The sequence below is a fragment of the Dioscorea cayenensis genome, chromosome 5, assembly GCF_009730915.1.
Source record: "Dioscorea cayenensis subsp. rotundata cultivar TDr96_F1 chromosome 5, TDr96_F1_v2_PseudoChromosome.rev07_lg8_w22 25.fasta, whole genome shotgun sequence".
In the NCBI taxonomy this organism is placed as follows: domain Eukaryota; kingdom Viridiplantae; phylum Streptophyta; class Magnoliopsida; order Dioscoreales; family Dioscoreaceae; genus Dioscorea; species Dioscorea cayenensis.
The window spans coordinates 2,292,473-2,364,561 of record NC_052475.1 but is presented as its reverse complement, the minus strand read 5'-3'; the positions used below and the strand labels follow the sequence as shown (position 1 = coordinate 2,364,561).

General features: G+C 32.7%; 8 protein-coding genes across 14 annotated transcripts in view; 3 read left to right on the top strand and 5 right to left on the bottom strand.

Annotated features, from left to right (window-relative positions):
* The window catches only part of LOC120260791 (extensin-2-like), a 3,131-nt gene extending 2,626 nt beyond the window's left edge, over positions 1–505 (bottom strand). The window contains exon 1 of the mRNA XM_039268353.1: positions 1–505. This exon is cut by the window's left edge and continues 807 nt beyond it. Within this exon, the coding sequence (XP_039124287.1) occupies positions 1–328 (328 nt within the window). The 5' untranslated portion in view covers positions 329–505.
* Positions 506–7,857: 7,352 nt separating this feature from the next.
* LOC120260579 (vesicle transport protein GOT1) lies at positions 7,858–11,958 on the top strand. 2 transcript variants are annotated; one of them, XM_039268090.1, is made up of 8 exons: positions 7,858–7,949; positions 8,783–8,877; positions 9,083–9,174; positions 9,260–9,340; positions 9,960–10,057; positions 10,151–10,226; positions 10,335–10,406; positions 11,581–11,958. In XM_039268090.1, exons 2-7 carry the CDS (start codon positions 8,850–8,852, stop codon positions 10,365–10,367), a joined length of 408 nt encoding a protein of 135 aa, XP_039124024.1. In that variant the 5' UTR covers positions 7,858–7,949; positions 8,783–8,849; the 3' UTR covers positions 10,368–10,406; positions 11,581–11,958. The 2 variants fall into 2 exon arrangements, with proteins under 2 accessions (XP_039124024.1, XP_039124023.1); XM_039268089.1 differs by having other exon boundaries at positions 11,560–11,956.
* A 1,996-nt stretch (positions 11,959–13,954) lies between these two features.
* Positions 13,955–14,821, top strand: LOC120259837. Its single transcript, XM_039267285.1, has 2 exons — positions 13,955–14,270; positions 14,349–14,821. The coding sequence occupies exons 1-2, from the start codon at positions 14,073–14,075 to the stop codon at positions 14,685–14,687; spliced, it is 537 nt and encodes a 178-aa protein (XP_039123219.1). The 5' UTR covers positions 13,955–14,072; the 3' UTR covers positions 14,688–14,821.
* Positions 14,822–15,012: 191 nt separating this feature from the next.
* On the bottom strand, positions 15,013–17,467 carry LOC120259836 (pentatricopeptide repeat-containing protein At2g22410, mitochondrial-like). The gene has a single exon (XM_039267284.1). It carries the CDS (start codon positions 17,378–17,380, stop codon positions 15,449–15,451), a length of 1,932 nt encoding a protein of 643 aa, XP_039123218.1. The 5' UTR covers positions 17,381–17,467; the 3' UTR covers positions 15,013–15,448.
* A 1,959-nt stretch (positions 17,468–19,426) lies between these two features.
* LOC120261840 lies at positions 19,427–24,319 on the bottom strand. Its single transcript, XM_039269845.1, has 2 exons — positions 23,466–24,319; positions 19,427–19,622 (listed from the first exon to the last, which is right to left on the bottom strand). The coding sequence occupies exons 1-2, from the start codon at positions 24,317–24,319 to the stop codon at positions 19,427–19,429; spliced, it is 1,050 nt and encodes a 349-aa protein (XP_039125779.1).
* A 9,894-nt stretch (positions 24,320–34,213) lies between these two features.
* Positions 34,214–37,019, bottom strand: LOC120260366 (adenylylsulfatase HINT3-like). Of its 2 annotated transcripts, none has more exons than XM_039267827.1 (7): positions 36,791–37,019; positions 36,386–36,441; positions 36,215–36,276; positions 34,954–35,091; positions 34,692–34,747; positions 34,534–34,587; positions 34,214–34,461 (listed from the first exon to the last, which is right to left on the bottom strand). In XM_039267827.1, exons 1-7 carry the CDS (start codon positions 37,016–37,018, stop codon positions 34,360–34,362), a joined length of 696 nt encoding a protein of 231 aa, XP_039123761.1. In that variant the 5' UTR covers position 37,019; the 3' UTR covers positions 34,214–34,359. The 2 variants fall into 2 exon arrangements, with proteins under 2 accessions (XP_039123761.1, XP_039123762.1); XM_039267828.1 differs by having other exon boundaries at positions 34,954–35,020; positions 36,219–36,276.
* A 1,264-nt stretch (positions 37,020–38,283) lies between these two features.
* LOC120261020 lies at positions 38,284–50,755 on the bottom strand. Of its 5 annotated transcripts, none has more exons than XM_039268673.1 (19): positions 50,690–50,755; positions 49,580–49,657; positions 49,403–49,475; positions 48,590–48,634; positions 47,804–48,499; positions 46,913–47,051; positions 46,408–46,621; positions 46,206–46,306; positions 45,473–45,594; positions 45,311–45,402; positions 45,015–45,120; positions 44,590–44,744; positions 43,781–43,908; positions 42,619–42,749; positions 41,520–41,617; positions 41,158–41,441; positions 40,547–40,985; positions 38,648–38,802; positions 38,284–38,553 (listed from the first exon to the last, which is right to left on the bottom strand). In XM_039268673.1, exons 5-18 carry the CDS (start codon positions 48,233–48,235, stop codon positions 38,712–38,714), a joined length of 2,532 nt encoding a protein of 843 aa, XP_039124607.1. In that variant the 5' UTR covers positions 48,236–48,499; positions 48,590–48,634; positions 49,403–49,475; positions 49,580–49,657; positions 50,690–50,755; the 3' UTR covers positions 38,284–38,553; positions 38,648–38,711. The 5 variants fall into 5 exon arrangements, with proteins under 5 accessions (XP_039124607.1, XP_039124608.1, XP_039124609.1 ...); XM_039268674.1 differs by having other exon boundaries at positions 47,804–48,488; XM_039268675.1 differs by lacking the exons at positions 49,403–49,475; positions 49,580–49,657; positions 50,690–50,755 and having other exon boundaries at positions 38,284–38,571; positions 48,590–48,694.
* A 13,014-nt stretch (positions 50,756–63,769) lies between these two features.
* LOC120261826 (phospholipase A1-Ialpha2, chloroplastic-like) lies at positions 63,770–65,163 on the top strand. The gene has a single exon (XM_039269818.1). It carries the CDS (start codon positions 63,835–63,837, stop codon positions 65,161–65,163), a length of 1,329 nt encoding a protein of 442 aa, XP_039125752.1. The 5' UTR covers positions 63,770–63,834.
* The last annotated feature ends 6,926 nt before the right edge of the window (positions 65,164–72,089 follow it).

Sequence of the window (72,089 nt, the reverse complement as noted above, 5' to 3'; positions counted from 1 at the left end):
GCGGTGGTGAAGGATCAGGAGGAGGTGGAGACTTGTAGTAATAGGGAGGTGGAGGTGATGGAGAGGGAGGGGGAGGTGATTTATAGTAATAAGGTGGTGGAGGAGATGGTGATGGTGGTGGTGGTGATTTGTAATAGTAGGGTGGTGGAGGAGATGGTGAAGGAGGTGGTGGAGATTTATAAAGATAAGGAGGTGGTGGTGATGCATAGATGTATGGTAGCTCTGTTGAGGCAATAGCTACATTGCTTGAAGCTAGGAATAAGGCAAGTGCTGCGGCAATGGCCGGCAATAGATGACCCCCGAAGGGGCCACCGGCTTGTAATCTCATTGGATCACCTGCAATTCAGCTCAATAAAGAAGAAGAAGAAGAAGAAGAAGAAGAAGAGTAGAAAGAGAGGACTTGTTTGATGCCTTGAGGCTTTGGAGAAACCATGTATTTATAGAGAAAGAGGTTTGTTGAAACATGGTAGTAATAAGGAAACTATCAACATTGTTAGAACATAGTTGTCATATGGGCACTATCAACATTGTGCTTATTTTATTTAGTCTTCATTAGCCTCTCTGGATTGTTGGTGGCCATGTGATTTTGAGCCATGAATTGGTCTAGTCTTCATAAATATATGGGCATAATTATATAGATTATATATAAAGTCAATATCTTGTGTTCAATATGAATGAGTAGTAAAAGAATTGCAAACAGAGATCGAGCATGTGAGATCATGTTTTGATCATTACATTTTACAGACAGATATTCTTCACAATTCACAAGGAAACAATGTTTTATCTACAAAATTCTTAAGAAACCAACTGTAATTTTTCAATGAAGTTTTTAAAAACTTGTGGTAGTTTCATATTATGTTTAAGCTAGAGATGAGGATCAAAGACATGAGGGAACTAAGTATACCTGCACTTAAAGACCAAAATATACTATTCTTGTTATTGATTAAATCTATAATTTTTTTTTTATAAAGTGGACAATGCACGTCAGGGCATGTATAAAAAAAATCTATAATTTTTTTAATAAAATGTACGGCATTGAGTTAATACCTCAATACACCGATGTCTTTATTTTGTTTGAGTTGAAATTAGAATCCACCTCTTTAATATCAACTTTCGAACACTCTACACAAAGAATACGATGCCAATAGACCAACAGGTGATTGACAAAAATAAATTCTCAAAAAATACAAAAAATAATAATTATGATTTTTTGATAACAAGTTTATCTCAATAAATTTTCTTTTTTATCAATTTTTTTGGGCATTACTAATTAATGCACGCATTGAGCTTAAAAATAAACTAAATATATAGTATTTGTTTTAAAAATTTCATAAAAATACATAAACTTTAATATGATTTAAATCAATGCATGCAAATGTCTACTAATTAGGAGCAAAGTCCTCATTGCGGCTTACATAATCTTCAACTACTCCGAAGAACTCTTGTGCATTATCATATGCACATTGTCACCAATTATTAGAAACATTCAAATGTCATCTCCCACTAAAATTATCACATTATTATAAATAAAACAGAAGGGAGAAGAAGAAGTGTCAAAAAGAGTTGGTGGTGTAAACGTGGGAAATAAATAGGCTTTCATATTCTCCAAAGCCATTGACAATTTGTTTGCGTCCATCATTGCATGTTGCTCCTTTCATTCTGTATTGTACTTGCCATGCATTTTTCACATTCTTACCCTTGGACTTCAATTGAATCCCTAATACTTATAATTCTTATTCGGTGGTTTTATTTAATTTAGAGGTTTTAGACAAAGCGATCTTACCTGTTTTTCATCATGAATGATTTTTTCAACATAATACTATTATATTAAATTTACGCGGTTTATTAGAGTTGGTTTGTTTAATTTATGTGTATGATTCCATATCAATCTTATGTAGTCATTTTAAATATAAAAATAGACTATATCATTGGTTAGTTTAAATTATGACAAATAAATAAAATAAATACATATTTTTGTCAAATGGATCAAAATAAATTTATTTGCTTTATAAGTAAATCATGATTAGCTAGTAACTAAAATAGATTTTGGTTATTTACTTATATACTCTTGCGAAAATTTGTAATTATATATATATATATATATATATATATATATATATTTGAAAAGGTGGATAAACCACTTCAATAAAATAAAAAGTAACAAGAACATCACAACCCCAGTTTCAGAAGGAACACGGGAACAAAAGGACCTACAAGCAGTGAACAGAAGACAAAAGACAATACAAACAAAATGAGACAAAACAGCTGCCTCCACCACCCACGTCAAGAAACCCTATATACTTAGATGCCCCAAAATTGATTTTTCTTTATGCTCTAATAAATTTTATTTGTGGATTTTTAAACATATACAAAAATAAGGTATATGAGTATATGTTTTTTATGAGAATATATCAGCAAATTTCCACTTTTACAAGGGGTATGGAAATGATTTCTTTTTTTTTTTTGGAGGGGCGATTTGGTCAATTCAAGTTCACCAGAATGACCACCTCCATGTTCTTTGTCGGCGTATTAAAGTAAGTTCTAGGAAACCTCCTCCACTGGACGTGAACACATATCCTCAATAATTTGCAAGCCAGATCTGAGAGGCAAAATATAATAATGCCTATAAATTCAAACAACCATTTGTTGAAATGCAAGGACGTTGTCTTGCATTTATCAATCATATGTATTTCCTTTTATAAGACCAAGTGAAGAGTCATCAAATTTTTTAAATTATATATATATATATATATATATATATATATTTGATAAATGTAATAAATATTATCAAGATGTGTGTGTACGGGCCAAAAAATTAAGCATCAAAGCTGTGCGTCCTCACTTAGCAATGTGGGGTACAAATTGTAAGCTCACATTCATAATCGAGTGCCCATAATTACTTTTGTATCAACCAAACTTGAATTCAGACTTTTTATAAATATTCTACACTAACGTATTTCGTATTGAGATCAATGCCAATGCCAATAGTCAAATATTTTATCAGTAACACATTTCATATTAAGATCAATGCCAATTCCAATACGCTATGAACCTTTGTCTTAAATTTTTTTTACTTAGATTTTATTGTTTACTTTTAATATATTATATTTTATATATTTAAATTTTTTTATCTATAAAATTAAAAATATATATTTTGATCTAAAAATTCATAAAATTTAATAAGGACAAACTTACTTTCCTTCTTCATAAACTCTTATTTTTATTCAATTACTAAATTGAACCTTTTCAGTTCTTATAACATGGTGCAATTTCATAAATAACATAATTAATAATTAATTAATTACAAGTAATATTTAAACAGAGTGCAAATGACTCGTTGTGACATTAGATTGAAGAAAAAAAAAAGTATACTTAAAACCCTATGATTAGTTTTGGAAGAAGTGGAATGACGTGCAATATGCTTTATTTTTTTTTTCAAAATTAAAAAATAATGATAATGGTAATAATAAAGTACTAATTGAAGTGTCCTTGTGTACTCATCTTGATCTAGAATCCACACCTAATGTTGATTAAGTGGAGCTTTCATGCCCTTAAAAATCTTAGTAAGGTTCTGTTTGTTAGTGCCTTAATGAGTTTGACTTCACAAATTAACTCTAATCAAACTCAATTAGTGTTCTTTTACTTATGATCAGTATTAAAAACTATGCCGGTCCCCATATATAAACTTTGTCTTATTGATGGGACATTTCACCAATTGCACCTACCTCAGTTGTAGAAACTTATGCATTATAATTTATAAATGAATGAAGATAAGTAGTAGTAGTAGTATATATATATATATATATATATATGAAAATTTGAAATTACACTTATATCCTCCAATAAATAATTTTGAGCTAGTCACCGACAGTAGAGTTAACCTATTTTTGCATATATTTTTTTATACATAAATATTTGAATCCAAAACAATTTGCTTAAATGATTTAAACCTTAGTAACCTAAACTAATTTTTATTAATAAATTAATCATTATATATATATATATATATATATGGAAATTCATCAACTATGTACGTCCTTAGAATTGAATTCTAAGGATGTTTGTTACAACCGTCTGATTTATCATCGAACGGTTGGATTAAGTTGATGAAAACCAGCTCTTCTCTTTCCCACGTGATGAAAATCAGCAACCAGCTTTTCTCTTTCCCACGTGATGAAAATCAGCAACCAGCTTTTCTCTTTCCCATGTGCTGCTAGTGCTTCTTTTCTCATTCCATCACCGTTGGATTAAAATGGACAGCTGAGAATAACATCCATAGAATATAAATACTATGAACGTACATAGACAATCTGCCCTCTATATATATATATTGAAATTCTTATATGTGTATATTATTGAGATACTTGTCCATATTTATTAAAAAAAAAATCCATGGCCCAAATTTACATTTTTATATAGTAATTTAATGATTTAATTCATTCATGAATTGAAAACATAAATTTTACATGGGTATATGAGTAATTTCAAACTTTCACAAGGGTATATATATATATATATATATATATATATATATATATATACTTCATAATAAAACCCTAAATTTTATCCACCTTCTTGCTACAATATTCTAAAAGATAATAAGGTTTAGGAATTCATTTTGATGCTTGTGTTGTAATATAAAGTGGAGATTAGGTTGATGACCTTATGAATAGGTCCCAAGAAAAAAGATGAAACCCTTTGATTAAATGATCTTCTTGTTAGCATGTCACCATTACATCAATCAACAAACCCTATAATTAAAATATCAAAACTAAACTGAAGATAAGAAATCTTTGGATTTGTTTGTTTACATGTCTATTTTCATTTGAATTTTTAACTTATGAATTAGTTATCTATATTGCTAACTATTTTGGAAGTTTATTCTTAGTTTTGAACTTGGCTTTAATTAAATGGGTAGTTGGAACAACACAATGTGCATTGTGTTAATTGATTAATTGATTGATTGATTGATTTTTTTTTATGAGCCTAAACTCTTATCTAATTTGCGATTAATTACAACTAACACAAACAAAATAAAAAAAAAAAATCAAACTAATGCAATTTAAGCAAAATTTGGGATGATAATACGACAAATAAGATCCTAATAGAGTAAGAAAATGCTATCATAAGGATGACCTCTTTATGATGGAATTCATGATTATATCGCGAAGATGACCTCTTTATGATGGAATTCATGATTATATTTGATTGTGGATTATTTGTTATTGTTGTTATTTATCTTTCTAGATACACTCTCCCTCAACATTTTTGTCTACTAAACATTAATAAATAAATAATTTAAACTAAATATAAATTATGATGTTACTTGAAATTACACTATATAAGTAATAAATTTAGAATGAGGGTAATGTTGCTTTAGAAGTTCATCTAACAATATTTATTTTGAATGTTTAACCACATAACACACAAAATAACAACAACAACAACAACAACAACAATGAACCTAGTGCAATTTAAGAATAATTTTGGGTTTCAATGTGGCTCTACGGTAAAAGATACTATCATTAAGGATCACCTATTTATGATGGAGTTCATAATTATATTTAATTATGAATTATTTGTTGTTGTTATTGTTTATTTTTTTAGCCATTTTTTAAAAAGCTCAATAAAATTTTACCATCTAAAAATAAGTAAATAAATAAATAAGTGAAAGGCACAAGCTAAATATAAATTACGATCTTACTTGAAATGTGACTGCATGAGTATTAAATTTATAATGGGTTTAATATTGTGTTTTAGAAGCTCATCTATCATATATTTTGCATGTTTAGTTGTGAATTAATAAAAAAAAAAAAATGTGTACCTTTTAGAATCATTGTTTAACATACACATGAATAATAAATTTCGAATAGGTTTAATATTGTGTTTTAGAAGCTCATCTAACATATATTTTTACATGTTTAGTTGCAAATTAATAAAAAAACTGTATCATTTAGAATCATTGTTTAACATACACATGAGTAATAAATTTCAAATTGGTTTAACATTATGTTTTAGAAGCTCATCTAACATATATTTTGCATGTTTAGTTGCAAATTAATAAATAAAAATAAAAATGTATCCTTAAGAATCATTGTTTAACATACACATGAGTAATAAATTTCGAATGGGTTTAATATTGTGTTTTAGAAGGTCATCTAACATATATTTTACATGTTTAGTTGCAAATTAATAAAAAAAACTGTACCCTTTAGAATCATTGTATAACATACACATGAGTAATAAATTTCAAATGGGTTTAATATTGTGTTTTAGAAGCTCATTTAACATATATTTTGCATGTTTGGTTGTGAATTAATAAAAAGGTTGTAGCTTTTAGAATCATTATTTGGTTGCGGATTAATAAAAAAATTACAGCCTTTAAAATCACTGTTTTTAACATTAAACCCCTCCCCTCTTCTCCTTTTTATATATATATAAAAAATTATATAAATTTAATGTGTGTGGTACAATACCATCCTTTTTAATAAGGGAGTTGATTTTTCATTCCTCTTCTAAATAAAAAAATCTAGGATTGGAATAACTGACTTGTTATTATTTCTCTCTCTATATATTGTTATTATATTAAAAAAAATAAAAATTTAGTTTTTCTTTTGTTAATCCATGAGGTTGAATTGTGGTGTAATCGGCCAATAAAAGGTATTTTATCAATGCACTTCAAATATTATGGCCTTTGATATACAAAAATTTGAATTATAACACAATATAACTTTTTTTCATCTATTTATTTTGCAAATAAGACAAGAGTATAACACAAAAAATATAATTAAGTAGCTCAACTTCATAAACCTTTTGTATTTCAAAAATTATAATACAAATATTTGCAAACTTACAACACAATTAATAGACAAATTATTTTTGTTAAAACAAAAAATAATCAAACTACTCTTAACATATAATAAAAATTTTGTTCTGTCTATTAAATAATAAATATAAAACAGTACAAGCACTTATGCTAGCTTAACCATTTATTTTGTATTGTATTATATCGCTTATATTGCTTTTAATCTAAATAATAAAATAAAGAAAATTTTATCAAGAGCTAAAAATAATATTTTTTAAAAAATAATAACAAAAGTGAAAATCAAATAAAACACATTAAGGGTCCATTTGATACGCAAGATTTTAAGGGACATCACATGATAACTTGTTATGCGTTTGATTTATAAATGGAATGGGAGTACAGCACAAACTACCCAATCGGTACTACACAACTTCTTAATTTTTTTTACCGCTAAACTACAAAAAAATTCTTGCGTAGTACATGACAACTTACGACAAAATTATCCCTATTTAAAATTAAAAATTACATACTCATTAAGAAGTGATAACATGATTTATTTTGTTTTATTTATTTATTTATCTTTTTGAAATTTAGTTGTTTATTTATCTATTTATTTATCTATTTATTAATCTATTTAAAATTTTATTTATTTATTTTTGTATCTATTTATTTGTATTTTAGGATTAAGATATTAATGAAAGTTTGTTTGTTGTGGATTAAATGTTTTTAAAATTATGTTAATTTTTTTAACTTGTTGTAAAATTTGATAAGATTTTCATAAAATATTATTGTATTTTTTTTATTATAAAATAAATATAGAATAATAAAAAGGTATTATCTATTTTGTGTTCCGTACTGTTCATTGAAAATCAAACATAGAACAACACAAGCACTTATATTGTACTTTAACTATTTGTACTGTACTATACTGTGCTGTTCTCTTTAACGAATCAAACTGACCCTAAAATAATTTTAGTCGAAAATAAAAGTAATTTTAAAAAATGTGGTGGTATAAAATAATTTTATACATTTTAGGGGGAATTCGTGAAATTTCTCCTTTTTCGTTGGCGCAGAGAAACCCTAAAATCCCCAATCTCTTGATCCTCTCAGAAGGGCGAAGGGAAGTTGGTACTTCTTCTCAAAGGTAACGTCTTTCTTGTTGTTTCTCTTGTTTGTATGCAAGTTCGTGTGGATCTTCTCGCAATGTGAATCACAATCCTTGTTTTTTTATCATTTCTCTTTCGGCTTCCCATTGTCTGGATGGTTATTTTCGTTTCTTGATTGAATCATGATTTGTAGTTTTAGGGGCATTGCGAGCATGATTGTTTCCTTATTCGCTTGGATTGATACATTTTTAAACTATGATTTCTTGCTAGTTGTAATTCTAGTTGTTCAATTAGAAAAAAAAGAAAAAAAAAAAAGGTTTTTTTTCCAAATGCAAGAAGAGCTTCTGACCAAGTAAGCATTTTTCTGGCGTTAGAATCTGAGTTTTTTGGGTATGATTTGTTGGGTACTAGTCTTAAACTTTCATTTAAACAATTGTTAATCATATTTACTGGAAACTTGAGTTCGCACGTTGTTGAGTAAGCCATGCTATTTGTACAGACTAAATTTGCAACATAGACTTTTCTATTCATTGATAGGCATTATTTATTTATGTATATTTAATTTTGTTAGATCAGCAATACTGTGACCTTGAGATATCTTGAATGGTTGCCAATGAGTGGGGAAGTCTTTTTGGTAATTTGTACAAATAGCATTACTCTGGATGACCTTGATGTCGGGGTTGTACTTTGTATTTAAAGTATTGGGTTAGGCTGTTGTTGTACTTGTGACAGTGCTCATTCATTTGGAAGTAATATTTGATTTGGCTGCTCAATGATAATGATTTATTTGCTGCATCTGAATTCTTCAATGCCGCTGTTGTTGTTGTTACTTGCTCTATGTTTATTGAAGTTAAATGTCAACATGGTACAGGTTGAGTTAAGGTGCATTTTTGTTGCATTGGTGAGGCTGTTGTAGCTGCTCACTTGGTGCCACTATAATGGCTTACGAAATCAGCGAAATAAAAAGTGAACTTCTCCAACTTAATTAATTGTGATTTTACTGATGCTTTATGTCAAGTTAGTTCAATAGTCATTCATATAGTTTGATGTCTGTGTTCATCCTTTCCAAATCTTTTTGTTTCTCTTGTTTTTGTTGTTCAATGGAGATGCTGACCTTAATAAACTTTAAATTGGATACTTGAATGTGATTATTTTCTTTGGAATTGTGTAGAGGTTGGCATTGGCCTAATTGGTTGTAGCATTTTCTTCTCAATACTTGGTGTGATTCTTTTCTTTGATAGGGGATTGTTGGCCCTGGGCAATGTAAGCTCTAAATCCTTATCACAGTTATAGACATAAAAACATGGATATTGAATCAACTGATGTTATCCACTGTTTCTTCTTCCAGATATTTTTCTTGTCTGGTGTAGCCATTCTACTTGGTTGGCAATCTACATTGCAGCTTTTCACTCAGAAAAGAAATTTTAAGGTGATCTTAATATATTACCCAAAATGCTTTCTCAATTCTAGTTTTATTTTGTTTATGTCTTTCAAGCTCTTTAGGTTGTGCACAGTTTGTATGCTATGGTGTTTCCATTATAGCATGTGATATCTTATTTCCTTTTGAACCCCATGCAAATTGATACATAGTGATGCATTTGTTGCACTTTACAGAGAAATACCATTATGTGACCTCCACTTTCTTTTATCTCCATGTATATCCATGTTGGATTTCTCTGTATCATTTTCTCTTATTCTTTGTCTTTTCTTGGGTCCTCTTAAAGTTCTTGTAGACAACCTTTTTTTCCTTAGGATGGAAAGGGCATGGAAAAACAGACCTGCATCTAAACTGCCATAAATTTTAAAATGTCTTCAGAATAATTCTGTCTGGTAGCTCTGAAGTTTTTAATTTTTATGGTTCATACCTATGTTTTTATCACTGATTTCTTACAAACATTACATACGAGAACTGTTTCACTTGGTTTTCAGCAGCATGATAGAATGTTTTCTTTTTTATAAGTATCTGAGAAAATGGTGAAATTATTTTCCATGCTTGAGCAAAAGTGATTGTATCGTTTTCTGGTGCTAACTCTTAAAGTTGGTTGCAGGGCTCTCTTTGTTTTCTCGTGGGGCTCTTTCTGATATTTGTTCGCTGGCCCATAGTTGGTATCATCTCTGAAATATATGGTTTGGCTGTTCTTTTTGGGTAATATTTCTTCCTTTGAAGATTTAGGTATAGTTCCTAGTGCATATTGTCCACCTGAACTCACTTTTGCCATCCATTTGTTTTCACATGCAGTGGTTTTTGGCCTTCGACAAAAGTGTTTCTCTTCCAGATACCAGTGTTAGGTTGGCTTTTACAATACCCTTTTCTGGTAAAAAGCCCCTTCACAACTTTCTCTGAGAAAGTTTAATTTTGCTTGTTCGTTACTTTTATCGGTTCTCTTTTTCTGAATGGTATGAATATCATTGAACTGTTCTAGTTTCTTGATCAATTGAGGCGGCTTATTGGCTGAAGATGATGATGCTAGTACTTCCCCAGACGATGTACAAAGGTCAACTCCAAACCCTATTTGAATTTCAAGTGTTGAATAATTTTTACTGTTTGTGAATGAGCTTGTTGCTTCGTATACAAAAGATGCTTTGCCTATCTGTTTGATATTCATGAAACATGTTGACACGCTGTCACCATTTGTTGTGGCTTGCTTAACCAGTATTTTTGCGCAATTTATTCATGTATTTTTTTTGTTGGTGGTAATACACATTACTCTTTAGTTAGATCTACTGATTACACACTTTCACTATGTTTAGTCATATAGTTGTTATCTTGAATTTAGGAGTATTATGAAGATGAATAACATTTACATATTATTGTCCAGATACAGACCATGTTGGCACATATGAAATACCTTATTAGAATTCCTTTTATGTTTACTTGTTCTTTGATATGAAAGAAAACCCTTGGCCCTGGTATTCGATCCTTCTCCATCTGAGTAGAAACCCATACTTTTAAATAATTGAAATCAAGTTCTCAGTAGAAGACAGTTAAATTATATTTCAGTCATGTGGCATAACTTCACCTAAAGTCTTTTCCTTTTTCTCCCCTCTAGAGATCAAATTAACCATGTTGCTTGCAGCGATCGCCAAGATGTTGGTCGTATTGTTAGTCATAGCTTCTGTCAGCAGCATTTGTCTGTGTACTAGTTTCGCACCGTCTTTTTGGGTTTGAATGGCCCGTCATTCATGAGTTTATAAATAGGGTCACATTTACTATCACTGCAAATCTGCAAGGCCTTTTATTCTTCCCTCTGCAATTGCATTCATGGGCATGAACCAACCACTCTTCCTGTCTCATTTTCATCATGTAAATCTTTCTTCGCGGATACTATCCTTTGAATTACATCTTGTTTTGAATCTCAGAGTGCTTCATAAGTATTCGACACATGATTAGGCTGATGCCAACCTCTGGTTCTGTTTATTATCATCAGTAAGCAGCAAATTGTTTGTCTATAAACATTCTGACATTTGGTAAACTCAGGTTGCAACTTCAATGAGGGTGGAGCTTATTTTGTATATGTGCTGAATTTGCCATCACTATTCATATCATTAACTGCAACCATACCTGTTTGCTGTCTCATTACATTATTATTTATCAACCTTCCTTATTCATTCCATTTATGAGCAAAATTTATCTCTGAATTCATTCAGGTACTCTAATTTCCATGACAGAGATGAAGTAAAGCTTAGACATTGAGGCTTGTTGAGGTCCTTAAATGACACAAGGACGGCAGGGCATCTAACTAAGTTGGCCAATTACTAAGGGCTAGTGCATGAGAAAAAATGGAACTATGTGAATGGTAGTCTTAAAAGCTTATCCCAAATGTTGATGTATGTTCTGAAGAAATATTTAAGTGGTTGTCTCTTCTTCACACAAACAAGGGAATGAGTAAATGCTGCATTTATAAGGCACCATGTCACACTTGTTTGAACTTTGGAAAGCTTGGTTTCTGCAACAAATGAATAATGGGAGCCTTGAAGGGAAAAGGATTGGTTCCCAACAATTCAATGCACCCCAAGTTGAGGCACAGACAAATATATATATATATATATATAACTCTTATATGTCTATTATGATTTAACACCTATTTTATGTGAAATGAGAAAAAGTTATCTCACTAATTCAAAAATATTTTGATTGTTTTATATTTTTAAAATTTCCAAATATTTTTTAGTTTATAAGTTATTAATATAGAAGAATAATTCAAGTATTTATTTATTTAATTATTTGTTTATTTGTTTATGAAAAAAAAGTAGTTTGAACATTTACAATTATTATAATTCATAAATTAACAAAAATTCTTCACAATATTATCTTGATGCTAATTGGTAGATTTTACTTAACATATGTAAAATAAATGTTATGTTACAATAAAGATATAAGATGAGGGTCATATGCAATGATGAACTAAAATATCTTAAGAGAAGCAAATACAATTTTTATTTATTTATTGATTTATTTATTTCAAATTAAAAGAATAACAAATTAAGACTACCTTGAACAACATAATAGAATATACATCTTACGTTTATCAAATTAACCATAAAAAAGAAAAGTATACAGTTAAGAGTAGGAGTATAACCTTAAATTTTTTCAAGCAATCAAAAACAGATCCAAAGTTGATGTGTCTTCCTTCTGTTTTTGTTTTGAAGCTCATGTAAAATGCTGTGGATCATCAATCAATCAATGAATGAAGTTTGTTTTGAAGAAGTTTCAAATAATCTTTTTGTGCTTGTTGATGAAGTGATATGCCACCAACCAGGTTCCATAAACTTCCTTGTGATTTCCTGAAATGCTTCTAAACATGGTTCACATTCAAAAATTACATACACAAACAATCTAACAATAAATATTAAACATGAACACTTATTGAGTAATTTGAGAAACATTAATGAACAAGTAATCATAATACATCAAGTTGATGAACAATAACTACAAAAATAGGTGGCATCATCAAGATTGAAGACTACTCTCTCTCTCTCTCTCTCTCTCTCTCTTGAAAAACCAAAAAAAGACCATAAATTGAACATTAAATAGGTTCGTGCCCCAACAACCAAAGAGGAGGCGCCTCAACTTATTTATGACTGTAGTTGGCACTGGTTTAGGGAACCACAACACTCTATATTTATTCCCTTAAGGCCATGCCGGTTTAGAGTTTCAACATTCAACACTAACTTTAATGATTTATCCACTAATCAAACATGTCTAATTCAATCACCATGTACCTTTGTAAAGTCAAGTGAAATTAAAGGAAATGTTTCTTTACATCTATAATCATTTATAAAATAAATTTATATTTTGAAATATATGTATTTATGTATGTACTATTGTACATGAACTATACCTTTACATAAACATTGGTCCTTAAGCTCAAAAGATTCATTTTGATCGTTGAAACAACAAAAACAATGCAAGAATAGTTCCTAATGTATCAAAAAAGCAATGCACTAAAGCAAATTTATTTTTGAGGACCAAAACAAATTTTTAGATATAGTTCATAGAACAAGATAACACTTATATCTAGAATATAAAGAAAAGTTATATGAGAGTATCTGAATTCGAAAGTATCAATACTTTGAAAAGTAAAAAATATGAAAATACGATGAAAATATATATATGGAATCAGGTACAAAGATAATAAAGTCTATATGCCAAAAAAGAACTTAATATTTGGTACCAAACTAACAAATTAGGTGACTCATCTTCATACAATGGTGTAAAACATCGGTATCTTAGAATTTGTAGCAAAGCTAGATAGAATAAGTGATAGATCATGGTGATGTCAATGCAGAGTAATAGTAGGCAGGTCAGTTAAGAAGAAGTGAGTGAAGAAGAAGAGAGTAGTAGTAGAGTATAAAGCATTTAAGAATACTCTACTAGTCACCTTAAATGCCAGACCTGCCCTTCTTTATAAGGGTTCGATGAAGACCATTTAAGATCCCTCTTAAGTGTCCCACGCTCCACCTGCATGACCCTATCAATCAAGGGAGAGGGGAAGTTGGCCGTTTACTTAGTTGCCTCTCTTCTTCCCCTCCAAAACTCTTCTTCATTTAATCCTTCCTTCTCTCCAATCTATATCACTTTATATATCTATATATATAGGAAGTTGTAAGAAAGAAAGAAAAAGAGTGTTGCTAATACCTTTGAGAGAGTAAAAAGGGTGATGGATCATCCAGAGCTCTCACTAGGACCCTCCTTATCAACCTTTGCTCTTAGTGCCAATAGCTCCTCTACTGATTCAGAATCCACTACAAAGAAGAAGAGGAAGTACACTTGGGATGAGCCTATGAGATTTACAAACATTGAGCTCAACCTTAATGATCCTTTGCCTCTTGACTGGGAACAGTGCCTCGATCTTCATGTGAGTTCTTCACTTTTTTTTCCTTCTAATTTTGGCTTTTGTGTTTGTGTCTTAATGGCATGAATTTTCTATGTGCAGTCAGGACGGATGTATTACCTGAATAGGAAAACGTTGAAGAGGAGTTTGACTAGGCCAAAGGAACAGAAGCTGGATTTGGAGTTAAATATCTCAAACTTCTCGGGTTCTATGGAAAGGACTGGCTCCGCAAGTTCAGATGATCTCAGGAAACAGAGTAGCTCAAGTGGAAACATGGTGGCTGTGGCTTGTGCTAATTGTCATCTTCTTGTCATGCTCTGCAGGTCATCACCGTTATGTCCAAACTGCAAGTACATGCATCCTCTGCTGCCTAAGCAACAAACTCCATCTCGAGGGATAGAGGCAGTGAAACCTTTGGAAACCTTAAGCCTGTTGCATTAGTTTCCAAGAATGAAAAATAAGTGTTCTTGCTAGTGACTTGATTGATGTTTGGTGGAGTTTTGTTCATAGTATGAAAATCATATATGATCAACAAGCTAGTGATAAGTGTATGGATATTTTGCTTCCTATGCTAATGTTTGTATGCAATAGATATCTTCTAGGAATGCACATATAAACACTTGCATTTTAAGGAGCAATGGATTAGAACATGCAGTATATGGCAAGGCAGTTCATCCATCAAAATAGTCAATATTTCGAAGTTATTTTTTGGGAAGGAAAAGGCATAGAACTCACAGCTTTTAGGACTTCTAAGCATGGTGTTGCACATTCCTATGCTGATCTCTGTTAGTGTTTGAGTGGAAGGTGCAACTTCCAAGGAACAGGGATGGTTGAGCACTTAATCTGCCCATGATGTCAACTTCATTTCATCTGTCTAAGAGTTAGGTCCCACTTTTGATTTTTCTTGCATTCCAATCAATAGCTTTGACGAATCCAAAATGAACTTGTATTCAAAATGCATTCATTGTTATGGGACTAATAAGCTTCCAACTTTTCTCTCAAGCACAATCCCAGCGAGTTAAGATGTATTTATGGTCTTCATTCCTGCAAAACTAAGTACTTATGTCACAGTGACCTGATAGTTCTCCCTGAAAGCTGCATGTTTTCGGTCTTTCAGTGGGCTCCCCTTAAAACAGAGTAGTAGATAAGTGAGGATTATGATCATATGAACTTGTTTCTCTTTAAGAAGCAATAAGATATCCTCATTGTCTATGCTTGAATCTGAATTGGATATACAGCACATCAAGGATGCCATAAATTTCTTCAGATAGAATATGAGATTTATCTGCGGATAAGAACTCATGGAACTTACCATCCACCTCTATTGAGCTGAAACCGGGAGTCTTCTTGACTCCTCTTTCTCTCATCATCCTTCTCACTTTCTTCACCTCATTCCATTTCTCCTTGCCTGCGTACAGATTTGATAGGAGGATGTAAATACCACTATCTCCAGGGTCCAAACCAAGTAGTTTATCTCCTGCACATGTACCTAATTCCACATTCCCATGAATCCTACAAGCATTTAGAATCGCACCCCATCCTGCTGCATCTGGCTCCATTGGCATTCTCTTCACCAGTTCAAAAACATCTTCTAAAAGCCCAACTCTACTAAGTAAATCAATCAGGCATGCATAATGTTCTACCCTTGGTTCAATGCCAAACACAGTTTTCATCTCTTCGAAATGTTTGCGCCCCTTCGCAACTAAGCCACTATGATTACATGCAGAGAGGACGCCAACAAATGTTATATCATCAGGTAATACTCCCTCGCTCTTCATTTGCTCAAAAAGGCTAAGGGCCTCCTCTCCATAACCATGAATCGCATAGCCAGTGATAATGGAGTTCCAAGAGACCGAATTCCTCTTTGGCATCTCATTGAACAGTTTGGCTGCTGTACTGAGATCTCCACATTTAGCATACATGTCTATAAACGCATTAACCAAATTCACACCAACAATGATTTGTTTCTCAAGTATATAGTGATCATAAATCCATCTACCAAGATCCAAGCAACCAGTTTGTGCACAAGAAGAAAGCACGCTGACAAGAGTAGCATCTATAGGCTCCACTGATGCAGCAACCATTGCACGAAACATTTCCAACGCTTTGTCTGGTTGATTGGCCTGCGAGTAACCTGCTATCATACTACTCCATGATACCGCATTCTTTTCAGGCATGTCATCAAAAATTTGCCTTGCAAGCTCTAAATCACCACTTTTGGCATATGCATTCAGCAAGCTAGTCCATGAGAAAACATCCTTCGTTTCCATACCATCAAAAACCTTCCTAGCAGAACCGACACAACAACATTTTCCATACATGTCCACCAATGCATTCAACAAGTTAACAGTCACATTAAAATCACTCTTTTCTATAATGGCATGCACTGATTTTCCCAGATTCAATACACCAATCTGCAAGCAAGCGGAAAGCACTGTGATCATAGTAACCTCATTCGGCCTCACATCCGAAGTTCGCATCAAACAGAACATCCTAAAAGCCTCAAAACCAAATCCACTCCGCGCATACACATCAATCATCGTTGTCCATGAAAAAATATCTTTTTGAGGAATTTCATCAAACACCTTGCGTGCACAACCAACCCGGCCATGCTCCGCATAAAAATGAACCAAACTATTCTCCACAACGAGATCAAACTCAAAACCAAGCTTACAAACCAAAGAATGAACTCCTTCACCAACTGAAACACAAGCAAACTTCTCACAAGCCTTGAGAGCAAACACGAAACTCCGAGCGTCCGGCTCGACTGGTTCACGCATCAACGCAATGAAGTAAAGGAGAGCCATTGAAGGGAGTGTGGACCTCGTGTAACCTCTGATCATGGTGTTGTACATGAAGGTGTTGGGTTGGGGGGATTGCGCGAAGACGAGGCGGGCGTGGGGCATTTGGGGAGGGTTGGAGAGGGCACAGAAGGCTAGGACGCGGCTGGCGGGGAAGCAATGGAAGATAAGCCCAGTGCGTGTCAGTTGGGCTTGGATTTGCTTGAGCTCGGGCATGGAGGAGCAGGACTCCATGGCGACTAGGGTTTGGTTAGTGATGAGTAGGTTGTGGTTGGAGTTCCAGGTTGGTTTTGGCCTGGAAAGGGAGGAGAAGCGGAGGAGAAGAGGCGCCATTGATGAGCTCTGAGCTCTAGTGAAGAAGAAGTCTAATGTTATTAGGAGTTGAGTTTTCGCGGGAAAGTCGGCGGGCCAATGATTGGGCCTTACTTATAGAGCCCATAATGTAATTGGGCTTGTCTTAAACTCCATGGCCCCGCCCAAAAGAGCAGGAAACTTTTTTTTTTAGAAGCCAATAATTTGGTACTTATAATGTAATTCAGATTCGATTATTTATTCACCTCAAGAATTACATTATTCTAGATTAAAGGATGGTAATTTATTATTGTTATTATTTTTGACAAATAGGCGATAAACGCCTTCCATTTAAAAGAAATTTAGAGATGTGCACAACTTAATATCTCAATGTCTTTGTTTTATATGAATTTTGAGGTTCGATCTCAGGTTTTCTTTGAAATGAACATTCAAATAGTTCAAGTGGTCATTAACAAAGGATAATAATTTATGGTTATATCAACTCAAATTAATATTTTATGCTATCTCTTTAATAATTTTTTTTAAAATTAAAATAGGTATGAGTAACACATTTTGATATTTTAGATTTTTTATTTGAAAATATAAAAATTGAATTACGTAATTTACCTTTAATTTACCACAATAGTTGAGGTTTTAATTTTATCAATTGAATTGAATAGCATAGATTAATTCTAATTAGTTGAAGCAAATGGTTGTTGTTTATTCCATCAAATAATTGTCCTCTATATATTGAGTGCATATTGGAATTCCCTTTCCTTATATCTGGAATAGAAAAGTCTCTAGTACCATACCGGCATTGTGAGTATACCTACACATATAGAAATATATACCCTACCCAAAATATTGAACTTTACTCTAATCCCTAAACTTTATAAAATATACATGTTTAATTATATGAACAGTGCCAGAAGCAAGGACTTGCCTGGCTCCTTAGGCATGCAAGTTTAGTACGTCAATACTGGGCATAAAGGTCCGCGTTCACTAAACAACAAAAAATTATCAAACCTATAAAATTTGAATTTTGTTGAATAAAATCTCATCTTTTTTATAGCAGTCATCTACTGAGTTAGCATTTGACATAAAAATCACATGTAATGCCATAAACAGTTATCATTGTTTAATAAAATAAATAAAGAAAGAAACCAATGACAACCAACAAAAAACTATTATAATATAAGTTTTAAATTTTATTAAATAAAATCTCCACTTTTTTATACCCGTCACCTGGAATACCAATCAGTGGACAGTCGTCGTCGTTTGATGAAATAAATATAGAAAGAAATCACATCACAACAATAAAGAATTATAAAGTGCAAATGAAAAAATAAATAAATAAACAAGAAAAAAGAAATTTTTCATGGTGGAAACAAACTGATTGTAAATGGTAATGTTCAAAAAACAATTACCTCTTCTAAATTTTTATTAGTCTGATCCAGCCCATTTGACCTTTTCCACTTATCCCTATAAAACCCTAACCAAACAAAGAAACAAAACCTAGGTATAACATATATATAATTTACATCAAGAGCTAGCTCTCTAATAATGAATATCATTTATTCTCCAGACGAAACGCCAGATTCAATATACTGAACATCATCACTGAAATCCATACACACAGACAATATAACTAATCCAGTCAGATTTCAGAGCTGCACCAAAACAAAGAGTACTACACTAAAGTAATAATTAAGATAAGTAGATAACCATCTCCCACTTTCATTATCACACACCTGAAAACATCTTGTACCTTATACATGTCATGAAGGTATATAAACCTTCAAACACCACCACCTTAACAACAACAACAACAACAACAACAACAACAACAACAACAGTGAAAACAACAACAGCAGCAACACATCAAGCATAGAACATGATAAAGAGCTCTTGGAAACTGAACATGAGTACTCATGAGTCTCATGTCTGTTTAGATCATCACTAGGAGCTCAATCATGTTCATGCATACAAGTACAACATAGAGTACCACAAAGTGAGTTCTGTGATATATAGATTATGTAGTAGTAGTAGTAGTAGTCTGTGGGTGATGGATTGGGTTTCAGTTGTGATCTACCCGCGCTTATACATGGTAGTGAAGCGTCTTGCCCAGAGATGCTTTCCTTTGAAGATGAACTTGGCCTTCTCATTGCCATTGAGAACACGCAGCATTGTTTCTTCATGCCAGAAAGATACGCGGGCGAAGAGAGGTTCGGCCCCCGGCTTTGTCACAGTCTGCACACTCACTGACTCCACATCTCCAAAGCGACTGTGTCATGCATCCACAAAACAAGAAGATGAATCTTAGGGCATACAATAGGATACATGATGAATCTATCTATGTATGTGTGTGTATATATATATATATACATATATATCCCCTAATATATCTTAAACTAGACCAGTTGTTTGTTATCTCTTCAATGGTCATTGCTTCAATCCTTCAAACTCATTTCAGTGTTTCATGTACAGTTGAAAAGAAAGAAAGTCACTAAACATTTAGTTTATGAACATTTGATAGCTCACATTTCTTACAGAATGTTTGATGTATGTTTTAAGTTGAATGAAAGAGTTTAAAGGTATTTAACTAATAAATTATGCAAAATAAAAGAAGTTGAATGTTGCTAGAATGATTCCCCTACTGTCATAGGTTTGATTGTTATTGTTCAGACATGTTGTTATGTAGTTCATGAGCTCAACTGAAGTGTTAAACATCACATGGAATTTGAAGGAAAGCAAAGTTATTTCATACAACTAGATCATTTCTGTGTTCATGTGCATTTAGAATGCAAGAAATCAATTAATGCAATAGTTTGAGATGAATGAGCAATAATTTGACAACCTTCTTTTCTTACACAATCAATTTTTCATGTATGTTTCAAGTTGAATGAAAGAGTTTGAAGGTATTGAATTAAACAGTCATGCAATATTATGCCATGTTTAGCAGAGATGAATATATAACTTCCCTTGACTTAATCTATACAGGTGTCAAATATCACAACTAATTTGGATGAATTAAGGGAAGTTATCTCAGACAACTTCATTAATTCAATGCTCATGTAAATTTGGAATGAAAGATATCAATGCAATTGTTTGAGATTCATCAAGCCATGAACATTTAATAGTTTAGTTACATTTGTTACAGACCATCTATCTTTCTGTGGTTCTATATATTTATAGAGTTTTCGGGGGAAAAATTGGTATCAAGTAATAAACATAAACAGATAAACATATTTATTAAATAAACTCATATTGATCACTAAATAGATTGCAAGCACATGAAATCTATGCCATGGGAAGAGTTATACTTTTCCTAGATACAAATAATAGAAGAATTTTTTGCATATATATTTTGTGCAACGATATTTACTTTTCCTAGGATACAAATAATAGAAGAAATTTTCTCATAACTATTGTTGTTGTGGATATCCTATTATTGTCCCCAAACAGTATATGATTATGTAATTTTAATAAAAAGATAAAGCTCATCCACCTATATATAATTCTTAGCATGTCTCTCTTCCTTTTTATTTTTATTGTTTGGGAGACAAGTTACAATTATATACTTAATATTATTACTTTAAACTATTTCTGTTAAGACCACTAATTGCTTCATGAGATTGCTTCTCTAAATCCTCAATTCTCAACTATTTCTATTCAACTTTGAGAAAACCCTCTAAAAAGGATCCCAACTTGCACAAAATTTCAATAGAAAATATAAATATGATTGAACAATTTAATTTGTTGTCTATAATTTTTGAATTCTTAGCGAATGGATAAAAGTCTGTATTAACAGGAATGCAGGTCATCACTCTGTTTGTCTATTTGAAAAAAAAAAAATTCAAAGTTTATCAATCAGACAAAAATATATTGATCAAATTTCATTCTGTCGGTCTAATAATAGAAAATTCTATCTTATAAACAACATAGTTGAATTACGCCTATCATATGATGCCACGTGGTATCCCTATGTTTTTAAACTAATATCCTCTTGCGATATTTGCTTGTTGACTATATATTATGTCTTTGTTGTTTCATTGTCCGCCTCCACGCTATCACAAATTTTCTTTTATTATTTCCGGTCTTCATTTGAATTTCCTCAATCAATTTCTTTCATTTATGTTAATAAGTATATTTTTAATGTTCATAATCTCTAACTTTTAGTAATCACAAAACAAGTTTTAGAGTTAAAACCCTATTATTTCTCATAGTTGCATTTGTAGTAAGACAATGAATGGCAACTAATTAAGTGAGAATTCAAGGGAACTTAAAGCCGTCAAAATGTCTTATCATTATAAAATTAAATCGATGAGAGGGACATGGATTTATCTTACCTAAATCTCCTTTCTCTTTTTAAAATATATTAATGGAAAAAAGTCAGTATCTTCATCTTGTTGTAAAAAAGAAAGTATTTGCATGCTCCTATTTAGGAGTCAAATCCTCGAGCTTTACAATATCATCCAAAAAAATTTTTACTAACTCATGAGGATTTCCATTTATAATACCCATTTGTTGATAATGAAATAAATGAAGCCCAAGAAAGTCAATATAGTGATAATTAAGGGTATAAATCCTATGACATGCATGTTTACGCCCGTACATAGCTAATCTGAGAATAGTTGGAGAAGATGACTCTATTGTAGCATTGATAAGAAAAGGTTTATAGGTTTACACCCTTAATTTACAATTTGAAAATTGTGAAACATGCAAAAGATCTTTAAAGATATTTTAATTTGAAACAATATATGTGAATATAAAATGATATATAAGAAGAGGATGAGATAAATGTATCCCTCTTTATGCACATATAGTGTTAAGGTATAATTAAGTGAAATTTGGATATTTTTCACCCTATCTTAATAATCCCTATCCCTTTGAAGGGTGTTTGGATTGTAATCTTGAAATATGTAGTATGTAGACTTATCTCCATCTTATACTTATTCCAAATTCCCCTTTATCTTGTTTTGGTTGGTCTATATCATCTTGCTTTGGTTCTTCATCTTCTTTACTCCTTTGTATTGAAATGCATGTTACTAATTAATGGATTACTTACAAAGGTTGTTGCCTTTTTCATCTTTTCCTTTATTTAGTGTTTATTTGTTTTTGTTTTTCTAATTAGTTCTAGCAATGCATAATTCCTATGAATAAAAGCTAGAAATATATATAGGTTTTTTTTTTCTAATTATTTTCCCATCATTGTATGCTATTTTTTTTTTTTACCAAGATTCATCTATATTAATATATGCTAAAAAAATCACCCCTTATTTGAATTGAACTACAAAATCGATAAAAAATAAAATAAAATTTAAGCAAACGATAAAAGATAAATTTGAAGTATAAAATATATACTAAAAATATGGATAAATAATGGAAATAAGAATAACTTGTTCTCTTTGTCGAAAAATAACCAAATTAAGTTGACCAAATACTATTTTCATAATTAAAAATAAGTACACAAATAGTTATCTTTGTTAATTTTAATTTGTTATTCAGTGATAATAAACAAAATTAGCAAGCTATTTTTTAATAAAATTAACAATGAAAATTTGAATTAGTCCATCATTTATCAAACACAACCATATAGTTAATAAAAAAAATTCAAAATAAATAAATAAATGAATAATTAATTTATAAATAAAAACTCAAATTATTTTTTTTTATCTTGAGTATATATATATATATAATGACTACCATTAACTCTTTGAGATCTATGATATTATCTTCTCCAAATGCAATTCAATATTTGCTTCAAAGTCTCCATCATATGGCTACCAAAAAAGGGCCTTCAAGGATTTAATGCAAGATCAAAACATGCATGCATCTCTCCATTTCTCATTTTCTTCTCAACCACTGAAACTTCCCTCCCCCTTACCACCTTGAGCAATCTAACACAAACCCTAAACTAGATCTCTCTCTCCCTCTCTCTTTCTTTCTCTCTATCTCCATCCATCCATCCATCCATCTATCCATCAAGAACCAAATGTGCACAAAAGATTGAACAGGCAAGCAGGATCTAGAGATACAGTGCAAGAAAACAACCAAAAGAGAAAGAGTTCACAGCCAGAAATGGAAACAGTACTAAGAGAGGTGTGCAATCCACCAAAATACATACCTCATGAAGAAAACATAGAGGTCTTCTTCAGTAAGAGGGTAGCCATTGGAGAAGGTGACGAAGAGAGTCCTCTGGTCTCTTTCCATTTGTTCGATGCGGTGAAAGGATCGGTGGTGATGAGGAGGGCAGTTGATAGTGGACAATGGATGGTAAGGCCTAGCAGTGGAATTCATTTGATGGGTAGGATCAGTAACAAGCTGTGCATTTGCAGCAGTAGGAGGAGGAGGATGACGACGATGAAGAGAGGCTGAGGAGAGATTGGAGATGCCGCTGTTGATTGGAGTGCCGAAGAGAAGGTTGAGTTCTTGTCGGAAACGAATGGCGCGTTCGAGGTCTTGAGAAGGATGGGACAAGAGGGAGCGGGCGGAGGAGGAGGATGAGCTGGTACCTTCGCCGTGAGGGATGTGGAGATGTGACATTTGATGGAGGAGGCGATCCATGTGGAGGAGCTGAGCTTGGCGTTGGATATCGTCGAAGGCTCTGAAGCAGACGCTGGAGAGGTAGTAGGAGATGCCGTGGATGGCGGCGTGACGGAGGTCGGCGTTGGGACGGAAATGGTCTGAGGGTTCGAGACGGAGAGCGTCGATGAAGGCTTCGGCGACGCCGGCGATCAGGAGGAGAGAGACTCCGGTGAGGGATTGGGCCCGGCGGATGATGTCTGGGTGGCCGATCTCGGAGAGCCAGAGCCAGAAGGCGATGATCTCCATGGCACGGAAAGGATCGAGAGAGAGGTCGAGAACCATGCGAGCGAAGAGACGGCGCTCGGTGGCGTGGTAGGCCCGGATGGCTTCGATGGGAACAGAAGAGGATGATGATGATGATGATGATGATGATGCTGATGATGAAGAGTTCATGGTTAGTTTGGAAAGGTGATCAGTGATAGATCAGAAAAGAGAGAATGAGAGAGAGAGAGAGAGTATGTGTAGAGAAGGGTTTGGATAAGAGGGAAAAAAGGAAGGGTTTTAGAGAGGAGGAAAAAGGAAGAAGATGGAAGGAGTGAGAAGAGATAGTGCAAGTGGTTGAGACTAGAGAGGAGAAGGAGAAGGAGAAGGAGAAGGAGAAGGAGAAAGGGAGGGGTGGACGCTTGGAAAGAGGCTGTTGCAGTATTGGCAGTGCATATGGGGGGAGATGACGTTGAGCCAAATATGGCAAGTGTCTTGGGGAGTTGTCTTTTTGTGGTGGTGAGAATGGAAGTGTGGAGTCTTGGGAATTGAGTTGCGGTATTTCTTCTTGGGTTGGTGGTGAGCCTAGCATGGGTGGCGTGAGCCAGTTGGGCTGTTTGCTGGGCCTTTGCCTTCATAGAGGATTTATTCATTGGGCCAAGGTTTTGAATTTTTTTTAATTATATATATATAATGTGATGGTTTTTTTAAAAAAAAAAAATTTATGGTTGATGATGAGTTTAAAATTTTTTATAAAATAAATAATCGAAAAAAATTTAGCTTATTATATATTATTAATTTCAAAAAATTTAAACTTATTTTGTGCTATTAATTTGTTAGTAATAGTATACAAATTTTTAGTTCCTTTTATCTGTTGAACTATGTAAGACCATATTTATTGTAAAGTTTAAATATAAAATATAGTTAAGATGTTATATGTCTACAAGTTTAAAAAAAAAAACTAATATAAATTAAAATATAAATTTTGAGACTATTTGTAGATTATTCATTTTAACTCAATTTAGTTTGAGAATAGTGAAATTACATGGCTTGAGCTTCTATACAATCTTTGGAATAGTTCAGCTCAAATTTTAAAAATCTAGTCCATAATTAATATTTTGTTATGCATAAACCATAATGATAATATATATATATATATATATATATATATATATATATATATATATATATATATATATATATATATTTCAATTTTAACAAATTTTATATTACCAGAACTGCTTTATATTGACTAGATTTTCAAATTTATGAATATTAAGGCAACCCATTTAATGACCCACTAACTAAATTGTTGTCATTTCAAAAAAAAATTTTTCTTGAAAAGCTTAAATTGACTGCAAAATACAGATAATCAGATTATTTTTTTAATATTTTAAAATGTTATTTATAATCTATGTATGAATATTTGTTGGAATATTATGAATAACGCTTTGTTTTTTTTATTATCTTCTAAAATATATAAAAAATAATAATTTCATAGTTTATATGGTGTTTATAGATGGTAATGTTGATTTGAAATTATTTAGTTTTAATATATTAACTTTATTTATTATTGTTTCAATAAATAAATTTTTAAATATTAAAAGAAATATAATTACATTATTCTTTTAGTTACGCTTCAGTATCTCATAACCTTCGCCAAAATTCTCCAATAATCACTTTTATTGCTACTCTTATTATTCTTAAAAATAAATCTCTCCCACATGAACCCTAAATGCCAATGAGGAAAAAAATTAGAATAACTGTAAAAAAAAAACGATGTTGTTAATCGTTATTTCTTTTTGTTACATCTTCTTTAAAGCAATTCAAAGCATTAAATTGGGATTAATTTATTGGGTTGACTAAATATAAAAATTATGTATGAGCATCTTAATATCAAGCATCTTTCTTGGCGACTCCTACTTTTGTTTAATCACCACCAATAATGACCTCATCTATAAAGGTAGGAATGAATATGATACATTGTTAAAGATATAATTACATAATTTGTCAAGTGATCAATGCTTTACTTGGTTAAAGATATAACAACAATACCTTCACTTTAATTAATAACATGCTACTAAATTTTTTTTTGTTGCCTAAATACATGCAGAATTCTCTCAGTTAATCTATTACTCATGCATTAGGCATTCAAATAGATTATTGAGCTCAGTTTCATTTCGCTTATCAATTTTGTGCCCTAGTTTGACGGTCAGGGTTTTAATGACAATACAACTAATGCCACGTAGCAAGTGAAAGATAAAAATAAAGATAATGATGATGATATCAGGCTTATCAACCATTATAACTATTAAATATTACAACACATAGACTACCATGTGATATTATTAATTTCACATTATTAAAATAGTTTATAAAAGATCAAAAAATTTTAATTATATCCTTATGTTAACTTAGTAATACAAAATATGGTTAAAAAAAAACCTAATTGTGTTGGAATCATAATCAATATTTTAAAATTACAAAGAGCAAAATAAGTATAATACACCATAATACAAGAACCAATAATGCATTCATGCCCTTCCCTCCCCTCGAAAAATTGATTTAGATATGGCTATGATACCATTTATGGAAGAGTTATTTATGGTGAAAGATATGAGATAACAAAGAAAAATAAATCATGTACAATTGTACAATTGCTTTTAAAAGTCTAAACCTTTCAATTCACATTATCTAATAATCTTCCACTTGCTTATAACAATTTGTTTTTGTTTTTTTACATAAACTCACTATAAAAATGATTTTTATAAAAACCAATTACAATTGCTATTATTATTTAAATTGTATTTAAAATATGTCATGGAATCATTCAAACATTATGTGAAACACATAAATAAGTTTACTATTTGAAGATCAAAATTATTTTGAAACTATAATTAATTTAATTTGAAATAAATGTAATATGGTTTGATTTAAAAAACATACAAATTTGTCCAAGATGAATAAATTGTAAATTTTTAGAATAAATTTTTAGAGTCTTAGAAAAACATGTGTAATATAGTGAAAAGTAATAAATATGTATTGCATTGTATCAAGCAAAGCACTCTTTTGAAAGGGATCAAATGATTTTCCTTCTCCATATTTTAACTATATTTTTTTGTCAGAGTAATGGCATGTTAGTTATCCAATGTAGATATATTAAAAGCAGTAATGTAATAAAAAAATATATATTTATTGTCATTTGTATCACATTATATCATAAGATAGATATTTTCTATATAAAAAAAAGGAATATAGCACCCAAGCTAATGCAAGAGTACTAATAAACAATTTTCACCTAATAAAGCTCTAATCAATATCTAAACATTTGAACAATAACAAAGACGTAAGAAATTTCTCAAATAAGACAAATGGTTAAGAAAACATAAAGACCAACTTGAATAAAATCTACTAGATAATATCTACATACTATTGTACACAAAATACAAATGGAGGTTATCAATTTTCTGAGGTTTTATGGAGCAAAGATGTACCAAGCTGTAACTTTCAAGTATTGTTTATTTGGGTGTATTTTGGTTTATTGATAACTGAAGTTATTTTATTGTTAAAACTTCTCTATTTTTTTAAATGAATTCCTAAATTCTTAATGTAAGTTCAAATTACTCCAAAAACCAATTTTTCATGTATTTGGTTTTACATCCAAATGGAGTGTAAAACCAAATCCCTTCATGGCACAAGACTACACCAACCTGCTCCTCCACCTTGCCATGTTTCTCTCAACCCACCGCCACCTCCATGTCACCATCATCACTACCTTGGCCGGTGACGCCCTTCTCTGCATCGATATTTGCTCTCTTCCATTCATCTCTCGAGCAAGATCAACAGCTGGGCATCATGCCAAGAGCTTCTCTTTCATTGAACATTAGGAAACTGTGGATGGAAGTTGTTGTTGGAGATCATGCATGGCTTGTTAGAAACCTTGACACCAGAAGAACAACTTTGTAGAAGAGAACATGGGCTGAAAACACATCTATATTGTAGGAAAATTACATCAAGTTCTATGAAAACAAGAACAAAACACACATAAACATTCATTTCACAAATTAACTTAATACCAGAGAAAATATGAGCTGAGTCACTATACACACGTCCAAAGCTAAGAGACTTAATTGCTTAAGCCTCCACTCACTTGGACTACCTTGAACTTAATCTAATCCTTCTGATGATTAGATCTGGGCCATTCATCTTTCTCTTCAATCTCTTGCCTTAAACTTGAACCAAATTCTGAGATGATCTCATCTCCACCATCCATCTATTTCCCTTTGATTACATAATTGTTTTGCCAAACTTTCAAACACCCAAAATTAATCTTCCACCACCTTTACATACAGAACACTTCCTGCAAATTTACAGACTGAACACTTCCTGCAAAACATGCTCTTTTCTTCTCAGAAACTCCTTCCTCTCCATTCAACCACTTCTGTTAGTCTGCAACTCTTTTTTACTTTTTCAATCACCTTAATAGCTCTCCCTTGATTGAAGATCACACACCCTCAGAGTTTCTCTGAATTTTACAATTTTTCGCAAACTACAGCTTTGGTCATCACATCAGCCAATTGCTCATTCGATGGACAATACTAAAAAACCACCGTCTTTTTTGCCACCAAATCTCTAATAAAATGGAATTTAACATCCATATGCTTTGTTCTTCCATGGAGCAGTGGGTTTTTGGCAAAGCAATACAGGATTTATTATCACAATACCTATATAAAGGTTCTTCATACTTCATTCCACATTCCTCTATAATTTTCTTCAACCAGATACCTTGACAGCAAGCTGCACTATATGTTATATACTCTACCTTATTTGAAGATAATGCCACAATTTCTTGTTTCTTTGATATCCAATTGACAGCTCTTGATCCCAAATTAAAAACAACACCAATTGTACTTTTCCTGCCCATTAGATTTAATCCCCAGTCACTATATGAAAATTTTTACAGCTTGAATTTTTTTGATTTACCATATAGAATTCCATAACTCCTTCTACCTGCTAAATACCTCAACAAATGTTTAGCTACTCCTTGATGTGATTTTGTAGGACTATGCATAAATCTTGAAAGAAACCCACTAAGAAAGCAATATCTGGTCTAGAGTGAGTTACATACAGAAGTTTACCAATCAACTGCATGTACTATGTTACATCTGTTGCTTCTTCTTGTTCATATTTTGTTGTTTTGCATTTGGAATTAATGCCACACTCATTGATTTACATTGCAACAACCGGTAGCTCTTCAACAAATCTGTAACATATTTCTACTGTGAGATATGAATTCCATAAATAGATTGCTTCACTTCTAGACCAAGGAAATAAGATACGATACCCAAATCACTCATTTCAAAAGAATGTTGCATATATACAATCCTTGAAATTCAACATCAACTCCATTGATGAACTCATATATATCACATCATCCACATAAACACATACTAATAGAATCTCCCCCTTCTTGTTAATTTTCTTATACAAATTGTGCTCAGTGCTGCTTCTGTGAAATCCTTGAGAATTTAAATAACCATCAAGCTTCTCATACCAGGACCTTGGAGCCTGTTTTAAACCATAAAGGGCCTTTGATAATTTATATACCATACTCTCTTTACCAACTACTTCAAATCCTTATGGTTGAGCAATATATAGTTTTTCTTTGAGATCTCCGTTCAGAAAAGTTGATTTGGCGTCCAACTAATATACTAGGCAAGAATTCTGAGCTGTTAATGCAAACATCAATCTTACTGTTTCCATCCTTACAACAGGTGTAAAAATTTCTTCATAATCCGATCGATACTCTTGTGAGTAGCCCTTGGCAACCAACATGGCTTTATACTTGGACACATCACTATTAGGTTTATATTTTGTTCTAAACACCCATTTCACTCCAATCAACTTCTTTTATGGTGCCAATTCACTTTACTCCCAAGTTTTATTTTATTTCAATTGCCTTTATTTCCACTATCATTGCATTGGTCCACTCTTCATATTGTTGGGCTTCATCAAAACTTCCTGGATCTGTAACTGCTAACATAAATGAACAACTATCGTAGTTTCTCTTAATGTCCTTACTCTCTGAATGGGAGATTCATCAACACTAGCTGCATCTTCTTATGTTACTTGTCTAATTAAAAACAAACCTCTTCTCTCACTACTTTCACCTGCACTTTCAATAACTGAAATTGTATGATTATCACCACTATGTAAATTACCTGGAAGACTAGTTCTCATTTTTTGCAGAACAAGTTTCTTCTTAGGCACTACTGTATCTTCCCAATTACACACTTCATTTTCAATAAATTGTACATATCTACTAATAACCACTTTTCTTGAAGTAGGTATAAACACTCTATGCGCCTTGGCTTTTTTACTATAGCCCACAAACACTCCTTTTTCTGCCTTATTATCAAGCTTCTACAATTTCTGAGCTGGGATTTGAGCTTATGTAACACACCCAAATACTCTTAAATGATGCACACTAGGTTTTGTTCCAAACCAAGCTTCATGTGGTGTTTCATGAGCTACTGCATATGTTGGTGACACATTAAATAAGTATGTTGTTGTTGGGACTACTTATGGCCAAAAATCATTTGGTAGCTTGCTGGCCTTTAACATACTTCTTGCTTTCTCTGTTAAGGTTCTATTCTTCCTCTCAGCTACTCCATTTTGTTGAGGAGAATATGGTGTTGTCAACTCATGCTTAATTCCCAATTTTGAGCAAAACAAACTAAATTCTCGAGACACATGCTCTCCACCCCTATTTGTCCTTCGAATTCTGAGTTTATAACCTGATTGTCTTTCAACAAAAGCAATAAAATTCTGAAAACATTGGAAAACCTCATGCTTGTGTTTAATCACATAAACCCAACTCATGCGAGTATAATCATCTATGAATAACAGAAAAAATCTATTACCACCATGAGATTCAGTTTGCATTAGTTCATAGACATCTGCATAAACCAAATGCAATTTCTGTTTTGCTCTACATGACTTCCCTGATGAAAATGGCAATCTTGACATTTTTCCAAAGATACAACTTCACAACTTTGCAATTTTTTCACATTTAGAAGACTAGCAACATGTTGTACTCATGCAGCACGTGCAGACCTTGAAAATTCTGGTGGTCAAATCTTCTATACCATAATGAAGATAATCCATCAGCAAACATTGCCACATTAATTTTCTCATCTTTAGAAAACTCCACAGGAAATAGATTATGCTCATTCCTTTGAGTATACAACACCTGAACACCAGTTTCTACATTCTCTATATTGCATCCACAATTGCTAAAGTTCACATTAAACCCACTGCCAATCAATTGTCCCACACTCAATAAATTATGTGCCAACTTTGGTACATATATTACTCCATGAATTAATTTAATCCCTTCTCCTTGAACATTGACTGCAACAGATCCTCTACCACAGACATCAAGTTCTTTATCACCCCCAAGCCAGACTTTATAATGCACACTTTCATCTATCTAATGAAACAACATTCTATTTCCTGTCATGTGATTTAAGGTTCCACTGTCTAAAATCCACACATAAGAACTACTGCTTTCTTTCCCATTTTGCACCATAAGCAAAGTACTATAATCACTTGAATTTTGACTGCCTGAATTTTGGTTACTTGAAGAACTTACTCCATCATCAAATCTCCTATATTGAGACCAACAATGTGACTACAAATGCCCAAATTTCTTACATCTCAAATACTGCATATTCTAAAAATTACTTCTACCAATTCTTTGCCCATCAAACTACCTTTGACCTCTACTGGACCTCCCAAATGGTCTCTAATTTCCTCTCCCTTACTGCCATGAATTCCATTTACCAGTATATTACTGCCTCTGAAATTGTCTTTGATCACTTGAATTTTGATTGTCATAACCAACACCTCTTGAATTTTCAGTACTTCTACCTCTGCCTCTATAATTTCTTCCTCTTCCTCTCATAAAATTTCTTCAACCACTTGTATTACCCCTCATCACGAAAGCTTTATCTTCATGCTTCTCAGAGAATTGATTGAATCTAGCTTCATGTGCTTGCAAAGATCCACTCAACTCATCTAGAGATACTTTAGACATATCCCTAGCTTCTTCAATCGATGTAACAACATGTACAAACCTTGAAGATAAACTCCTCATCATTTTCAACACCACTTCAGCATCTTTTAGCTCCCTACCCATACCTCTGATTTGGTTCACCACTGCCAGCACTCTAATTATATTGTGATGAACTGTCTCTTCTTCTTTCATCTGTAACAATTCAAAATTTTTACTCAATGTTTGTTGTCTCACTGACACCATCCTTGATGTCCCTTGGTTTTCATTTTTTATGTGATCCCAAGCCTCCTTAGCTATGTCAAACCTTACAATTCTATGAAGAATTGTTTCATCCACGCCTGCTGCAATAAGAACTAGGCTTTTGCATCATCTTCTAACTCCCTCTATGGTGGCTTCTCCTTAACAATCTCCCACAACCTCTAAGATCTGAAAAATGTTCTCATCCTGTAATTCCAGTGCTCATATCCCTCATCTCTGAACACCAGTAGTAAGGAATGTGAAATATATGGTGTAGGTGCAGATGAAGAACTTGATGCCAACTCCTTTGTAATTTGCAAAACCACCTCTCTTCAATCATAACAAAACTACCTAAGAAATCTCCCTTAAGACAACAATCCTTTCAAACACCCTCACAAATCCAGAAACTTCATCACACCACAGATCAGCTATAAAAACTTCATCACACCACAAAAACATTCACTCATAACTCTCATAATACCATAACTCAACACAACAACAACGCCTCACAACAGAAAAACTCCAGAACCATTTCAATACTCACCTCGGAGCTCTGATACCACTGTTAGACACCTTGACACTAGAAAAACAACTTTGTAGAAGAGAATAGGGGCTAAAAACACATCTATATTGCAGGAAAATTACATCAAGTTCTATGAAAACATGAGCAAAACACTCATAAACATTCATTTCACAAACTAACTTAATAACATAGAAAATATGAGCTAAGTCACTATACACACGTCCAAAGCTAAGGGACTCAACCACTTAAGCCTCCACTAACTTGGACTGCCTCGAACTTACTCTAATCCTTCTGATGATCAAATATGGGCCATTCATCTTTCTCTTCAATCTCTTGCCTTGAACTTGAACCAAATTCTGAGATGATCTCATCTCCACCGTCCATGTATTTCCCTCTGATAACAAAATTGTTTTACCAAACTTTCAAACACCAAAAATTACTCTTCTACCCCTTTTGCATACAAAACACTTCCTGCAAATTCACAAACAATACACTTCCTGCAAATATGCTCTTCTCTTCTAAGCAACTCCTTCCTCTCCATACCACTTCTGTCAATCTATAACTCTTCTTTACCTCTTTAATCACCTTAACCTGGCTACTAGTGCTTTCACCACCGATGATCACTTGCTCAACGGAAAATTGATCATTGATCAGCTTGGAGCTGGGGTTTGAGTTTAAGGATAAATGGTGGTGTGGGTGGTGAAAAGGAAGAAGACAAAGGAGGGGGGAGTTAATGGTGGGATAGAAGGGAAAGACTGATGAGAGTAAAGAAGAAAATGGAGGAGCTTGGATAGTTGTGAAAGGAGGAAGCTGGGGATGAAGGAAACTTAGATAATAACACAAATAATGATACAATAGTGAGTATTTATCCAAAAAATAATGTAATAATAAGCCTCATAATAGTTAAAGAGATACATGTTAATTACATGATAATATTAATTACAAGGAAGCAATACATGAATAATATCCATTTAATCATAAAATATAAGAATAAATTTAATTATTAATTTAATAATAAAATTATAGCTAATGCGATTGAAAATTTATAATGATTATTATTATTATTATTATTATTATTATTATTATTATTACTAAAATAATATCTATTCACTTAAATAATATCGATTTTTAAATTTAAATTTACAAATCACTCCCATCAAATACATAATCAAATAATATAACATTTGTATTAATATTAAACCAAACACTAGAATTGCCTCTGTTGTACTTTAAAATCCAAGTATCAATATAACTGAAAATCCATTGTAATCACAATTACATTCAACCAAACACTGCATTTGTATTAATATCAAACCAAACACTAGAATTGACTCTGTTGTACTTTAAAATCCAAATATCAATGTAACTGAAACTCCATTGTAATCACAATTACATTCAACCAAACACTGCCTCAGTAGAAAACTCAAGCCGTTGTCTAATGCATCGCACAAGGTCGAAGGTTTCCTCATTATTTTCAATAAGGCATCGTCTCACACCCTGCATGTTGTATAATTATATCAGTGAATTAAATTTATTCAAAATGAGAGTTTTGTATGAAGCTGTGATTACCTCAGAAGGCCATAACTGGTCACCTGCTTTGCGGGGAATAATATGGAAATGAGTCTGCAGTAAAGGGATGCAGCAAATTGATACAGAAGTTTCACTAGAATGTATAATTTTTACAGTCAATGCCCATTTTTAGAGTCGAAGCTGAAAATTTAACTCACATGAAATATTACTTGTCCTGCAGCTGAACCACTATTAACCAAAAGGTTAAATGAGTCTGTATCATTCCACAATTGAAGAAAATCAGAATATTGAATAAGAATCAATTAAAAAAAAACACACTACTATAATTATTATAACTCAAGACTTCACTAAAGAATATCAGCTTAGTCATGGTTCTTCATTAGCATAAGTGTCTATCCAGAGAGGAACAGTAATTATTTGTGCAAACAAGGAAATTTGACCATGTTAAACTCTACTTACCACAATGAGTAGCTTTCATGATTGCCTTGCTAAGAAAAGGCACAGCTGAACTCATGGCTGCTACAATCTGCATATGATATTTGAACAGGTGATTTCCATATCCTCCCACTGATTGTTTATAAAGACATTCCTCAGAAGCTGAGAAAAGCCATGTAAACAGACACTAGCAAACATTTGTCATAAGAACAAATTGCATTCCGATCAAATAAATCATCCATGCTAGTTCTGAAGACCGATATCAGGAATGCAATATGTATTAAGCAGCTTATGCTGATTCTAAAGGGCTACTGTAAGGGTCAGCTACCATGGTGGATACATGATAATCAAAAACAAGGTGGTCCCCTATGAATGGAGTAAATTATGAGGGTGGCAATCATTTTCAGAACTGCATTCGGGTTCATATTAAGTGGAAAGCCTCAGTATTGGACAAAGGCATTACTCAACTGAGAAGGCTCAGTATGAAACTTCATATGCTAATTAAGATGTTAACATAAAAGATGAAGGATAAATAAGTATGGGATGAGTATTAAGACAAAAAAGATCAGGCTTCCATCACTTTGTTCTTCAACATAAATTATTTGCTAGTTTTAAAGATCGGAATGTCATGTGTGTGTTACACTTGAGACCAAAACTCTGCATCAATCAAACTCTCAATGGACAACAACAACAACACCATCGATAAAATGATTAGTTTCATACGAATGGAATTATTATTTAAATTCCTTAACTATGCAGGGATCAATCTCTTTTTCCAAATTGGCTCTACAGCCTCTACATAGAGAAAATTAGATGCATAACTGCATGCAAAATAATATTCCTGGTCAAGAAAGATTTTGCATTGGTAAAATAACAAGAGCAAGGCCTAATGCAGAGATTAGATAGCAAAGAAGAGAAAGGCCAACAAGGAGAAAAATCACATCGTTTAGTGCATAGAAAAAACACGACAAAAATATGTGTGCGCGTGTGTTCCATTAAAAAATAAGATATATTCCTTTCAATTACAATGATAAACATGCAAGGAGGAAATCTACACTAGTGCAAACCTAAACTGTAAACAGAAATCCTTAACCTGTATCTAACAAAATGGGCAGAAAACTCAGTGTATCTACTTTATAGCAGACAATCAAAGAAGATGAACATTCTTTCAATTTCCTTCACTAGAGCCACCCTGGCATCAGACTTAAAATAAATGGAGGTGACTGTTAAGCTAACTAAACTATTGAACAACATTACTAGCTTTTAAGATAGGAGCAACAGATACCCACAGAAGGAGGAGTCACTTCCAAAGAAGAAAAATGCAACTTTGGAAGGATAAGCGAGTGCCTACAGAAGAGAAAAACACAAATATGAGGCAATTAAAGCACAAGAATACATCCATCCCAAATGATACAAAGCTGCAAGCGTTTTGCATACCAGCAAAATAGTACCTTACCCCTTGCTCAGCGGGTTGGAATCCAAAATGCACAGGCATATATCATCTTCATAAAGCTGCACAAAGAGCAAATCAATAAGAAACCATATATAAACAACTGATATAATCAACCATGCATCAAATTCACCACACCATTTAACTGCCTAACTAATCCAAAATCAGTAACATTAATAGTCAACTCAATCTCCTTACCAGTGATTTGCTTCAAGGAAAAGTAAACACTGAGGCAATTACTCCATTCTAAAACGAAGTTTCAATAAAGATCAAGATCACAACTTTTCACCACAGCCATAGAAATAGAGAAATTGGCGATCAGAAAAGCATCAAAATTGGCCAAACTATTTAAAAAAAAACGCAAAACAAACAACACAAGCAATAACGCAATGGATTATCGCACTTGGTTACCTTGAAAGCAGGGGATTCACCTCCGACGATCTTGCAGAAAACGCAGCCATCGTCTCCGGCAGAGGCAGCCGAAGGCGAAATGGAACTCGGAGAGCAACGCAGCGGATCAACGGTTCCAGGGACGGTAGGGCGGGTGTGGGAACCGGTGACGGCGAGCCGGCGCTGGTGTCGCTCCATCAACGAGCGAGCAGCGACCTTGAGAATGGATTCCTCAAGAGAGATCGCCATTATACACAGCACCCAATGCACGCTACTGCCTCCAGATTGGTTTGGTTCTAATTGCTGATCCCGAGACAAATTTTTTTGCTTTTTTGTGGAATTGGGATTTATTGAGAACTTAAAATTTTTACTAGTTTAATCATTCCTGTTGTAAATTTATTAAAAAATATGTAGATGGTTTTGTTTAATATTAATTTATTTCTCTATTTTGGATAAATATATACAAGGTGCATTGAGTTTATATATATATTTTTTTAAATGGATATTTATTAAAAATATAATCATAGTTAAAGAAAAAAATTAATGTTGTTTTTACAGTAAATTACACTTGAGTGATATGACTGAGGTTGTTAGAATTGAAGTAAGAGATGATTAGTACAATATCCAATTTTAATATTTTTAAATTATAAATAAAATATAAAAAATAAAAAATAAGAATAATCATATTTGATTTGAAATAAAATTCTTTTTTTATTGTGAATTTTTCTTTTGTATACTTATTTTTTAATTAGAATGGGTAACGAGGCCCTGTGTATATGAATCATTACCCCCATTCATCTAAACCTGTGTTTGAGTATTTCTAATAAAAGAATGAAGTTTAGAAATAAAAGAATGAAGTTTAAAACAAGAGAAGTTGAATCCCCCAAGGAGTCTTTGATTTCTTTCTCCTCCTCCCATTTTCTTTTCATTTGTGCTTCTTTTATTATTTTTTTTTTATGAATTTTGTAGATCACCATCATTCTACCCTTCAAATGTGCAAATTGTTTTGCTATTTTTTCTTTTTTATTTATTTATATTGTATTAGTGTTTTATATTCTTTGGTTTAGAGTCTCTCTTTTGCAATTATGATGTTTATGGTTAATAGATAATCCTGATTTATTGCAAAATATTTATATATAAAAAATCTTACAAGGGATTTTTCTTGTATTTGATATTTTAAGCATAAAATGGTAAATTCTTTTACGAATATTTAATTGATTATTAAAAATAAATGTTTGTGCTGTAGATCTATATTTTCTACAAAAGAGGGGCCTCTAATTCCAACGATTTGGTGATAATAACAATTTATCAATCTAGAATTATTATGTTTTTTTTTTCCTTTATCAACTTATTCTCTTCATCAACATGTGGATCCAGTGCTCTTCTTTGCATCAGTTTTCTACAAATGGCCTAAAATTTTTCAAGCGTACATTTCTAAGAATCAGCAAACTAATTTTTCTTTTTCTATAGATTTTATTCTGTTCCCACTTTCTTTTGATTTGAGATCTCTATAGTTATTCTGAATAATATAATTTGCCCGGTTACATTGGTCATATATATAATACAGAGTATTCATCTTGTAAGAAGAGAATATATTCTCTAGTTAGTGCACCTACTTTATGTAAACAATCTTATTTGACAACATAATTTTAATTGAGTCAATAATTACATGATCATGTAAGTCCTGCCACTTCTGCTTGATGACGGTAATGGATTCTTTATGATATCCGGCCTACTACGATGAATGATCGATCGACCAGTTTACACGAAGAGGACTTTGATTCCTACACCGATGAACAAATCTTTTTTATTTTTTAAAACAATCATCTTCTATGCTAAAAGGAAAATAAATCATACTGAACCTGAAACAATCCTTACAATTATGTCAGCAGGAGATAACCTTCAGCTTGAGATCTAAGTTCCTGTGTTTGGTTCAGAGTCTTCAGACTATGACCACTTCATTGAACAAATCATCATTCCTTCGGCTCTGAGATTTTTTATTTTGTAGAACTCTTTGCAATGCGGCATGGCACCTGAAAAAGTTCATTGACTCTGTAAATAAATCCAAGACCTGAGATGATAATTGATGCAAGCTTTGCAAAGGAACATGAAAATTCAAAGGAAACAAAGAACCATGTATGATAATCACATGAACTGATGGGTTAAACAACCCACCATTTTGCTATTGCCAACACTCTTAAATAGGATGGAATACAAACTATTGCGCTCACAATAAGCCAGAAGCAAACATGAAAACCAAGTTTGTTATTATTCTAAAATTCAAAAACTCAAAATGCATCAGTTCCTCTCCTATATAAACCTCGCAACTCCAGAAATTTAAGTCTCCCACAAGTGAGAGACTAATTTTTGCAGTTCTTCTTGAGATATCCATCCTTCATCCAAATCCAAGTTACCTCTTCCATTTTACCCAAAACTAGTAACAAGTGCCAACTCTAATGGATTCACTAACATTTTTACTGACATAGAAATCCTTTACCCATGCCAACCTGCATAAAAAGTGCCTATCCAAATTTCAAATTGTAAATTTTAGATCTTACGATGGAACACATAAAAAAATTACTATAAAATTTGCTTTAGTTGTTAATGCACAAGTACTCTGTTGTTGGCCTGAAACTTCATATGCCGTTTGTGAAGGTCAGCCTATTGCTTATAATGTTCATTGCTAGAAATAATTTTGGCCTACACATCAGATGTACTGAATGTGTAGTGCAAAGTCAAAATGTGTATGGCGTGCTACCCGTTACCGATTAGAAAGAAGATATGCAGATGCAATGGTTTATTGAACTATCACAAGCAAACTTGGCTTGAGGGAGCAATACATCCTGCGCTTAATAATGGTCAGACACAAGACAATGAACAAGGTAACCCAACTCATGTTTACATCTTATCTTTTGCCCGCGTATGAGAATGATAGGCACTAGAAAACTAAAGCTTAGTACCCATCTTAGCCCATAATGCTTCCAAAAATAACTAGTGCACTTAACACCTCAATCAGCGCAATGCTATTTGGTAAACCATATAAATGCACTACTTAACGAAAGAACAAATTAACTGCATGCTTAGCATCATCAATCATCTGACAAGGAATAAAATGCACCATTTTGGATAAGCGATTAACCAACACAAAAATGGAGTCATACATCCTAATGATTTGGACCAATCTGAATACAAATTCCATGCTTCTATCCTCCCAAGAATAGCCAGCCATGCACTGGAAACTGAAGCATAAAGGCCAGCGTTTTGCATGCCTTCTTGAAAATTGACATGTTTGAAATGCTGGAAAATTGAGAGAACCAAAATGTGGTCTCGGATCTCTCAACCCACTTTTCATATGACCATTGAGCATAAATGCACAAAGCTAACAGATAAATATAGCAAGAATTTTGAAGATGTGTACACAAAATTCTGAGTTAGAGATCCCGACTGTATTTAAATGTTTACTTGCTAAATGTCAGTATTTTTGAGGTATGGCATGAATAGCTTTTGAATAAAATAACATCACCCATATCCGAGGACATGTTTAAATAAACTGACCAATGAAACTAAGCAGATAGCTAGTCAACAGTTTTCTAACAGAAAATTTGCATTATATGATTAAAATATTATACGCCCCTGGGCATCTTTTCTCATCCTTTTATTTCATCAAAATTCATAACAATTAGTTAATAAGATAAAGCATGTGCTTCTAACACCTACAAGCCTGCATCAGCCATTAACTCATGATATGATGATTTATGGATGGTAGAGAGAAATTACCTCCATGGCAGATGATCAAGAAACAAGTAGGGAGACACAACGATATCTTTAAAGCTTTCCCTGTCTGCAACATAAGCATTATATTGATCATCTCTGTTGTAAATGCTCCAGCCTCTCCAAAGAGAAAATAGATTTTTTGGTTCTGGTAATATATGAATAATGAGGCCTGGCAGATACATTTCTGGGGTTTCACCAGCTGACACTTCATTTGAAGGGGGGTTGTCAACAATCTGAGAGGCCAATTCCCCATAAGACATCAAATTACCAGTGCTTTCAAAACCTCTTTGCTTAAAGGAGCCAGATCCACATATACTACTACAACTCAAAATTTCAGCATTTTTATTTTCATTGAAGATTCCAGTAATCATGTCTGGAGCTGAATCATTGGCAAAGGAAGCCTCCTCCCCCTGAAATAGGTCCTGGTTCAGTTGGTTGCCACCTGCAGGAAGAGTTTGGTAAAAAAAAGAAATAAAATTCTGAGAAACCCCTGTTTTGAAGAAATACCTGCAGGTAGCTCATACAAATTCTTCACAGTTAATAATGGAATAAAACCATACAAGTAGAGATATTCAATGCAAAATAAACCAGATGACCATAAGCCAGTAACCCACCATTGTTAGTGTACAAAGAAGGCCTCCTCTTATACAGATTGTTATTATCATCAAAATTATTGGAGTTAGCTGGAAACGATGAAGCAGCAACATTATGGCTTTCCCTATTCTCAGGGTATTTATTTGCAAGAAACTTTCGGGCAAGTTTGAATATCACTGCTTTATCAGCTGAGGAACCGTCTGAAAGAGCAGTGATTGCAGCAGAACGGAGTCTCAATATAGAATTAACTGAAAGCCGTGCAGAGAACTCATCATTGTATACTATGCTGTGAAGAAACAAGTTGCTGCTACATTAGGCTGAGCCAATTAAGGAAAAGAATAGACACTTCAATTGTAAGTTTTATCCACAAAGGCATACTCACGTGGTAACAAAGTCTGAACATGCTTCAGCTACAACAAAATCTACACAAGGAAGAGTCCCATATGCATAGACATGCAAATTAGGATACCTTCGATATAACTGTTGAATAATAAGACTCATGAGATGGGCTTTTCCATGCATTAAATAAAAATGATCTCAGCAATAATACAAGTACTTGGTATAGAAAAGGAAAAAAGATTATCACATCCAGAAGTCCACCTAAACTTAAATGATTTTTTTCTAGCAAGTTAAATAACTCAGTAGCATTGAGCCACACTTTATTGCGTTCGGGAGTTTGGATATCCAAAAATTTCTTTCAGATATCCAGGTACTCTGTTTAAGTTAGATGCTTATAGGAATGAAAAAATTTCTATCCAAAAATTTCTATCAAGTCATTCAATCAGGTTGGTTGACTGAAAAAAAAAAACCGGTTTAGAATTATAACAACCAAACCAACTGAACAATCATTTTAGATTGAAAATCAAAAACTACAGTGATTTCAGCTAATTCAGTCTTTTTTAGAAGAGAAAATCTGTCCAAACATCTCATATGCTTAATGACAATCAACAACTAAAAGTAATAATCAACAAGCTAATTAAAAGTTGCAACATAAATTAAATTAAGGGAACAACGTAGCAAGATCACAAAATGAATCCAAACTCCTCAATGGAGGCACAGATGTGGAAAATGAACATGTAACATAAAATCAAATTGAAACATAGAAGCTGCTTGGTGGACACACTAATGCAGATATTTCTCTGAAAATTTAAAAATATCATTTATTCTAACTAAACCCAGGGGGAAAAAAAAGGGTCTATGCAACTGAGCCGCCCCCCCCAAAAAAACCACTACAAAAAGAAAAAAAGGGTCTATGCGACTGAGGCCCTCCCAAAAAAAAAGGGGATCTATGCAATTTCTAAATAGTGGCATTGCATGACAAACTAGTTATAGAGTTCTATAAGAAGATATGATAAATGAAATAAAAAACAAACACTTCATTTGAATTAATGCAGGCAAGCTCCAGATATGGTCATGCTTGACAATATTTCGTCCAAGGAAATTGTGTAAATAAATCTTACAATTAAATAGTAAATGCTTACCCTAATTCCTAAGAGTGTCACAACAGCACCTCCTAAAGAATGCCCAACAAGACGAAGTTGATATCCTTGGCACTCACATCCCACTCCCAACAAGGAAGATAGAAATCCAGTAGTTTCAGTTGATACGCTATCTGCAGATACATACATTCTAATGTAATGCAAAAGTATCATCCAAAATAATTGAAATGGCATGATTTCCCATGCCAAGTAACATCCATCAGATAGCTCTTTATAGTTGCATGAAATTAGTGAATATGGAATTGCATATTTGAACTTCATTGTGTCATACAGCCAGTATTAAGAATATATATAACCTGTGGTAAACATATTCTAGGGCACAAATTTCACCAGAAATCAATGTTCATTCTGTCTATGCTAAGTGATTAAGGTTAAAATTTAGCTTATCCCTTCAAAACGTTACTTTCAAATAAAAACATAAAGTTGCAAGTTGTTCTAAAATCCTTCAAATGAGAAACTGTAAGGCTTATTCTTCCAAAGCTAGAAGTATAACAGGCCATTTTATTAGAATTAAATAATCATATGTAACATAAAAACTCATAATTTCAACAAAATGAATGGTTCCTGCAACTACCATGAACCAAATATAAGAAGTATAAGGCCGGTAGAGTGCATCCTCTGGACATACATCATAATTAATCATCCAGGGAAACTTTCTTAGCCAATTTTTCATTCAAGAATAGACAAGCAGATAATACTAAAGGCAAATGACTTTACGTGGTTCTTAGTGCCCAATGACACAATTGAATTACATTTACCAAACCCAGCATAGATACATACAATTCCAGAAACTTCAATGCATCTATGTGTATAAATTTACACACTTTTATGTATTTCTTTTTCTTAATTTAAGTGGAAAACCCGCACTCATGCTATGTGACCAGGAGTAAAGGTAATATAGCTTTTGTTTGCCTTCTAGTTAAACGAAAGTAATGAGGAGAAAAAATCACTTTCAGGACATGGCGTATGAAATAGGCACCTTCAGGTACATTTAGAACTAAATCCATGTTAAAAACCATGAATCTTGGGAACATAACTCAAACTTTGGATGCAGAAAAATGGAAGCTAACAGAAGAAACATAAGTGAAACAAATAAATCACTGAAGGCCCACAGATATTTATATTGAGATGAAGCAATCCTGACCGTCATCACCAGGTTGTCCATCAATTTGCATGAAGAGCTCTCGAGCAGATTCAACTATTCCAGAGTGCCCATAATGAGGGAAAGAAGAGAGAACTCTTTCTCGCACACTGTGGTGTAAATGGTCACTACTGTAAAAAGAAAACAGGCGCAAATGAGGATAGAGTTGGCACACAAAACAGAAGAAAAATGATATTGACAAGAAATAGCAACTCCATAAGAAACAGGCTAGCACACAATGACAGTCAAGAAGATGCAAGTTCAAACAAAAGTGGCATACTGCATATTTAAAACCTTCAGTTGTGGTTGCTTTTAAATTGACAGTCACAATAGTTCAATTACAGAGGTCTACCACCAAATCTACTCAATAGAAAAATAATAGTATCAGAGATTGCTCGAATACTCTTTTTGACCAGGAAAATACATTTAACCATACATTCTGCATCTATCTGAAGAGAGTAAATGCTAGAAATTATAGAGTATAATATAAACTTGCAATAGAAAGAAGTCCAATATGCAGACATGTTAAATAGGAATATGCATGATTAGAACAAAATAGAAGGGCACTGATTATATATTCTCATCTATCTAAAGAGAGTAAATACTAGAAATAGGTATAATATAAAATTGTGACACAAAGATAGCCAATATATTATTAAATAGGAATATGCATGATGAGAACAAAACAATAACATATCCAACAAGCCTAATTTTCAGCAAAATGGAAGTTCAGATAATATATCAAAGTAACAAACGCACAAACAAGAGAAAAAAAGATGAAAAGGCACAAAAGCAGAGAGAGAGAGACTTTCTTTATCAACCCATCCAAATCTGCCATGGACAAGGCACATTCTCTGCATAAACCATCAGTTAAAAGGTCTTCAGGAGTCTCGGTGCCCCTTACAGTAATGACTACCACCTTCTGATCATGCAAAACCACAATAAAGTACGCAGCCTCACGCTTTGTCTGATGTACAACAAAAACAGCCATGCGTAAATAAAATATAAAAATATGGTGAACTCCTGACTGGGTAACTGACAAGTGCATGCATGTTCACATGCATGTATCTGCAAGCATATATATGTTGGTGTGTGTGTGTTTTCCAATGTGTTTTCCAAGAACAGCATCCTGTATTTTGGTAATAATTTGAAAAATATTATGATACTAACACTTAGCTAGTTTTCGTCTTGATGAATTACCACTAGAAATCATAAGGTAGGGCAAAGATATGCTCACTTGACTAACACGCCCACGGCGAAGAGCATTTGGAGACAGACGAACATATTTTAAAAAGGCAGCTGCATGTCCACGCCACCAGTTATCACCTTCTAGCATGGGTCGCCTACAACACAAAGAAAGGAATAAAAATGGAACACTTCAATTAAATGAATATAGGAATACACACAGGCAGGTAATACAAGAGCAAAACACATAAGTGCACAGTCAAACTCTTGGAAGGTTTCCAATGCTGCTATACATAAATAACAAAAGAGAACTGCAGTTTCAGTCTTTCAAATGGCCAGTAAAGGAACCTTGTCCAAGACCAAGGAGTTAAAACCCCTTGTCTGTGGAGCCACACACATGGAAATAGGACAGGATTTCTTCCAAGATCGAGTAATGGTCCCTGCACAGGAAATCAAATAAAGTCAAACAAGATGCCGTGGCCAGATGAAATGCCTCAAAATACTCATAACTGTGTATGCAGCCTCAGCAAACTGATGATAAGCAGCACCATCTCGAATACGTTCTTCTGGTGCCTCTATAAGTTCGCTACATGACTTTGGAGAATTCTTATGTTTTTGTAATAAAGCAAGTCCTGCAGAAAAATATAATATCAGACCCACTGCAATAACCTTAACACAAAAAAATAAATAAATAAATAAATAAAAATAAAATAAAATTACATTCAATTATAAGAATGGAAAAAAAAAAGGGTCAACATTCTCATTCACATTATGGTCAATCAAGAGTTTTACATCTATTATGTCTTCTTTACCTAAAGCCATAGTCATAGAGCTAGGACTTAAAGAACTAATCTTGATCAAACTCCGCTCAAGTTCATGTTAATCAGTGCCCTGGTAGGTTATGCTTGTTTCTCGCTTTAGTGACTCAACCACATGAATATACCTTCTGTTGATCAAACTCAAGATTTCAACCAGATAAGAGATCAATTCAAGTATACTAACTCAAGTATTACCGACTACCATTGCATCGCATTCTCATATTAAAATATAATGTGAGAAATATTTTTATCTATGTCAAAGTATTATGATATACATCATATGACTCTATGATATAATCATATAACACTAAGAATGGAGTAAAAGCGAAAAAAAACAGCATGAAGAAAAAAAATTGAAACAAACATAATAAAGCATCATAGAGTCATATGATTATATCATGATGTTACAATTCAAGGAGAAGAACCTGCCAAGAGCTCTAGATGTCCTGTGCCAGATGCACGATATGCCACAAGATCACCCAACAGCCTGGCTACAGAGCACACCTCATCTTCTTCTAAAACACTCCTGAATAAAAAGAAAAGGAAAAAAAGAAGAAAATAGGATGAATTCAAAAAAATATAGCAAATAAAAGTTAAACTTTTAGTTAATTTTAGAGAGAACCCTACAGGTATTTCATACGCCCTAGACAGCACAAAGCCTCTCGAATTCCATAATCAAATACCTCCTGGTAGTGAGCTTTCCATGCTGTATCATGAGTTGCATAAAATGATCTCCATCTTAGCACATCGGACCCTGTAAAGCACTGTATGATGACCAGTAGCCACACCAGGATAAGATAAGACACTATTAAAGTGTGCTTGCCACCCTTCCCAGCTTTTCCTGAACCATCAGAAGGGTAAACATGCTAAACTAAAATTTAACATGATATCACTGACTCCTAATAAGATATACTGCATAATTTGTATAGAATTAAAAGTATATGGCCAATAGGAGAATCTCAGTGTACAATTTTTCACCACATGTCAGAACTAACTTCTCGTCAGCAATGATCAAGTATATAATACTGTATAGTTCATTAAAACAAGAAAAATAGACAAAAAGCCAGGACTAGAGCTCGCCCAAGAAGGGGCATGCACACTAACAATGCCAAAAAAGAAGACTAGAACTCACCTAAGAAGCAGTCCTTTGTGTTTTCATAATAAGAAAGACTCTTAGCCATGACAAGCATCAAGTAAAGAACTCCCACAAACTGCAATATAGTCACCACTGATCCAATCCTCGCCCACCAAAGCCATCTTCGATACCTCATCTATCCATCAAGAAACTTGACAAATTAATAGGATGATCTATATGAAACTCGACAATCAAAACATACCAAATAATCTTACAAATCACATAAATGTATTCATATATATATATATATATATATATATATATATATATATGAGATTCATCCAAAAAGAAATCAACTTCCTTCAACATAATACCCGTCTCTCCTGGCGGATCACAGAATGAGGAATGACAGAGTTATCAACGTTGTTTCCAATAATGGTCTCCGCGGTTGCTAGCTGAGCTTGCCCAGCCCGGACCAAGGACAAGATCCGAAGCCCAGCGAAGACTGCAACTACCATAATCGAGAACCTCATTCTACCGTAGCAGCTCGGGACCAAAAGGACGACTTGATAGATACCAAGGAGGGCAACAACTAGGTTCCCAATGGCAAGCAACAGAGAGACCCATCTGACACTCCCCAGACTAAGGACAAGCGAGGTGCGTTCCGGCACCAAGTCCCCCATCGGCACCAGGAGAGAACAATGATAAAATGGATCTTAAATTTGAGAGGCTAGGGTCTGGAGCTTGGCCATAGATTCTTGGCCGGAGGGGAAGGGGAGATGAGATGGATTCAGATGAACCACCGAGTTAGTAGGAATTGGGAATGGGGAATGTGTCCATCAAGCAGCAACTTTTATATGCAAATTACTTGTTACCCCTCTGCTTTTGTAATAAATACCATTTTTTTTTCCGTAAATATTTTAGACTGGCTTTAAATGGAATGCTTACCTTTCTCTCTCGCCGGAAGTCGATGTCCTCGCGAACGGAACCGTCGATGGGTTGCCTGGCGATGAAAGAAGCCATGACCCCCTGCGAGATCCCCGTCGCCAGCATGCACCCGACCTTCACAGCAGCAGCTATCGAAACAGCAGCAACGGAGAACTTCAACCTAGCACCGCAGCGGCGGAGGAGCAGAGCCACGAGAAGAGTGCCGGCGACTGCTACGGCGATGTTGAGCGTGCCCACGAGAACGGTGGTCCTCCTCAGAGCTCTGATACCGATGAACGCCATGGTGTTGGGGTTGGAACCGGGTGGAGCTTGGGCAAGGTCTGGTGGTTTAGAAGGGAGGAGAAGGGGCGAGAAAGGTTCCATTCTAGTTGTTGAGATGCTGGTGGACGGAGCCGTGGAATTCTTGGAGTCATGTGGAAGGCTATAGGGCATCTACCAAGTTATGGTTGCTTTTGCTGCCAGAAAGTCTGGCTTCTTTACTTTCCCAGCAGACAAAAAAGATATTCTTTTTTATATTTATTAATTACACCTAAAAAAAACTAAGAATTAACTTTAAAATCGATTATGGTGAAGAATTTTGCGAATCAAACGCGTAAATATGAAAAATGCAGCGTTGTGTATCGCCTGAAGTTGATCCATAGATCCTGGAATTGGAAGGCTGCATGCATCCATGATCCGTCTGAACCTGCAAAAGTTCTTGAGCAGTAAGCTCAGTTAGTAATTAAAACTCTACAAATTTTCAACCATTGTTTGACAAATATAAGAAAGCTGCTGGTTGCACACTACCTTCTTTGTGGCAGGAACTACGACAGTTGAAATTTTGACCATCCCCTGCTCATAAACAGGTTATAAGAGATCTTATAATTCAGGGAAACAAACAAAGAGGAAAGCACAGAAACTGGCATTCCCTTATCAAGGATATAATCAAAAGCGAGATGACAGTAACAGATAATATATGAAGAGGACTAGCCAAGAGATTAAGATGCCAGCAATGTACTGGCCCTGAAGTAGCAATTAACGGATGAAAATTGAAGTAAAGAAAGAGATTAATAAGAATGGCCTAATGGTCCTACTCAAAATCATATGCCACTAATACTGCTAGTCACCTCAGATGAAAATGGCTATGGTTTATCCTCAATGTCTACAGTGTCGAGAGGATACACTTCAAAAAAAAACTAACTGAAAAGCATGTCCAGATCTTGGCGATAGAAATTTTTGAAGATAAAAGTCTTTTGGTATTGAATATATCAACAAAAATGTGAAATTTTAAAGTAATGTCATATCTGCATTTTTTTTTTTTTCATTTTAACATCCTAAAACATGCAGTTTGTGCCACAAGTTAGAAGCATAGTGCATTAATGCCTTAACATTCTCACTAAACTCTCTTGAAGATTCCAAATGCCCCATGTTAAAGATATCATGGGTCATCAAGTCATCTAAATTCACTCAGACATCTTCACTAAGCTCTAGCTATGACCACCCTGATGCCATTGCAAAAATTTCTCACGGTTAATGCATGCTTGACATGCAGGAGAAAAAAGTGTCAAGATCAAGCAAATTTCTCACTGCAAAAGAAGGAATAATCCCAGGCAGGCCAACCTGCATTAATGTTACTTATCCCTGCTCTTCAATATTTGTTGGCTATTTTGAAATGTGAAGAAACTGCAAACTCCTGCAAACAAGAAATATGTATACATAGGCTTGACTATCCATTAGATTGCTGAGAAAGGCAGCAGAACAATAATCGTTTCACGCTCAAAAAGCATAGCAATTAACCTATCGCTGCAATCACTGCTTTCCTGTTAGCTATTGTCTCTGAGGGAGGAAAAAAAGAACTCCTTCAGTAACTATGGTCTGCATATCATAAGGATTTGAAGCTCCAGTAAAACTCAGAGAGAAAATAAGAGAAATATCAAAGGAATTCGAGTAACCAAGTTAGTATCTGTACATATATAATGCAGAAGAACATTTATCAGTTAAGATTAAAGAAGCGCGGCTTTTACATAAAAACTGATTAGCTACATACATACCTCATCAGCACAAACACAATTTTGTAAAGATAGAAACAACAAGATAACTTTCTATAAAAGGAAGATCAAACTATAACATAATATAAAAACATTATATCACAAGAAAAGAATCACAATGTACACCAGACTGGACCCATCACGCTCATACAATAGTCAAAAATTATTTGCTTTCACAATCAGCCCCTTAAAATATAAAGATGGTTGATGTATAAGTCCTTCAATCCTATGATATATTAATACCTGATTGATCCTTAGACTAAGCACCCAGGGGCTAGGCATCACAGCAGCCAAATCAAACTCAGTTCACAAACACTTTAGATCAAAAAAAATTCAGTACTTTCTCCTATCTACATTATAAAAAAAAACAAAATCAAAGAACTATAATTCAAAGAGGAAGTGATCAACAATTAAACAGCCACCATTCACTATTCCAGGTGACACAAAATCATCAAGATTCGTAACAAGAATTCATCAAAAGACGTGCACATGCTAACCCACATTAATCAATAAACTCTTTAAACAAGAAAATTTTCATTACTGGCTTCAATTTCTACTTCGGAAACCAAATCAAAGAACCAAAATAAAAAAAGAAACCATTTAATTATAAGCGGCCACAATTCAACATACCATTCACCTCATCAAACAACAAAGAAAAACACAGTGATTTTCATCTGTCTATCTTCAAAACTATATTAAAGAACAAAAGAATCCATATATGAATGAACTCATCGATAAACGGCAACAATTCCACAAACCACGATGCAAAAAATCATCAAGAGATAAACCGAGAATAATAACAAAACTTCACAAACTCGATCACTGATCAAAAAGGCATGAAAAATGATCGATATATTACCAGATCGAGCATTCGCTCTGCTCGGAGACGATCGCACGACGGCGACGAAGAACAGACTTGGACGAGAAAATTCAAGCCGAGCATGAGAGAACCAGATATATATATATATATAAGAACGATCCTGTCCGTTGATTTAGTCTTGTGGAAGAAGCATCATCTGAAACGTTGCCACGTGTTCAATAAATGATTGCATTTATTATAAGAATCTTTGTTTCTGCAGTGCTGTTGAATGGTACAGCTGGATACTACAACGGTCACCTTTTCAAGTTTTTCTTTTCTGAAAAATTTAAATTAAAAATAAAAAATAAAAAGCTTTTAATATGATTTTGTAAATAAAAACATAATATTTTAATAAGGTAAATGCCGTTTTTTTTTTCTCTAAAATGGTTTATATATTTCAAGTATGTAAATTAACAGTATAGAAAATTGTGTGAAATTTTCTTTTAATAAGACTGACAAACTACTAAATTCAACCAACTAATATTGTGCGAAGGAGTTAATCTTGCTTGGTAATAGAAATAGTTATCATTGTTAAAGTGGTTATGCATGAAATTATTATATAGTACAAGTTGATTAATTAATTTTATAAAACTTTTTAAATGATTGACAAAAAATCAAATATGGTTGTAATGCGCCATTAATATTAGAATACGGAAATATTGATGTATTAGATTATGATTTTTAATTTAAAAAAAAATTACGCGGAGTAAAGTGACATGTTGAAATATTATACCAAAAGTCGGACTTTTTAAAATATTTTTTTTAAAACCATGTGATAAATGAGATATTGTCAAAAATCACATTAGATAATCATGTCAAAATTAAATGCTGCGTTAGTCAAAAAAGTAATTAAATAAATATCATATGTTAAACAGAGTATAAACTTAACATCAAAATTAAGGAACAGTTTTTTTCATAAATACAGTAACTTTTTCAACTTTGTGGATAAAAAAATAATAAATAAATAATATGGTCAAATACATGACTAAAAGTAAATTTTATCTATATTTTAATAAATAAAATTTAATAAAAATATACAAGCAAAAGTAACTTTTAATTATTTTCTTTTGCAATGTTAATTGGTTCACATTTATGTACTATAATTTATATGGTTGTTTGTGGATTATCCAAACAGACATAAAGAAAAATAAATTATACGGTTAAATTTAGGAAATTATATATATATATATATATATATATTGGAGTATTTGCCTTGGTTTGACCATATGAGCTCTTCTCACACACACTCTTCTAACTTTGCCCACTTCTTGGCAAGTGTCTCATGGTAATTATTTATCCTAAAAAAAAAAGAAAAAGAAAAAAAAATTGTGATGGTGTTTACCATGATCAAAAGAAAACACTAAACTTTATTTCATTCTCAGACCCCAATTTATTTCCATCCAAGTAATTAAGTCCACAGTCAAAATCAACACATTGAGTTTCAGCCCCCAATATTAAAAACATGTTTATAACTTTATACTATTTTACATACATTTACGGAAAATAGTCAATGTTTCCATGTTGCTCCAACTTTCTCCATTTTTTTTCACAAACATGGTATTAATCAACCATGTTGTCCCAAAATTCCAAACCATTCAATTTCTAAGTAGTCTTTCCACCACAATCATCAAGCAAACCATTATATACCAACGACTAAATGATCTATTGATTTATGAGTGATCGATAAAATTTTTCACCGAGTGATAAGAGTTTGATTCTCAGTTGATAGCATATTTTTAAGCGATGTGAGCGGTGGTTATATGTAAATGGTCCCAACGCCCATGTATGCACGGGCATCGCTCACACTTGCTCTACCGAGGCTTGTGCACACCCCTTGATAGTTTGGCAGGGCTTTCAGACTGTTTGTTCCTTTTGTTAAAAAATATATATATATATTAAAATCACAAACCATCTTATGTTTATAATTAAAAAAATTATTATCACTTAACATCTATAGTCCATTTTAAGTTGATGATTACCTTCATAAGTTTCAAAAATATGAATTAAACATTTTTTTATAATATATATATATATCAAAAAAAAATTATGGTTGACTAATGGAAGTTGATCAAAGTGGTAAAGGCAAAGATTGCTTCATCAAATAATTTCAAATTTAAATTTTTATCGATGATATAGGAACATGTGTTAGGAGATATATATCATTTTATAGAGTTCACAGTATCTTATTCTGATTTAATTTAAAGTCAAACACCTACAAAACTAATAGTTCAAATAAAAAAAAAACATAAAAGAAAAAATTCATCAAAATTTATTTTATTAAAAGTAAAATGTGGCTCATATTAAATAAATAATAAAAATATCATACTATTCTCAATTTTGCAGTGTTTCAATCCACATAAATTAATTTGATTTGACTAATTGTATATATATATATATATATATATATATATATTTAAACAAAATATAGATGTATTGAAGACCAGGGAACCAAAGTAATGAGTTGGGCTTTGACCATGTGACTCCGGCCAAGGCGAACTTGATGGACCCTCACCGGCCACAGAACCGCACGTGAAAAAACAGACACCAAGCGAACGCGGCCCACAAATCCAAACTTGCACCAACTCCAACTCTAGCTTCACTCGGCTCTACGCACAAGCCACGTGTGTTTTTCTAGTTATGGACTTTCAAAAAGGCATTTAACTTTTTTATCTTTCTTTCTTTTCTTTCTTTTCTTTCTTTTTTTAAAAAAATAAGAAGAGATATACACACATGAATTTAGTGCTCTTCTGGTTGAGTCCAACCAACAACACTCAAAACACGCTTGGAGCAATTCCGTTATTTGATCGTTTTCCTTTTTCTTTTTTTAACAAATGAGTCAGTGTATGTAGAACTGGCGGAGTGATGTGCATGAATAGAGAATATGATTGTTTAGTCAATGCGTTTTTATCTAAGGATATGGAGTTTAAATTACAAGGTTGCATTTATAAACCGGGGATCTATTTTCACTACTTGATTCAATAGAATTTGAACTCGGGATTCTTAAATCTCACAATGCCATTGTGTTATGAAGCTTTAAGTTTTTCTATTTATTTTTTTTAGATAAAAGTTATTAAATCACTATGTTTATTTTATTTTTAAACACCTTATGTTGTCAAAATTTATAATGTTTTATTTTTTAATTTTAAAAGATGCACAAGATTTTCCAAAGGAGATTAGTTCATGTAACTAAGATTAATGTGATTTCTTAAATAAATGATTTTGAATTTAAATTATTAAGTATGCTCTTGCCAAGCTTCCAGTATATCATCTTGAAAAATCGATAGTGAAGTAAATTAAAAATTATGTTAGAGTCAATTATGATAAGTTTATTTGTAATTTATGATATAAATAGTGGTAGGAAAAAACACAAGCACATATCTTTTAAAGTAGTTATTTATAAAAATAAGTAATTTATTTTTTTAATTAAAAAAGGCATACACCTCTTCTTTAACAATGCTTATATTTATTTAGACGAAGATAAAAATAAAATAAAATCCATACGCAATATCAACTAGAGTGTTCATAAAATATTCATAATTGACAACAATGTAAGTAAGAGCGAGAGGTACAGATAGGTAAGAGTTTGTTTTTAAACTGCACTGTAGATTTAGTAGAAATAGAGTTATATGATTAATGATCACAATCTACCGTTCAGATTAAAATACTATGTATCCATCCTCTTTTAAATTATATCTAAATGAATTATATAAATTTTTTAAATTGAAAAAAAAATTAAACGAAGGGTTTTATTGGAATTTCAAAGGAGACAATCCGGGTAAAAAAACACCCAAATCTATAAATCATTTTCCAAAACCAAATATTTTCTCAAATAATTACATCATAATAATAATATTAAATAATTAATTTTGGACGGCAGGATCACGATGTGACATCAATGGTGACATGCTGATAACCGTCAAGAATTCAAACTCAACAGGGACACAGGAAAGAGTTTTTAGAAACTTTAGATAATAAATGTCCTCCAAAAGAATAAGAGCCCTTCATTTGATGCACAGACTTGGATTTGTACCTTTGTTGCTTACATACATACGAAACATCACTTTTTCATTTAACAATGTGCGTGCTGATCCAACTCTAACCGCAACTGCATCCTGCCGCCGACCATTTAGGGTTCCGTCCCGGATATATAAATTTATCTGATCAAGTACTTCCTAACTATACTCACGGAACATGCTGGTTTGGTTTGGTATGTTATGTTGCAGTCATTCCTTAAATATAAAAACAAATTTTTAAAATTCATTTCAAGTATGCTTTTTTTTTTAAATTATTATTTTTATTTATATTTTATCCGATAATAAATAACAAAATATTTCAAGTATTAGAAATTTATCGAAGATATCTGATTCAAAACATACCGAAGGGTGTCTTGACTGTGAGAATGAATTTATAACTTAATCTTTTTGTCAGCTGAGTGAGAGAATACAGATGAATTATTATTCTCCTAATTATATATGTGTTTATCGTATTTGTTAAAAAAAAATAGAGATTTAGATAAGTAGTCTTAAATTTGAATTCTAACTTATATAAAAGAAATTAAAAAATAATGAAAGATGTTTATGTGGACTGATCGAAAGTTTTTAACATAGGGAAAAATCTTAAAAAAGAAATAAAATATTATATATATAGATTTAATATACATATATAGATCTAGAGCCTATATTACATCAAATAGTACTTGCGGGTAAAAGTATAATCAGCATCTTATTTCATTATCAAAATAAAATAAATGCTTCAAATGTCGCTCATACACATCCCAATTAAATACAAATAAAATTAATTTGCATTAAATGGTAATCATCATAATGTAATAGTAATATATATATATATATATATATGCATAATGGTCAGCCATGTGCTAATTGTTTATTATGGATAGTGAGACTTTATACCCTATTATTTGGACTTTCAATTGCAATGGTTTTCTCTATTGATGTTCTAGTTTAATGACAAACATGTCCTTTCATCAAGTACCTTATAAATGCATATGGTGCTCTCATGTTCATACTAAAGAAACATAGCATTATAGGCTCCATAAATTTAGCCCTCATTATAGGCACCTTCAATTAATTAAGAATGGCTAAATTCTTAGAAACTGTTTTTGATAATATAGTCTTTTGCAATTTTTTATGAACTTTGAATGCATCTAGCTACTTTGAAATTTTTTTATTAAATAATAAAAAAAATATTTTTCTTTAGCCATGTATGACGTAGAGCAGATTATTTTGTAATATATATATATATATATTTGCAACTAGGAGAAGTCATCCTATACATTATTTTATTATTAAGGTTCTATTAAGAATATATATGTTATAAATGTAAAGATAGTAATAAAAATAGAGAGCCAGAGTATTTATCAAAAACCCAAAAACCATGAAGAATTAACTTCTTCTTCTTCTTTCTTCTTTTATTTCTCTCTTTTCCTTCTCTTCTCTATATTCCAAAGTATACAAAATGAGGACGTATTTATAGGGTTACAAGAGTTGAATGAACGGCCAGGATCGATTCAATCCGACGGTCCAAAAATACCCCGTTGGTGGAATAAGTAATGCATCGACATCCTGCCATAGCATCACACGGGTACCCTGCCATGGTGTTGCTAGCGATACGATGAATATCTAGAAGTTGCTATAGTAATGCCGGCTGCTACAGTGAAATTGCTACAGTATGCATCCATTAAAATATTTGTTTATAACACTTCCCCTTGGATGCCTACGATCAAAGGATATGCCTCGTTAAAACCTTGCTAGGAAAAACCCAGTGGGATAAAAAACCTAGCTAAGGAAAAAGAGTACACTATCCTTGGCACATTTGAGGGTTACTGCCTCATTAAAAACCTTGCCTCGGAAAAAACCCATTGGGACAAAAACCTTGGCGAAGGGAAAAAGATTACAGTCTCCCCCTCAAATAAATAAATTTTAACTCATATCAGAAGTACTTACATCCTTAAGTCTTCTCATCCCGATTTTGTATATAAGTCTTTGGTGAATGCACTTAGGAAGTGATTTTGTGAATAGATCAGCTTGATTCTCACTGGATTGAATCTTTTGAACTTCTATAACGCCTTCTTTCTGGAGATCATGAGTGTAGAAAAAAATTTTTGGTGATATATGTTTTCGCTCGTCACCTTTAATATAACCTCCTTGTATTTGAGAAATACAAGCACTCGTTGTCTTCATAAATTACTCGTAGCATTTGTTGTTACTCGATGGTAATTTGCATGATGATCATGATATGCCCAATCATAGATCGTAACCATTGGCATTCACGACTTACTTCATGAAGAGCTAGAATTTCAGCATGATTTGATGAAGTAGCTGTAAGAGTTTGTTTTGTGGAACGCCATGAGATAGCTGTACCATTGTAAGAAAACATGTATCCAGTCTGAGATCGCCCTTTGTGAGGATCAGACAGATACCCAGCATCATATATACAGTAGTATTCATATATACAGTACTGTTCATATATGACACTATTCATATATATGGTACTGTTCATATACGACACTATTCATATATGTAGTACTGTTCATACGCTGCAATTATTGCACCATTGGGAATAAAAATCTGTTTGAAAGTGATTATAAGTTAAAAGGGAAGAAGAAGTAAAAGATAATGGGGAGAAGAAAGTAGGGGGCCGACGGAGAAAGGCCGGCTGAGTCGCCGACGGAGAAACTCGAAGGAGCCGGCGGAGTAGGGCGACGGAGAAGAGAAAAAGGGCCCCGCAGATTTTTACCTGATTTTGTCAACGATCGCCGGAATCGGAGGGTCGCCGCGAAGACTTAGGAAAAGATGATGCTTGATAATTTAGATTTGGTGGAAAACTTCATTGTAATAATAATATTATTGTTTTTGTTGTTTATTTTAAAAGTACTGCTAATATTAGCCTTAGTGGCTCTAGTACTGTCTGTTTTTTATGTATGCTTCTAAGAAAACCATATGTATGGTTTGCTAGTATTATATTACCTGTCGAACTTTCCTGCATTCAGTGTTAGAAATGGATTACACATATATAATATATATATTATATAAGCCAAAGAAAATTAAAATCATATGAGCAAATTCGTGCTGATAACGTATTAAGAATATATATGTTATAAATGTAAAGATAGTAATAAGAATAGAGAGTCATAGTATTTATCAAAAACCCAAAAACCCTGAAGAATTAACTTCTTCTTCTTCTTTCTTCTTTTATTTCTCTCTTTTCCTTCTGTTCTCTATATTCCAAAGTATACAAAATGAGGGGGTATTTATAGGGTTACAAGAGTTGAATGAACGGCCAGGATCGATTCGATCCGACCGTCCAAAATACCCTGGTTGGTGGAATAGTAACAGTACCGGCGCATATCAATTAATTTATAGGGTTACAGTGAAATTGCTACAGTAGGCATCCATTAAAATATTAGTTTATAACAGGTTCAAACTTTTTTAATTTTTCTACTAGAATTTTGATAAATGTTTTATTACAAATCATATCTATTAATTTGATATTTTATGTATTTTAGTTTAGATCTTATATTATTATTTATGCATCGTCTTATCTTATGTGTAATTTATTATTATTTTATATATCTTCTAAAATTTTATTTTATTATTTTAAAGTTTCAGAGGGTTTATTTAAAAATTCACCATATAAAATAACTTTTTTTTATCGATCATTTTAAAAATACTTTTAAAATCAAATAATATTTATTTATTTTCCAACCACAGTAGTTTGAATCATCTCACATAGGATATCACATATTATCCATCGCCATATAAATATGATGGTTCCGGTGGGGGTGTGAAGTGTTAAGTTCACTCAAAAACTCACTCAAAGCATAAACACTCACACACAATAAAAGCAAGATAAAGGAGACAAGCAAATTGGTAACCCAGTTCAGCACAACCTTGCCTACATCTGGGGGCCAGGCCCGGAGAAACAATCCACTAAAAGAGGTATAAGAACAAGGAGTACAACACTCACTTGCTCACTCAATACAAAGAATATCCTCTCAAGATTGCCCGACGGTCACACACTCAACTCTCACCGAAGAGTCTCTCACTGTTTGGCTCAATCCTAAATCTTCGAGCAGGATCTCTTATATAGACGCACCGACGTCTACAAAGTTACCTCTTTTAGAATTCTCCGCGGCTTCTTAACTTGGACACCTTCCAAAGTTAGATGTTGCAACACCTAGTTGCAACATGACCCACCTTACTGAACATGACTGAGTTCTAGCCAGATGTACCCGAATTTGCGACCTTCAATCTCCCGGTTCCTTCAGTCCGCCTCGTAGCAGTTGACTCGACCCGAGCTCCTCCTGCCTGCAGCTGCTTCCTTCCTCTAGTCACTTCAGAAGGTCTCCCTCTCCCGAGGGACGTGCCCACCAAGGCACACGTGACCATCCTACCGAAGATAGCCACCGAAGATCTCCCGATCTTCCTTTCCAAACTTGGCCCAAGTTTGGTCTTCCAAATGATCTTCGTTTGACTTATGGAAATATTGTTACTAAACTTGATCTTGTCTTCATCCAAGTTTAGCCTTCAATATCTTTAAGCATGATCTTTAATCATCCATGCTTGGATCTCCAAATCTCTAATCATATCTTATGCAATCTTCAATCAATCTCCTCATATGACTAGTCACCATGAATAGTTCCGCCCATAGATAGCTCTTGGATCTTCCTTCAATATAGTAATGCTAAATATGGTCTTGATGATCTCCTTGGTATGTCTTTACCTTATTTAGTTTGTGTCTTCAAATAGCTTCACACCAAACTAAATCTTTGTGTCTTCAAATAGCTTTCATACCAAGTTTAACTTGTGTCTTCTAATAACTTCACATAATCTTCATGATCTTGAACTCTTGCCAATAATAGAATATTCTTCTCTCTTCAAATAGATTTTTCTAAAAAAGAGCTCTATCAAAGATATGAATTATCATCCCGGATCTTACCAAGGATAGATAATTACATCTAAAATAAAACTTGCATTTCTAGAAAAGATCCTATAGTCTTGATGCACTTTCCAAAAATAGTTTATCATCACATGATTGTATTGAGAGAAATATCTATTAAATAAAATCTTCAATCTAGATCTTAATCAAATCTCTACCTTGATCTTCATTAAATCTCTACCGTGATCTTCACTAAATGTCATGACAACATCCTTTGCCACATCATCATCCTAGTCATCTTTTCTTTTGATGAGTCACCACATGCCATGTCATCATCCTCTTGCCATGTCACGATTTTGGCTTGTCATATAATACCAATCCACGTCATCAGACTTAACAAAATATATATCTGTATTCATATTTATAATTTATATAAAACAGATGAAAGTGACTGGAGAGAGATATTTGGACGAAAAATTTACCATTGCTCATTTTTTTACGATTCAATCTTGTTTCCCAAAATTTTAATTTAAAAATATAATCTTGCATTCATATTTGTTAGGCCATTCGTAATTTGTAGGCTTTCAATGTGAGTCTATTGATGACCAATCTAAATAGAAAGAGTGTATAAATAAAAGTGAATAGATGGGATTTATTTTATTATGACTGCAATGAAAATCGGATGATTCAAATAAAAATACTATTTATTCTAATTTTTTTATTATACTACTATTTACAAAAGTATTGATCAACCCACATAATTGTGTTTTACAATAGTATTGATCATCCCACATAATAGTGTTCATAACACTGTTTACAAAATAAATAATGTTAACCATTAAATTCATATTCAACTGTTGAGTAGGGGGCGTTTGTAGATAATTTATTTACCAAAACATACCGCCCCTCTATTTGTTATAGTATATATTTTATGTATTATTTTACCAGCAAACCTTAGTTGTTGCATAGAAATGATTCTTTAATGGATTGTATTTACAAAAATATTCTCTTATTTATATAATTATATATTAGCAAAAAATTCATCAAAAGTAAACAATCCTTCTATATATTTTAGAAAAAAAATTCAATTCTAATTAATTAAGGTTGTCAATTTATCTTGAACTATATATTTTTGCCTTAAAGAAATTAGATGTCTCTGTCGTGAGGAGGTTGGCTAGGGGCTAAAATTTGGGGAATGGAGTCGGAGAATCTCGATCGTGGAAGGGACGAAAAAGGAAATCCTCTCCCTGCTATACCTATCTCCAAAATATATAATTTTAATATTATATATTTATATATATTATATGTAATAACATTATTTTATAGATATAGATTTATATTATGTATATTTTATTTTTTTAATTTTTTAAATAATTTATTTTAATTTTTAAATCAGAGATTTGTTGATGAAAATAAAATTTGAGTTAGGGATTGTGCTAATAAGTTATGGGGCTAGATAGTGAATTCTATGAAATCTTTATTTATCTATTTTTGAAAGTTAAAAATTATTATACTCCATATAAAATATATATTATTAAAAATAATATATTTATTTTAATTATATTATAATAGAGATTAAATATATGATGAATAAAGTCGGGGATGGGGAATCTTAGGACAGGAGAAATTTTTTTCGGTAACCAAGCTCAAGAACGGGGTCGGGACCACGAAATACATTCTAGTGAACCCCCACTCTATTAACATCTTTGTGACTAGTTTACTTTAATAGGCAAATACAACATAAGCTTAGGATGCCTGATAATTGTTTTAAGAAAAAAATGGATAAATAATATATATTACCATAAATCTATTATTATTATTATTATTAATTTAATTTTAATGAAATGGGCATGCATGCCATTCATCTCAAGCGTTTGAGAGGGTTGATTTCTCAAAATACGGAATCCCATCCCATAGACACAGAATTGAAACATGGCTCATCCACAGTCGTGGTTTCATAAATTTTTGTATTTAATATAGAGATAAATTAATCATTAGGTGAAAATGTTGCTATCATTTACTTTAAAAATTACTAAATTGAGATGATTAAACGGTTAGAAATGATGCACATCTTAGTAATTACCACAGAACTGTGCCAATGGGATTATCACTTCACCTTGGAAGGGAGCTGCCATCTTTCTATTGGAAAATTGGTTAAAACTATCCATTTAAATGACATATTACTCAATCAATTTAATATAATTAAAATAAAAACTAAATCATTAGCAAATCATGTCTAAATTATACATGTATATAGACATATAAAAGAATAATTAATTAAAAAAACTTATCATTTCATAAAATTGCAAAAAAAAAAAAAACACTAGCGTTTTTATTTTTCATTTAAGGATATATATTTTACTGATAATGAACAATTAGTCTCTCTCTAAAGTTAAGGTACTCATAAAAAAAACCCGTGACTTTGAATATTCCCAAATGGTCATTTCTTTTTCTGATAGGTTATTTTTTAAACATTCTACCATAAAGGTGGTTGTTGTTAACAAAGTTGGCTCTCAGTTTTTAAGCGGAAACATTAAAATTTAAGCGGAAACCCATAATTTTAAGCGAAAAGGTCAAATTCTAAACATAAATGTAATATTATATATTAAGTGAAAACTTATATGGTTAAACAAAAACACGTAATGTTAATAAGAGACTATATATTTTAAGTCAAAAATACATGTTGTAAGATAGAATAAACTGATGGAGTAAGTTGCGTTAATTGAAAATTAAACTGTAAAAAAAAAGAGAGACTGTCTGGTAAATTCAAATATCAGATGGTATGTGTAAGATGTTTTTAACTTTCAAGAAGTTATAATTCATTTTTCCTATAATTTATTCAGTAAAAAAAACTGTTAAAGTGTTAATTCATACAGGAAAGTCCACCAATTCACTTAAAACACCACCTAAAACCCCATTTAATATACTTTGGATTTATTCTTCCGATCATTAAGTTGTTGATTAGATATGCAACCAAAGAGATTTTTTTTTTTTTGGCAACCAAATTAAGATATGTTTTTTTTTGCAACCAAAGAGATTTTTTTTTTTTTGGCAACCAAATTAAGATATGTTTTTTTTGCAACCAAAGAGATTTTTTTTTTTTATACCAAATTGAATTTTAAATAAATTGGCAAAATTTCCCCTTACCACATAGGCAAGATTAACACCATTAATATTTTTTAGTTAATTAAATAAAACACATATCCTACAATTGTAAAAAATAAAAACATATGGTTTTTTTTCAAATCACAAGGTTCTTCTTTGTAAATTTTCTTTTAAAACCCCTAAATTGCACTTAATTGGATTTTTTTAAAAATTACCATCACCATAGTAAAAAAAATAAGTAAATTTATTAACCATATATCTTAAGCTAATTATAAAAATTATCAAACATGTTACACTGATGATTTATGATTTTTCACTATATATATATATATATATAAAGTAAAAAAAAATAATGAGTGGGTGAATGAACATGAAACTCACGGCTCAGAGAAAGAAAAAAAAAACAAACCGGTCGGACTGAAAGGAGCACGAGTAGTTAAAAAAACAAAATCACGTTATCCACATCCACGGTCCACACTAAACCCATCACATCGCCCACACAAAATCAACGGCCAAGATCCTCCCATCTCTCCGCGTTGAAGTTCCATAGTCATACCTGCCATTTCCCAATTTAAATAAATAAATAAATAAATAAAATTAAATAATTAAAAGTCCCTCTTCATCCCCAAATAAAAAACTAATAAAATATTTTCAAACCCCTTCAACTTTTTATACTCGTTGTTCATTATTTGTCAATAGTCAACCTTTTCATCGGAACCGTATACTTCAACCATGAAACTATTGAAAATAATCACATCCCCATTCTTTCTCTTTCTATCTCTAAATTCATATTTATAATTTTATATATTTAAATAACATAAATTTATACTATATATTTCTCTCTCTAAAGTTGAGCCGCAAAAGCACAAAAGGTCTAATAAAAATACCCTCTTTGGGGCCCCAACCGACCACTAAATAACATATGTTTAGAGCAGTCAAACCACCTCGCCAAACATGCTTCTCTCCAAACTAAAGGAAACCGTGTGGTCTATATATACCCAACTCCTCTCATTCACTCCTTGGATTTTCAAGCTTCTCACTTGCTCTTCTTCTTCTTCTCCTCCTAGCTCCCTCTTCTTCTGCTTTGTTCCTCTTCAAGGATCAAGCAATTTAATCTTAATTTCCACCATAGACAGACACACATGGCTGCTTCTTCTCTATGCACATCAAAACTAAACTTGTCTGAGAAGGAGAGAAGTAGTAGTATTCGAAGAATTTCGACAAAGGTTACTAATGTCTTAGTGTCACAACCAATGACTAAAACTGTGGCTCCGGTGGCTGTGACGTCACTGAGAGAAACAAAGAAGCCGGGGATCAAACCGGTGCTTGCGAGTGTTTGGAAGGAGATTCAAGGAGCTGATGATTGGGAAGATCTAATGGAGCCATTGAATCCTTTACTCAGAGATGAGATAGTGAGGTACGGTGAGTTCGTTAGCGCTTGTTACAAGGCTTTCAATCTTGAACCGAGCTCGAAACGATACTTGAATTGCAAGTATGGGAGAAAAAACATGTTTGCCGAGGTTGGGATGGAGAAACCTGGCTATGATGTTGTGAAATATATTTACGCCACCCCGGACATCAGCATTCCTATGCAAAGCACAGCATGCTGTGGCCGGTGGATTGGTTATGTCGCGGTTTCTAATGATGAGGAAACAAAGAGACTGGGGAGAAGAGATATACTTGTTTCTTTCCGGGGAACGGTGACTCAGTCTGAGTGGATTGCCAATTTCATGAGCTCACTCACTCCGGCGAGGTTAGACCCTACTGATGCCCGGGTGGAAGTTAAGGTTGAGTCTGGTTTTCTCAATCTTTATACTTCTGATGATAGCACATGTAAGTTCAGCCAAGGGAGTTGCAGACAACAATTATTGTCGGAGATTTCAAGAATGATTAACAAGTATAAAGGCGAAGAAATGAGTATAACTTTAGCCGGACATAGCTTGGGGAGTTCTTTAGCAACTTTGCTCGGCTATGATCTTGCTGAACTTGGGCTAAATAGAGATGGCACTAATGAAATACAAATCACAGTGTACTCTTTTGGGGGGCCGAGAGTCGGCAATTCTGAATTCAAGAAGAGGTGCGAAGAGCTCGGAGTTAAAGTTTTGAGAGTGGTGAATGTAAACGATCCAGTGACGAAGCTCCCCGGAGTTTTCCTCAATGAAAATTCAAGAGTTCTTGGGGGAAAGTTTGAGCTTCCATGGAGTTGCTCATGTTATGCACATGTTGGAGTTGAGCTTGCTCTTGATTTCTTCAAGATGAAAAACCCTACCTGTGTTCATGATCTGGATGCTTACATTGGTTTGTTGAAGTGCCCGAATATGGAGCAAATGAACGAAGATGGAGAAACATTCAATCTTTTCCGCAAGTTGATGGAGATCTTCTCTTCTCAAGAGTTTGTAATTAATCATGTATGGCCTTGGCATCAAGCTGCAACATATGTTGGTTCTTTAGTGCAATCTTTAGGAATATAATTAACATTCTTTTATTTTTATTATCTTTCTTTTTGTTTTTTTGTGTAATTTGTTTGGTTTTGTAAATCACACCATCATTACACATAAAGGAATTCAATCTGTAAATTTAGCTGTAGATCTTCTGTTTCATGTGATCATGAATCATGATATACAACACTTTCCAAAAGAAACAAATTATCATCTTTGAAAGTTTTATCTATACGTATCATATAAATCAAAGTCTTGATCATGAAATCAAAACAAAAGCTGTGACTTTAGAGCAGATGTCTTAAAATCTTTTCTTCACTTTCAACACTTGATATCACAGCTAGATTTCTAGTCTCATGTTTCACACCATATTGACTTATAATTTGCTAATCTTATTACAAATGTAAAACTAAATATATAATCTTCAAAATTGAACAGGAGTTGCACCAAATAGTAAGTCCATGCAATATGAGTTTTTCCTTTTTGGGTCTTCCATTATGAACATATATATTTTAATAATGATAAAGAAACCAATTAATGAGTAGTTCTGTATAGGAAGGTGATATATACATAGAGAACTAATAAGAAAGAGAAATGTGTAGTTATAATGAAGGACGACCACCATGAAAGAAGAAAGAGCTTGACAAGGAGATAAATGGGAATGAAGAAGAGATGCATGCATGTTTTACAACAAGAAGATGGATGGTGCCAGTGTGTTATTAATACAGTCCAACCAGAAGAAAACACATGAAACGTTGACCATTCCACTCTTCGAGAGGTCCACGTCCGTGTATTCATATAACTCGTTTGTTTTGCATGGGAGTCAAAACCCATTAACATTTCACTCTTTGGTTTTATATACTATATCCCATTTTTATATAATATTAATTATTTCCTTCTCTCTATCAGGGCATTCTTCTTCCACCCAAAAAAAAAACTTATGTAGTTATTTTCACACATAGAAAGTCCTTTATTTTTTAAATAATAAAACGGTGTACTCATATGATATTTTTTATTTTTTATTTTAATTATATTATCAATGGTATTCAATAAGGGGAGTTACATCTCAAGGTCAAATGTTGTTGTTTAGGATGAAACAAGATAGATTTGTGTTTGGGATGCGACAAAACGGATTTGTGTTTGTGCTTGGGATGGGACAAAAATGGATCTGTGACAATTCATTGTTTGAGGATTTGGGCAGGGTTTGTGAGGATGTGATATATGTACGCTCATCATGGACGGTGGTGTCACGGTGGGACATGCATGCCCATTGGTTTTTTTCCATGGCTGCATTTGGGGTTATTATTACCTGTCATTGTATATGTTTGTTTGTTTGTTTTTTTTACACCCTATTTAAAATTAGTAGTCTGAAACGTGTATTAATGTAGATGACAAATATATTATTTAAAATTAATAGTTTAAGACATGGACTGATATGAATAACAAGCACCCCATTTAAAATTAATAGTCTAAGACGTGGATTGATGTGAACAACAAACACCCATTTAAATTAATAGTCTGAGACATAGACTGAAATGAAAGGTATATATATTCATATATAGAAATGATGTTCGCTAGTCATGTAAGTTTGCTCATGGCTTGAATTACTTATAACAATTCCTTATTTACTTTCAATGTATTCACATTCCAAAATTATGTTTTCAATCTTATGATTCTCAATGCATACTTTTTTATTTAAGGCGATTTTGGTTGTATTTATATATATATATATATATCTATATTTATTTAAAGTAATATGGTTTTATTTTTGCTTGTTACTTGTTTTGTTTGATTTATTTAAAACAATTTAGTTTTATTTCTATTTTTTATTTATTTTACTTGATTTAAATATCACATTGGTGTCATCGTGGTAATAACTTAGTAGTTTAAGCATTTGACTTCTATGTAAAATATCGATGGTTCAGCTCCCTTCTGATATATGTTTGATGTTTCAATTATAAAAAATATGTATTGTGAATTCTTAATATATATATATATATATAGGAAATAAATCATTTGCGGACGTTAACGATTAATGTGCTACAGTTAGTACTAATTATGGGTTAGGTTCAATGGATTAGTTTAGAAAGAGGATTGGACGGTCCAGATTTGTTAAATTACTATGCACAAATTGATTGAACGTTTCAAATCAAAGTACTGTACATCTCACTTTTCACTGTGCTACTATTCAAAAGCACAGTAATACTATTTATCCAATAGTGATGAACCGTTGGATTATGAGCCAACAGTTAATAGCAATGTTCGTAGATTTCAATTCTATGGACGTGCTTAGATGATTGAAGCTTATATATATCTACATATATATATATATATATATATAGAGTCCAAATAAAAAACTTCAGCAAATAAAATCATATAAATAATGAACTGTTAAGAATATATATGTTATAAATGTAAAGATAGTAATAAGAATAGAGAGCCAGAGTATTTACCAAAAACCCAAAAACCCTGAAGAATTAAGTTCTTCTTCTTCTTTCTTCTTTTATTTCTCTCTTTCCGGCTGCTACAGTGGAATTGCTACAGTAGGCATCCATTAAAAATATTTGTTTATAACATGAACTATTATTTAAGATGCAATATAGGTGTTCTTATATCAAAAATATAAGCACTGTATTGAACATTGTGTAAATATATAAATAAAAATTAGAGCTAAATATGTAGACAAAAATGGATTTAAATTTTTAATATGTATAATTAATTAAGGTTATCGTATTATAGGCGCGATTGTTGAATCAACTTCACATAACAGCAGGGTTTCATAGGCAAGTGGATTTAATTTTTTTAATTTTTAATATGTATAATTAATTAAGGTTATTGTATTATAGGTGATTGTTGAATCAACTTCACATAACAGCAGGGTTTTCATAGGCAAGTGATAGTATGATTAATAATATCATGTTGAATATCAAAGGTTTGATTTTAGTTTTTCAAAATATAATTGAGGATTTAAAGAGTGTGCATGGTGTGACTTATTCACATTGTAAAAAAAAAAAACATATGTATAAAAAAAATATGATACACAAGTTTTTATAATAAATATCATATATTAGTTCTTGAGTTCAAATCTCGTTAGACATAATAGTGATAATAGTTCTCCAAACATGGATGTGATCGTGCGGGCTTGCGACTTGCACATCTCGTCCTTGAGTGAAAACACACGACGTTCAATTCTCGTTCATGCGTATGTCTTTGACAACACTTGTCACGTTTGTTGAAAACAATGTGAAATTTTTATCATATATTGCTTTCTTATGTTAAAGTAAATTTTCTTTATTAAAGTTTACAAATAATTCTTTTGAACTAATCAACTGATGAAAGTATTGTAAAAATATTATAGCACGAGTTAAATTATTACTCAATTCACACCCAAAACTTGATTTAGCGTGTGATTTGCCTGCCAATAAAAAAAAAGGTAAAAGTAAAAGGTAATCCCTTGGATGATGTTCAAAAATTTATAATTCCATACTAATAATAAAAATGTCAAGAAGAAACCCATGGTCCTACATCCTTCCAAGCGCCATCCTATAAACACAAGCAAAGAATAATTAAGACCTTTAAACATAGTTTCCAAGTCAACCAAAATTGAAAGTGATTAATTGATCAAGATGTTTAAGCTATGTGCTAAAGTTGGTTGCACCCAAACGTGGCATGTGGACCCAACCCAACCCCGAAATGGGTCCTATGTTTCCTATAAGGATGCATCAAGGGTCCCATATTTCAAAGGGTGACTATTGACTAATGAACCGTCTTTGATCATGTGGGGAACTTATTGGAAGATAATTTTTGTTATACGTTTTTATTTAGAATTTAATTATATCTTTAAGTTTAACTAGGTTTGCCATCGTAGAGATATAGGGATGAGCGTTGGCATAGGTGCATTAGGACGGAACAAAGTTATGTTTATTAGATCTAAGTTAAAAGTTATGTTTAATATATGCATGAGTCTCGCTATTATGAAATATATGTATACATATATTGAGAGATATTGGGAGCGTTTTTCCATTTGACCTTTTTTTATTAATATTGTTAAAATGATTTTAAAATTATTTTATTTGTCAATGTTTATATGGAATTTTTAATTCCTAATTCCATAAAAATTTTATTATTAAAATAATAAAAAATAATAATAATAAACTATATTTAAAAAATATATATAGAAAAAAAAGAAGGAAAAAGAGAGGGTTTGAAATAAAAATAAATAAATTAATTAATTAAAAAAAAGGGGAAAAAAATAAGATAAGAATAAAAAATCTTGGATTCAAATTTTTGAAAAAAATCTCTCCCAGTTGGAGATTGTTCGGGTTGTTGAGGATTTTCGGGGAAGAGAAGAGAAAAGAAAAAACGAAAAGAAAAAAAAAAGAAGAAGAAAAAAGGAAGAAGAGAGCGAACAAGGGGAGGCGGAAAAAAAGAAAAGAGAAGAAAAAGATAGAGGAAAGAAACGAGGAAGGAGAGGGACGTGAGAGACGGCCCAGAGATAAAAAGGGAGACGATTGGAAGGTGATCGTGAACTTTGTTTCTTTTTAAAAAAATAAATTATTTTTGCATGTAAAGAGAACCGGATGCCTGTGCCCATGTTAGTATGAATTTTTTTTAATGTTTTTCATGCATTTAAAGAAAGGCAACCATGCATGTGCATGCATTGATAGCCTGTTTTTTTTTCTTTTCTCTCTCTCACTGTCTCTCTCTAAATAAATATATATATATATATATATAATTATGTTCATGCTTTTAAAGAGGAAAAAAACACATGCAGTATTCTCTCTTCTCTCTCGTTCATGCTTTCTCTCTCTCTCAAAATATATATAATTTCTTTTCATGCATGAACGCATATGTCTTAGCCTGAACCTTTTTTCTTTAAAATATATATATATATATTTCATGCATTTAAAGGGAATCACATGTACGTGCATGCATTAGCACGTATTTCTTTCCTCTCTCGTTCGTGTTTCCTTTCTTTTCCTCTCTCCCGCGACGTTTGTGCCTGAAACCATTTTTTCAATCGGTGATAATGGTTGTATGGCCCCATGGAGTCCAAAGATATGAACTGGGGATTTCTGTTTCTATGCCTTTGCAAGAGAATAAAAAAAGAATGAAGCATTGGTTAAGCCTGATCTTGGTCTTGTATTAATAGCCTCTTCTAAAAGTTTGAAGACTAGTACGTAAGAATCAAATGTCGAGGGGTTCATTTAAATCCGAGAGCAACTGAAATTTTAGTTGGCAAAAGAAATGAGGAAAACTGGCTAGAAGATGAGGCTGTTGTTAAAAAAAATGTGGAAAAATGGAAGGGTGAGTGGAAAAGAAAGAGAAAAAAAAATATGAAAAATGAAAGAGTGAGTAAAAAAAAAAATAAAAAAATAAAAAGGGAGTAGTAAAAAAAGAGAAGAGATGAAAAGTAAAAGAGAGAGAAGAAAAAAATATAAAAAAATGGAAGGGTGAGAAAAAAAGAAGAAAAAGAGAAAAAGAAAGGATGAGTTAAAAAAAGTGAGAATAAAAAAATGAGAAAAAAATGAAGGATGAATTTGAGTAGGGGGTATTTTTGGTAATTTTTCTTTTGCGGGACTCCTCTTTTAAAATCCTATGAAATTTCTCTAATTCCACCTTGATTTTCTTGGGGTAACGAGAAATCTTCATTAAAATTTTCTCTAATTCCACCTTGAGCTTTGGTTTTCTTGGGGTAACGAGAAAATTTTCAAATTTTCTCTAATTCCACCTGAAGCTTTTGAGCTTTCTTGGGAGTACGGAAAAAAATTTCATATTTTCTCTAATTCCACCTGAGCTTTGACTTTCTTGGGGAATGTGAGAAAATTTTTCATATTTTTCTCTAATTCCACATTGAGCTTTGGACTTTGTTGGGGATGTGAGAAAATTTTTTTCTTAAATTTCTCTAATTCCACCTGAGCTTTTGGCTTTCTTGGGGAATGTGAGAAAAATCTTCATATTCTCTCTAATTCCACCTTGAGCTTTGGCTTTCTTGGGAGTATGAGAAAAATTTTTCATATTCTCTCTAATTCCACCTTGAGCTTTTGAGCTTTCTTGGGAGTGTGAGAAATTTTCATAAAATTCTCTCTAATTCCACCTTGAAGCTTTGGCTTTCTTGGCGTAACGAGAAATTTTCTTAATTTCTCTAATTCCACCTTGAAGTCTTGATACTCTTGGGGTAAAGAGAAATTTTTTTTTTCCTCTCTTCAAGCTCATTTTGAGGTCTTTTGACACTCATTGGAGTAAAAAATGTGAAATAAAAAAAAGAGTAAAATAAATTTCTTGAAGTGGTAGGAAAAGTAAAAAAAAAAACAAGAAGAAAGAGTTCACAAAAAAAATATCTCTTGTCAACACTCGTTAAAAAAAAAAGAAGAGTTGACTCTCGTTGGAGTGAAGAGAGGTAAAAAAATCTGTTCTTGAAATGAAAGGAAGGGTAAAAAAAAATGAAAGTTTCACAAAAAAAGTGATGACGAATAAAAATAATGAGTGAATAAAAATTTTTCACAAAAAATAAAGAAGTAAAAAATATCTCTCGTCAACATTCATTGAAAAAGTTAAGTTTGACAAAAAACTTTTTTCATGAAACCCATTATGAGGTCTCTTTAAAAATTAAAAAGTTGAGTTTGAGATCCATTTTAAAAGTAAAATCAAAATTATTAAGTTAATGACCTAACCATGTTAAGGGTCACAACTTAAACAATCCAATGGTCGAGGCTCAAAAGCACTGAAGGGTCAAGACCTAAATGTCTCATATAAAAGACAAATGCAACTCTGAAGTTTCAAGACATCAAGAAGTCAAAGACTTGAGGAGTTTCACAAGTCAAGGAGCTGGAGATTTTACAAGCTTAAAGAGCCAAAGTCTTCAGCGATAAAAGAAGCAAAAATGACCAAATAGGCAACTCATAAACGTAGAGTGGCCGCAGCTTAAACTAAGCGATGTGTCAAGACACAAACCCACA

Coding starts and splice junctions, on each gene's coding strand:
- LOC120260579 (XM_039268090.1), top strand. CDS start 8,850: ATGGCTTACGAAATCAGCGAAATAAAAA. Junction 9,175..9,259: donor GATTGTTGGCCCTGGGCAAT/GTAAGCTCTAAA, acceptor TTCTTCTTCCAG/ATATTTTTCTTGTCTGGTGT. Junction 9,341..9,959: donor CTCAGAAAAGAAATTTTAAG/GTGATCTTAATA, acceptor AGTTGGTTGCAG/GGCTCTCTTTGTTTTCTCGT.
- LOC120259837 (XM_039267285.1), top strand. CDS start 14,073: ATGGATCATCCAGAGCTCTCACTAGGACCCTCCTTATCAACCTTTGCT. Junction 14,271..14,348: donor AACAGTGCCTCGATCTTCAT/GTGAGTTCTTCA, acceptor TTCTATGTGCAG/TCAGGACGGATGTATTACCT.
- LOC120259836 (XM_039267284.1), bottom strand. CDS start 17,380: ATGGCGCCTCTTCTCCTCCGCTTCTCCTCCCTTTCCAGGCCAAAACCA.
- LOC120261840 (XM_039269845.1), bottom strand. CDS start 24,319: ATGAACTCTTCATCATCAGCATCATCATCATCATCATCATCATCATCC. Junction 19,623..23,465: donor CTCTATGTTTTCTTCATGAG/GTATGTATTTTG, acceptor TGCATGACACAG/TCGCTTTGGAGATGTGGAGT.
- LOC120260366 (XM_039267827.1), bottom strand. CDS start 37,018: ATGGCGATCTCTCTTGAGGAATCCATTCTCAAGGTCGCTGCTCGCTCG. Junction 35,092..36,214: donor AGTGACTCCTCCTTCTGTGG/GTATCTGTTGCT, acceptor GGCTTTTCTCAG/CTTCTGAGGAATGTCTTTAT. Junction 34,462..34,533: donor ACCAGTTATGGCCTTCTGAG/GTAATCACAGCT, acceptor TACAACATGCAG/GGTGTGAGACGATGCCTTAT.
- LOC120261020 (XM_039268673.1), bottom strand. CDS start 48,235: ATGCCCTATAGCCTTCCACATGACTCCAAGAATTCCACGGCTCCGTCC. Junction 47,052..47,803: donor ACTTCCGGCGAGAGAGAAAG/GTAAGCATTCCA, acceptor CTTGATGGATAG/ATGAGGTATCGAAGATGGCT. Junction 41,618..42,618: donor TGACACTCTTAGGAATTAGG/GTAAGCATTTAC, acceptor ATTATTCAACAG/TTATATCGAAGGTATCCTAA.
- LOC120261826 (XM_039269818.1), top strand. CDS start 63,835: ATGGCTGCTTCTTCTCTATGCACATCAAAACTAAACTTGTCTGAGAAG.